The sequence below is a fragment of the Nicotiana tabacum genome, chromosome 23 (genome assembly GCF_000715075.1).
Source record: "Nicotiana tabacum cultivar K326 chromosome 23, ASM71507v2, whole genome shotgun sequence".
Classification (NCBI taxonomy): Eukaryota; Viridiplantae; Streptophyta; class Magnoliopsida; order Solanales; family Solanaceae; genus Nicotiana; species Nicotiana tabacum.
Window position 1 is genome coordinate 10,597,034 of NC_134102.1, and position 72,089 is coordinate 10,669,122.

The following is a 72,089-nucleotide window of genomic DNA, read 5'->3' on the forward strand; positions in this document are numbered from 1 at the left end:
TGGAATAGATGAAAAATAAAAATAATAATAAATGTCAACTTATTATTTCATTCTTATTTCTTCTATTTTGAATTTTAACCAAGTTAATTTTGAATACTATATTATAATTAATTTGACTTTATTTTCTAATTTCTTTCATCATCGGTGGTCATTTTTATTGAAATATATCTATTTAAGCCAAGATTTTTGTCGACCTGAAGATAGTTTTACTTGTGTAATGAATTTGAAAAATAATAAAATTAATTTTTTTTCTAATTAGTTATTCCAAATACTTAATTATTTATTTTCAGCAATAAAAGATATAAATTATATTTTATTGTAAATTCTTAATATTAGCTCATACTAAATTATAAATATTTGATTATAATTATATTTTATCGAATAAAAATTCTTTTGTCAAATTGTAAGCAAATCAAATGAGTGGGAAGTTTTGTATATTTTAAAGTCTTTTAGTATATAAAAGAGTTCCACCTAAATCAAAACATAAAAAAAAGTTACTCCGTCATTTTCCAAGGACGTCGTACGTCCTCTTTCTTTTCTGATTGAATTCTTGATATTTGTCCAAAGGGATAAACTTCTAAATACCAAGTGGTTACGGCCTATTTGGTTAGTATTTTTAATTCTTTCATTTTCTTGCCATTTATATATAATTTAAGTGTAAACATTTATATAAAATAAAATGTTAATATTTTTGAAGTTCTAAATATTAAATTTTTCCACGTAATCCAAATAAGGAAGAATGTAATATATAAAATTTAGTTAATTTTATAGTCTTAAATATTAAAAAAATAATTAAATGAGTATTCCTACATATTAGAAAAATAATAAAATGAGTATTTCTACGTATTAAGAAAATAATTAAATTACTATTTTATCCAATGCAAACTCTATTTTTAAAGGGTAAAAAAGACGAACGACATTTCGCTAAGGGTCTTCGTGGTTTTAATATAATATAGATGTATATAATTTGTAAGTAATCCTTGTTTAAGGCAGGTAATATACAAAATTAGAATAATTTAGGTAAATAAGTTTCAAATGTTGTATAAGAACGAAAAACCTCCAAATTATATTTATGTCCAAACACAACTCTAATTTTCAAATACCATTTTCAATTGAAAAAAAAATCACTTATTTTGAAATTTTACAACTCTTATGTCCAAAAGCCCACTTTACATAGTCGACGAGAAATTATGGATGGACTGATGTTCCATCTCGTTTTGGGGCCTCCTTTCCTATAGTTTATGCATCTGGATTTGCGAGAGAGATTTTTTATTCATCAATAAAAACTCACTAGTTTGATCACATGTAAAAACTTGAATGATCAAATGTAAGAAAATTGTAACGATTTGATAGGTCATTTTGAGTATTACAATCCCGTTTTCCTATTTACTGCTCAAATTGGACTTTACAGTTGTTGTGTGACTTGCCGGGGCAATTGGTTCGGGTCCGGTGAGGTTTTGGAATGAATTGGAACACTTAGTTCCAAGGTTTAAAGCTTAAGTTAAAATAGTGACAGGATGTCGACTTATGTGTAAACGACCTCGGAATTTAATTCTGATGATTCCAATAGCTCCGTATGGTGATTTTGGACTTATGAGCGTGTCCGAAAAATTATTTGGAAGTCCGTAGTGGAATTAGGCTTGAAATGCTGAAAGTTAAATTTTTGGGAAGTTTGTCCGGGGGTTGACTTTTTGATATCGAGGTCGGAATCCGATTCTGAAAATTGAAATAGTTTCGTTATGTCATTTATGACTTGTGTGCAAAATTTGAAGTCATTCTGGATTGATTTGATGTATTTCAGCACAAGATATAGATTTTGAAAGTTCAAAGTTCATTAGGCTTGAATTGGGGCATGATTCGTAGTTTTAGCATTGTTTGATGTGATTCGAGGCTTCGACTAAGTTCATATGATGTTTTAGGACTTATTGGTATATTTGGTTGAGGTCCCGAGGGGTTCAGGCGAGTTTCGGGGTAGTTTCGGACCATTTCTAGGCCATTCTTAGTTGCTGGTTTTTGGCCATAGAGGTATGCATCGCGATCGCGGACAAATGATCCGATCGCGAAGAGCAATTTTGCTGTTTGGGCACTGTGAATCGCGATCGCGGAAGCCTTTTTGCGATCGCATAGAGGAAAATCCTGCTGCACTGATTCGATTTTGAAAGCTTATATCTCGCAATCTATAAGGACTTTGGAGATGATCCAAAAATGAAAGTTGTAGCTCTTGATGTCTAGTTTTCAGAAATGTAAACCAAATGTCATTTGGATTTGTGTATAAAAAGTTATGGTGGATATACTATAGGTTATTTGAAAAGAGTTTGGAATTTCTCTGTTGCACAGGGCTGCATTTAGAAGAGATGAGCAATAAATGAAAGTTATAGCTCTTCGTGTCTAGTTTTCAGAAAGCTAAACCAATTACAATTTAGAGTTTTGTACAAAAGGTTATGACCATTAAACTAGAGGCTGTCTCGAAGAGCTGGGCATTTGTTCTTCGCGATCACGAAGCATTTTCCGCAATCGTGGAAGGCAAATTTTGGGCTGGAAATTTTGTTCTTAACGATCGTGAAGCTTTTTCCGCGATCGCAAATAGTAAATGACTGGACAGAAGATAAAATCGTAAATTTTGGTTTCTTTCTTCATTTTCGGATTTTGAAGCTCGGATTGGGCGACTTTGGAGAGGAAATTTTTCACAAAACTTGAGGTAAGTGTTCTTGACTCCTTTGTGATTATATTCCATGAATTAATATTCGTTTTCGGCGTTAGATTATTGATTTTTTCAAAAGAAATCAGAGGAATTTCTACAATTTCATAAAAATAAATTTTCAAGATTTGAACACCGATTCGGAGTCGGATTTGAGTGAAATTTGTATGGTTGAACTTGTAATTGGATGGGTTGTTGGATTTTGTGAGTTTCGTCGGATTCCGAGACGTGGGCCCCACGAGCAATTTTTGAGTTAAATTTCGGATTTTGATGGAAAATTAGTATTTTCTTATGGAATTAATTCCAATAAATTTTATTGACTGAATCAAATTAATTGTGACTAGATTCGAGCCGTTTGAAAGTTGATACGCGTAGAATAAAATTTCTGGAGCATTGCTTAGCTTGCTCGACATTGGATTTAGCTTGTTCGAGGTAAGTAACTCTTCTAATCTTGGAGTTGAGGGTATGAACCCTAAATATATGTATTTTGTGAATTATTGGGAGGTGACGCACATGCTAGGTGACGGGCGTGTGGGCGTGCACTATAGAAATTGTGACATAATTATTTCTGTGAAATTTTGTAGTTAAATAATCTTGGCATTTTTCATGCAGTTTTATGTGTTAAAAAAATTGAACTGAAAAACATATTAAAAATCATATTGAGGCTATGTGCCAGTATTATTGGGACCCACAGAGGTCATATTGATGTGAAATATTTATTTTTAATTGAAAATTCATACTCAGTCATATTCACTTCTTTGCATATCATATCTCAATCTCTGTTGTTATTTATTGATACATCATATCATCATTTTTGGGCTATTCTCATTACATTGTGAGCCCATGAGAGAGACTGGAGAGATTGATGACTGAGGGAGGCCGAGGGTCTGATTGTGAGGATATTTTTGGGATCGGGCTGCACGCCGCAGCAGGCCATGTTGGTTTTATATATATTATATTATTGCACGTGAGTTGGCCGTGCGGATCTATATATTATATTATTGCACGTGAGTTGGCCGTGCAGATCTATATATTATACTATTGCACGTGAGTTGGCCGTGCAGATCCAGATATTGTTATAGCACGTGAGTTGGCCGTGCAGATCCAAATATTATTATTGCACGTGAGTTGGCCGTGCAACACGTGAGTTGGCCGTGCGGATCCTTATATTATTATTGCACGTGAGTTGGCCGTGCGGATCCAGATATTTATATTATGGCACATGAGTTGTCCGTGCAGCATGTGAGTTGTCCGTGCTTATAGCGCTTGGGCTGTAGGAGCCCCTCATGAGTCTGTACACCCCCAGTGAGCGCAGTCGACTATAAACAGGGATCGGGCTGCACGCCGCAGCAGGTATTGTATAGCGCTGAGTGATTGAGTGTGCTGAGCACAGTGAGAGAGAATGCGAGATAATGAGATTGAGTACTCTGAGAGTGTGAGTACATGAGTGCAATCTCTGAGATACATTGCATTGACATGCACACATGACATATATGCATAGAGATGTGTTTTCCTCATACTGTACGGTATCACATTATTCATGATTTCTCTCACATGTTGACAGATGGGCATGGTGATGCATTTGTTTTACACTGGTTATCTGGGAAAGAAAATGAGACATATTGTTTATTATTGAAAAGATTTTTTTTTGAGAAATTTATTGTTTTCAAACTTATTCATAATTTTTGGTAATCTTCGGTATACGATTCGGGTTTTCACTGATGTACTTTAAAGACAGAACTATTTTCAGAAGTCATGATTTAGCTGAGCCTTTATTCTTGAGTTACTTCTGGTATTACTTGTTTAATATTGTTATGAACTATTGTTGGTTATGGAAGTTGGACTCTGACCTTGGTAGAAGCTCGTCACTACTTTCAACCTACGACTAGGTTTGTTACTTACTTAGTACATGTGGTCGGTTGTACTGATACTATACTTCTGCACATTGCGTACAGATATTGGTTGTCATTGTTGCTGTACTCGATAGTTGCGGGATTTGAAGATGTACCTGCGTTCCTGTTGTAGATGCCTCTTGTTCAGGGTAGCCTTAGATTTATAAAAGCTCTGTTTATGTATTATTCAAACAGACTATGTATTTATTTTATTTCCGCTTTGTATACTCTATTCTTAGAAGCTCATGATTTGTACTACCAGTTCTTGGTGATTGTGTAAGATCAGGATCTTTATTCACTTAAATTGCTTTAATAATTATTAATGAAGTTGATTAGTTGAAAATTGACTTACCTAACGGGATGAGTTAAGTGCGATCACGATTAGTTGGATTTTGGGTTGTGACAAAAATCAATCATTAACAACCTAAATGAAGAAACAGGAAGTATCTTATACTATATAGTTTTCTTTAACGACTCTTCTGATAATTCCTTTTGGGTTTTCGATTCAGCTTGGAGCAGTTTGAAGCCTTTAGTTCATCTGCATTATTTTTGGTAAAGCTGATAACATCGGGCTAAGGGTCGTTTGGTTTGAATACGGCTTATACTGGGATAAGTTATGGTGGGATTAGTTATGTTGAGATTAGTTATTCTGGTATTGTTTTTTATCCACTGTTTGGTATGTTGTATTAAAAATGATAATTGCATAATTTCTAAGAAGAAGGTATAAGTTATCTCGACACTAATTACCCCACCCCCTACAAGGTATAAGTTATCCCGGTACTAATTTTAATTCCGGGATAACTTATATCAGGTTTGCTAACCAAACAAAGTATTAAGGTGATATTAAAATTTTATACCAGCACTATATCTACTTATACCTCGTACCAAACGACCCCTTAGAGTATACAAATACTTCTATCTTCACAAGCTAAGTTTAGAAGGAGCGGCCTTTTTAATAGATGTTGAGATGTTGGAACTCCCTCTAGCAGAGAAAAAGAACAAGTGATAAAAATTTCAAGTTAAAATAGTTTTGGGGGGGGGGGGGGGGAATGATTTCCTTCGATAAGTGAAGAAAATTGTATTTCCCCTTTTAATGAAAATTGTTTTCCTTGAAATACATTTTCTAATAACCAAACACCATAAAATTACTAACAAAAAAAATATTTACTTCCGTTATACAGAACATAACCAAACTCCAAACCAAGCACAAGTTAAAATGGCTAGCCATCATGCCAATTCCTTATTTTGTAGTTGCCAAATAGATAACAAGGTTGACGTACACAAAAATCGTGAAATTATGATTTGTTTATGTAAAATCTGGCAGTATAATGTAGGTAACATATTCTCAACGAAATTAGACCAAAAAAAAAACAAGGAAATTAAACCATGCTATAAGAGGGAAAGAGTTTCTCTATAACGAAAAAAGATAATTATCAATCCATACATTATAAGTTGCTACCTAAAACAACAGGCTCTGCACATGGCAACATTTGTACAGTTTAAGAAGAAGATCTCACTACAGTTTCCTTTCTTTACACCCTTGTACAGTTACTCTATCTCCGCGGCAGGGGCATCAGGTATGTTTACCATCCGAGCCTCAGTTGACCTGCTTATAGATATATCTCAAACTATAATGTACACTGTTACAAACCACATACATTTATTTTTAACATGTTCCATCAGCAAGAGCTAGAGCCAAAGCTCTGGGAAAGAAAACAAAGACGACAGCACACATTCTAGCCTCAGTTAGCTGTACAAGTTCCTTCCTACACCATCTAAGCAGCAGAATATGACGCCAGGAAGCTGATCCTCCTCTCTGCAAAAGATGTGGAGTAACATGTAATTATATAAGTATATCGAGAATGGAAATAAGCTAATAGCCTTTATTGCAACTTGATTGAAGGTTCTAAATACTTCAGAAAAATAAGAAGCTCAAATTAAAGACAAAATTGAGAGGAAGAGCGAAACAGAAACTGGGGGTCGGGGAGTGGGGATGGTTGAAGATTCAGTTGAGGTTGGGATAAAATACTGATAGCCTATCATGAAAATCGAATGATATATCAGTTTCATGAATTATAGACCGGTAAAAAGTGGAACATTGGAAGTATTGTTTTTGACCCATGTAAGTTTGCAGTCATAGAAGGACTCCGAACCCCCTCACTTTACTTCACCAGCAGCCACAGACTGATATACATACATGTCATTTCACCCACCAATAATTCTGAAAGTGATCTCAACTATTAGCTGTCAGAGCTACAACTAATAGTTTGACTCTTTACTGATCCTCAGGTCAGGTGATTGCCAAGTGAGCAATTACATGCGGAAAACATGACTTTCCAATTGTCTGAATGGTAAATACTTCCCCTTGTGCAAGACGTCAGGATAAATTGTATAGTCTTGAAAACGAGAAGGGAAAAGAAAGGGCAAAAGAATACCTCCAGCAGCAACCAGCTTCTCTACACGGGCAACTATATGCTTTCCGTAAGTATATTTCTTCAGGGCATTTAGATGAACCTTGATTCGGTTGAGAATGAGTTCAAGTTGCTGGTCGTCACAAGTCTCCAGCACTTTCTGTACAACGTAGTTGGCAAACTGATCTTTCATCATTGCCTGCACATCAAATTATTCAACGATTCAACTAGTTAAAACAAGTGAAATCTTTGGTTATTGCATGATATGTTCTAGCAGTAGCACAATAACTTCTAAGCAAATAGCAGTAAAAATCATTGTCAAACAGCGCCAAACAAAGACAGAAGACCTGCTATGAGATCCCTATATATTCAAACAGTACAAACAAAGACAGAAGAACTGCAATGGGTTCCCTATATATCTTTCCCAAGCAACAGAAAAAGAACAGAACTCTCGGGGGATAAGAAAGTATATAATTAAAAGACAAGAACCCAATCCATCCATCTGCCACACAGGCAGTGACATTAGAGAAGCGGTCTTCTTCCATCTTGCCACTTATACAGTTCTCTCTTTTCTTGTTCCCTTAGTTTCATAAAAACAGTTTAGATATAAACAAATTACTCTGTGTCCATATTTGTTTTAAGTAAAGTCGAGATTTTTCCATGTGTTTAATCGAATAATTGCAAACATACAAATCCTTTTCTTTCTTGCTTGGTCCAATAGCAAATTACCTATGAATAAATGCATTCCTTTTTATTATCGACTTTGTGTCCCTATGTTGCAGGTGAACTAGTACTTTGTCTCTTCATTTTAGTCAAGTGTTCAACTATTGGTGGCTAGTTTGTAACTGTACTTCATTCAATATTTTCCTGTCCACAACATGCTCATCCACCTGTATACTTACCACTATGCTTCTCTAGAAACAGATATTTAAATACAAAAGAGAAGAAAGTCTTCCATGTAAGTGAATAAAGAGTTGGAAGTGATATCCCATGCAAAGCACGGTTATAAGCTTCTTCAGGAGAAAATCGGTAATTGTCAACTAGGAAATCCTGCTTTAATCTTTTCTTCTACTCCAACATTCTCCCACTTCCAGCTGTAGCTTAGGTTTCCTCGACTTCATTAGAACTCAACTACTAGTAAAAAGCAAGGAAGTACCATTTTTATTTTTATAACTGCTCGATTTCAAGTTGTCCTGAGGCTATCATTTGTCTCCATCATGAACATGCAGCAGCAAGTATATAAAGTTATGGAGTGCTGACAGAAACAGACCAACATCAACTGCACTAAATGCATCCAGAAGACTGACTGAAGTTGCACTTTCTCCAATGTTTAATTGTTAACTTCAATCTAAAGAGCAGCACTGGAAAAGCATATAGTTCTATAGTAAAAGCTAAGTGCTTTCAGAAAAGGAATTATTGTATTGCTAGAGCATCTACAATATAAAACTTATAAAACCAATCAAATAGAGTAATGAAATCTCAGATAATCCTCTGAGAATCAAACAGTCAGCGCAACAGAAATTTCCTGTAAGCTTGAGTATGCCATTACTGAAGAAGCATCTGAGAGAAAAACAAACCTGAAGAGGTTCATTTTCATCAGTTGTGCCAAGCATCTCGTCTACCAAGGTCTGACGTTCTTCGGGAGTTCCGAAGCATAAGCACTTCTCCACAACATTGGAGGCAAATTTTTGCTGGCTCATCTGAACTATCTGTCCCATCAGCTTACTAATTATAGACGAACGCTCCTCTGGCTTCCCATGTTCCAGTACATGCTGTAACAAAACTTGGCAGCATTAGAGAGAGGTAGAACATCTGAGCTAAAACAATAAGAGAAAGAATCCATCCTGGGGAGTTGATGACATCTCCCTCACGTACACTACAACAATGAGACATATATACTCATTTATCTATTGAAAGCAAATAGCAAGTAATAGTTAGAAGATTACTACATATGGGAAAATTGATGGCAGTATTCTAAAGAAGGACGACAAACACACACCCCTGTAGTTTTAGCTCGTATACAAGAACCCATATTCAAAATATACTTGAATATTTAGCACTAAAATTGTGCTACCGTCAACTTGGAAATATGCATTAAGTCGTGAATACACATTCATTTGCTTATCAAGTAGGAGATGAGAAGAAGATGCAGAAACCCTTGAAAGAAAGATGTGTAGCAATTCAAGGAAGAGCTTCCTTATGTCAAGCAGCTTCATAGTAGCAAAATACTGAGCAATCGAGTAAAAGAACCACCAACAGCTGGTCAAACAATATTTTTCAAAAACACAACCTCTTGGAATAAAGGCACGAATGGTTTTAATATTCTGCAGACAAGTTGCACCCTCTAAATTAGCAAACTCTTCACACTAGTCCCAGTAAGGATGTTCATGTGTAAGTTGAGAAATAGAGCAAACCTGAACAACATAATTCCCATATTGATCTTGCGCCAACATGCAAATCGATTGCATAATCTCATTCATCACAATGCTCTGGGTTTCAGGATTATGGCAATGTTCCAAGACTCTCTGTCATGAGAAAGAAAATTTAGAAACAAACATACCGTTGATGCAATAATACCAAAAAGAGATCCACAGATACTGAAATCTTTGACCTGTATGACCCGACATCCATATGGATGAGTGGACAATGTCACAACTTGATCATGAAATGTGGAAACAATGAACTGGATAGCTTCCTCTGGAATGCATTCGATACACTTCTGGATTACATGATTCCCATTCTGATCTCTAACACAGCGCATAACATGGCCATCAAGCTCAGCGACCATTTTAGTCTGTTGATCCAGTTCAACCACCTCTATGGCCTGAAAATTCATAGAAGAAGTCAAAACCTATGACATTCAGCAATTACATCTCATCGGAAGAATGATTAATACCAGCTGCCGCTCAACTGAGGTTACTACATCATCAAGCGGGGCCCTTGGTGAAATTTGGTAACATGATGTAGGAATAGGGATGTACAAACTTCTAATTAGAGGCACACAGGTTTATGGTGAGGAATAGGACAGAGAGACAGACCAGATGAATTCATTTTAATGTTAGAGAGGTAGAACAGTTTTTGACATGCCAAGACAAGAATACATACATACATACATACATATATGTGTGTGTGTGTGTGTGTGTGTGTGTGTGTGCGTGTGTGTGTGCGTGTATATGAAGGGCATTTTCTTATATATAAAAAATTTGGCGGAATTTTTAAGTTTTTTTAATCATGATATATTTGAAGGGGAAGTTATGAATACTGTCACACTCCAATTTTAGAATAGAAGGCAGCACTTGGAGAGTTGTCGAAAGCTCTAGCAGGCGGTATCCATTCTGGCAATATAATTCTCAGTCTCACCAAGACCATTCAAAAGGCATGTAAACAAAGAAAGAAGAGAATACCATAGAAATCAGAAGTAGCAACGTGAAATTTAGGCATTAGAATTATTTCTGTATAATGACAGTGGAATAACACCAGCTCAGAATTTCAAATAACAGCAACTCGATGAACTTCCCAGTTTAAGACAGAGAAAACAAGACGTGGGAGCAACCATAAATAGTGAAACAAGAACGAGATTTGTAAACATTAAAAACCATACACCACAGTGAATCAGATCACTTAACAGATTAAGAAAACTGAAGGATTAAGGGCGAGAAAATGATAACGAGATCACTATAACTACAATGAAAAGATACCTTCCAGATCACTCACAACCATATGATAACGAAATGACTATAACTACAATGAAAGGAACTAAGATACCTTCTGGATCACTCGGCAACCATACATCTGAAGGCTAAGGGTGAGTACATGCCCATTGAGCTGCTCAGCCAGTTCTCTTATCTGGGATGCACTTCCATGTTCGAAAAACTGGGAAATGTGAATAACAGAAGGCAAGAAGAAGGTTATGCGACCTATTCATTTGATTAACAGCAATTTTCTTTCAACATAGCCTAAAATGAAGACATAATATGAAAAACACTTAACATAGAAACACTGAGGAACATACCTTCTGGATCACATAATTACCAAACACATCAGTCATCAAAGAAAGGGCTTGCGGCATAATTTCATGGAAGACCATGTTTTTCTCTTCTGTAGTAGCAGTCTCAAGTTTTTGTTGAATGAACCGGCTCCCATACTGGTCCGCGCTGCTCAAACAAGATTTTTATTAATGGAAGTTTTTAGAGGTTAAGATGAATTGGACGGGCAGTGCTGCTAGTCAAAAACGTATACCTGAACTGAACAACGTGGCCTTCAATCTCTGATAGCTCAAAACACTTACTCTTATTGCTCTTAAACTCATCCAATAACGAGGAAGCAAAGCTTTCACCCAAGTTAGAAACAGACTCGGAATGCCAAGCTCCCATGACACCACCAGCTAAGTTTCTCATCCCTGATGGAAAACGCATGTTCCTTTCCCCATACCTTACAGGACTACCAGGTCCAAAAGGGGAATTTGGAAGAACTGCACCTGCCAAAGGGCTTCCTGGATATGACATATTAAGGCCATTTGCTGTGTTCCCATAGTAACCATGATTTAGGCCACCAGATTTGCCAAGATAAGGAAGACCATATTGGGAATTCTGAGATGCAAGCAACGTCTCCAGATAAGCTTTCTGAAGCTCAATCAAATCCATGTATGAAGTCCCCAAAGATTCCCTGTTAACTGTTGGGTCATTGAGAGCTGCTAGCTGAGCAGCATGATACTCAGTTGATCTCAAGTACTGCAGGTACAATGGATCCATCTGAGACATTTGCAGAGAACCTCCCAAGGTCTGATTACCAAGTCTAAGGTTCTGCAGTTCAGCTGCGGCAGCCAATAAATTAGGACCCAAACTCAAACTTCCTCCTGTTGCTCGAGCATCAATTCCACATGCACCCACTGGGGACGCTATATTTCCCAGTACAGAAGGAAAATTACCTGCCCCAAGCTGGTTTTCCAACATAGATGGTGATGAAGGGTTCATACCATAACCCCCTAAAGCATAGGCAGAAAACGTTGAGTTAGGACTATCAATAGTTGGATATTGAGATGGAGAACCTCTTGCACAGTTGCGAGTTGGCGTAGAGGGCCCATTCAAGTATGCAGCAGAGGATCCTGCAGACTTGTGAAACTGAACAGATTCAGACTTTTTTGCATATGGATGTTGCTTCATAGGATTCTGACCATTCTGCAATCGAAAGAGGTTCTGATGATCATCCATCTCATTATGAATCTGAGACTTTGGATGTTTCCCTTCGTCTCCCCTATTGTTCCCTGATAGACTCATGCCAGACAATGCAGCAGCCAAATCAGTATGCTCACCCATATGAGATGAAACATTCTCTAGTGATGCTATCCTCCCTCCTCCAGCAGAAGGAATACGAGGACTAGGAGCTCTAGCCACAAGCTGAGGGTCAGGGGTGGTACTTCGTGACAGTGATCCACCCACGGCTGAAGCATAAGACTGAGAGCCAGATGCGCTGACATTTTGAAGGGTAGACATACCTTGAACCTTTCCCCGAGAATGTAGTGCGTCCAAAGTTGCCATCTCATGATGGAGATGAACAAATTGGGACTCAGAAGGATCAACAATATCATCATATGCACGGGAAGCAGGACGTGATGGATGCCTCGAAGTAGATGTTGGCTGGCTCATATTGTCCTACATTTTATTAGAAGTGTCAGAACCAGAAAACAATAGCCAGTAAGATGAATCTCCAAATAAGCCAGGACTTCATTAAGCGATTACAAGTTGAATAAAGGAATGATAATAAGGCATGCCTGGAAGTGCTCCGAAAAACAAATCATCATAGTTTGGTAATATGATAGCATGTCAATTAAGAAATTCATTATATTTTACAAACTTCTTCTTTAAATCAGAAATGTGTGTCTTGATCATTAAGATATTTTTTATCAAATAAAAGCAAGTCTGACTCGAAAGCAAGCAACTGTGCTTAAAGAATACAATTGCCAATACCACCATGTTTGCAACTTCGGGATGTTAGAAGTTGCATTTTAAGAATGCTGTATGATTTCTATAGTAGCTCGATGTGCTCCACAACTACTCCAAATAAGGAGATGAAAAAGAAGTTGCAAGTTTCAAACTTCCACATTAATGAGCAAGAGAAAGAATTAATTGTCATCACGAAATGGGCCTTTTGCCTTCTCAGAAAGAGGACAGAAGGGATGGACACTCTCAAAAAACACGTGCGACTTGCAAATTACTGATCTTCGAAAAAATTATGGTGCATTAAATATATGAATATCCCAAGTACATATTCCACTTAAACAAACTGTTAATAACTTTCTCAAGTGCAAGAAGCACTCCGAAGTGGGAACACAAATATCCAGCAACATTTGGATACCGTTTCTATCCACTAGATTGGCCCCCGGATAGATCGAGATAACGAAGACAATAATCTAAGGCTCAAATTAACTAGCCCAAAAGTGTTGTTCTTAACATGCTGAAGACCAATCGGTGAAGCAAGATGCAAGAAGACAAGTAACATTCATTAAATGCCGGTAACTAATCTGTGCCATACATATATGTGTCATGTAATGTTAAACAACAATGTTAGAGATACACAAACTATATAAATACAACAGATTTTGACAGCAAGCATTGGAATCTCTATCAAAAGGAAATAAGTTTCAGTATTAACTTAACAACTAATCCCACACAAACGCTATGATAAATAGTAAACACATATCAACATTCATGAATTAAAACATTTTGAACCAAAACAATAGTACTTTATCATCTAAAGATATTTTCCATTTCTATTTCACCTGAATCATCTCGGCAATGCTCTTTTGTCGGCTTCCTAATCCTAATCCAGGCAATCCAATAAGTCCATCCCCGCCCCACTCCTTCCCCGCCTCACTTCCATTTTCCTCATTTTTCCCACCAAATCCTATCGGCTTTGAAAAAAGCGACTCAACATCACAACCACCACGGTTTCCTTTCCTCCTATCTCCAATCCCTCCTAATGCCGGTGAACTACCACCACTACCACCTCCACCGCCACCCTGTAGACGCTGGGCGAACCTCCAGTCCTCTTTAGACAAAAGAGGCGGCGGAAGCCTAGGGTTTAGATTCACATTCGAGTAATAATAGGAAATGTACGCTGGATCAGACCTTAACTCCTCTTCTGAAAGTCCACTAATATCACTACCATTCCCGCCGCCACTTCCGCCGCCTATCAAAGCGTTAAGCGATCCTTCGACAGTCGGCGGAGCTGAACCGCTACGGAAAATGCTGAGTTCTCTCTCTTGATCACTCACCTCTTGTTGCTGCCGCCTTTGTTCTCTCAGCAAAAACCCTAACTCTTCGCTAAAATCGTTGCTACTAAAATCGTTGTTTCCTCCTAACATTGATCGCATTCCCATTTCCGACATCATTTTCGCATAGCTATCAGTAATCATCGAAAAAATTTACAGAACAAATACACCTCAAAATAAAATCAGCAAAAATTTCAGAGTTTTAACTCAAATTAGCTTATAAACTTCATTAATTACCCAATTTTTCAGCTTAAATTAACTAATTTCATATTCAAACTTTTGTAGCTAAATATTTAAGCTAAAAATTAAGCTAAACTTCAAAAGAAACCATAGTTTCAGTTGAATTTGATTATGAATCAAAGAGATCGAAAGCAAAAACGGTGATCTCCAAGTGTTCGATACATTGTTTAGAGAGAGAGAATCTGTATTCTAGAGAGAGAAAATGTAGTTTAGAGAAGTGCACTGAATAATAGTGAAGTGAAGTGAGGGAAAAAAGTGTGATAAGCACGAGTGCCAGGTGAAATATCAGCCGTTCGATTATGATTTTGACGGTTGAGATTGCCAGTTATTGTTCTAAGTGTTGGCTTGTTACAGGTTAGGGTTTTTATTGTTAGATTGGCTAATTTTGGTATATTTGGATATTTTTTAGATTTGTTATTATTATTTTAATTGAGATTTTTTCAGAGGCATAAAGAAATTATTTTTCTGACATATGAAGATTTTTTATTACATTTCAATTTGGATATGAGACGGCTAGGGTTTGTACAACGTACTCTGATGTGTTATAATCTATCTTATGCTATCATTTTATTCAATTCTCATTTTGGTTTTTGAAAATTTTACTGCTAGAGCTTCCATAATATCTAAATCTAGTTTAATCAGACATCAAATATGAAATAACAGTAAATTAAGTAAAAATAAATATAAATCTAAAACATAAGATAAATATATTTAAAAAATAAGATGAGATTTTGACTACTTGTACAAATTTGATACATTTTTTTATAATGAAACTATTAATCTCAAACCCGTAAGTCATTCCATTTACTCGTAAATAAATAAACAAATAAGAAAAAAAGCTTCCACAACACATAGAATCAATGATAACTAATATACATGACATTAGGAGTTAAAGTAGACATAATACATACAGGATAAGTGATAAATTTTTCTATTAACAATATATTTTTAAAAAAGGGTAGAATAATAACTGGAAATACATTAGGAAGTACGTTATTGTATTGAAATCCAAACATGAATTTAACGTAATACATATAATTGCTTTCATGTCTTTATTGCTGAAATATACTATTGTTTGAAAGGACAACGAAAAGAGGAAAATAATAAGGTTAAACCTAATAATTTTGTGGTCTTGCTTTTTTTAGCGGGAGGAATAAGAATAGTAGAGTCATACTTTTCTAAAGCAGTCATCTTCAATAACAGTATTTTACTATAACGATCAAGTTTTCTTGAAATCGATTTTTTTGTTATGTTATATTATATGTTATATATAATAATATTTCTCTATAGTAGCCAGAAATCTTCCGGATAAACGATGTCATTATAAAAATATTTAACCATTTTTCTCGTTAAGTGTATGTAGCCAAAAATGTCCAGGTAATTTGCAATTTTGACCAAAGAGATAAACTTTATCATAACTGCCTTTGTTATGTATATGAAACAGAATTTGTTCTAAAAAAAGTTTCTTTTTTTCCATGCAAAAGCACAACGTCATTGCCTATATTTAGAGAAACTCTTTCCCATAAAAATTAAATGCCCGTTTTGTGGCAGATTTAGACCATAACATGGTTCACGGGAACCAAGTAGTTTTTCGCATGGTGTATATTATATTATATATTTTAAAATTTTTATTAAGTATTTAAAAATATTTAAATATGAATACAATTATTATTGTATATTAACTTAAAGTTATTACAATTTCATAAATTTTAAATCATGAATTCGTCTTAGGCACCACTTGTTTCAATCGAGATGCATTACACTTGTCTTGGTTTCTTAAAAATAATCTAGAATTTAAGCTTGAGTTTCTCATAAATTTAAGAACTATTGCATATTATACCTTAGATGGAATATATTGAACTTATGTAGTATAATTTATATGTTATCTTTTAATGTTTGTGTTTGCCAAATGAATCAATTGATTAATTTCTTTTCGGAATATATTGAATCAATTGATTAATTTCTTTTCGGGCTATACGTGTCACTAATTTAAATAAAAGCAAAATAATTTTTTTTTTTATTATTTCATTAATCAAACCTATGAAACGTGACTTTTGAAAGTATAGGGAAGACAAGCAAATGTTATTTTCTTTACCCACTACGATTGGCCATATAAAACAGTAATGTTTTCAAACATAAAAAAGAAAAGAAAAACTTCTCAATTTTAGTTAGGTGCCTTAACATGTTAACAAGTAGTAGAACAACTCCTCAAGTTTCATTTTGTTACTGCATTTTTAGGTCATTTACCTGGGAAAGGACCAAGGTAAAAGTAAAATTATGAAATCAAATTTAGTGGTTATAGATTATATTTAGCTCTTTCATCTATGGAAAACCAATGTACGAAATATAAAACGAAGAAACAACAACAACAACATCCCAGTAAAATTCCACTAATGGGGTCTGGGGAGGATAGTGTATACGCAGACCTTACCCCTACCCCGACTGGGTAGAGAGACTGTTTCCGAAAGACCCTCGGCTCAAAAAGAAACAAAAACACAAAAGGACAAAAAGGAGACAATATTAGTATCACAACAACAATCATATGATAAATAGAAACACCATGAAATCCAGAAGAAAGATGCAAAGCAAAGGGAGACAATATTAGTAAATATTAGTATCACCACGACAATCATAAGAACAATAGGAACACCATGAAATCTAAAAGAAAGATGCAAAGAAAAAGTGATAGCTAGTAAATAAGACATGCATTGAAAAGCGAAATAGTAATCCACAACATTGCCACTAGCTATCTCAGACAAAACCCCTACATGACTAGTCCCACAATGGTACGAAGTAAGGCACGACTCAACTACCTCATAACCTACAACTCTAATACTCGACCTCCACATCTTCCTATCTAGTGTCATGTCCTCGAAAATCTTGAGTCTCGCCATATCCTGCCTGATCACCTCTCCCCAATACTTCTTAGGCCGCCCTCTACCTCTTTTGGTGCCCTCCACAACCAGCTGCTCACACCTCCATACTGGAGCATCTAGGCTTCTCCTCTGAATATGTCCGAACCATCTAAGCCTCGCTTCCCGCATCTTGTCATCAATAGGAGCCACATGCACCTTCTCCCGAATATCATCATTCCTAATCTTATCTATCTTAGTGTGTCCGCACATCCACCGCAACATCCTCATTTCTGCTACTTTCATCTTCTGTGAGTTCTTAACGGGCCAACACTCAACCCCATACATCATGGCCGGTCTAACCACCGCTTTATAAAACTTACCTTTGAGTATCGGTGGCACTCTCTTGTCGCACAGGACTCCAGATGCTAACCTCCACTTCATCCATCCTACCCCAATACGGTGTGTGACATCCTCATCGATCTCTCCTCCCTCCTGGATAACCGAACCAAGATACTTGAAGCTGCCTCTTCTCGGGATGACCTGCGAATCAAGCCTCACATCCACGCCCACTTCCCCTGACTCAACGCTGAACTTACACTCCAGGTATTCCGTCTTTGTCCTACTCAGCTTGAAACCCTTAGACTCAAGAGCCTGTCTCCAAACGAAGAAAAAGAAGCATATTTTATATCTTTGTTTCATTTGTTATAATTTACCATAATTCAATTTAATATAATTTCATTAAGTGAGAGTGTAAAAGGTTTTTTACACAGCTTGTAGTAAAAGGAAGTAAAAAATTTAATAACTTGAAAGAGAGGGTAAACGACTAGATAGAATCGATTAAATAATACAGATATTACTCAAATCTTTTTCTCCTGATAATGTCTAAAACCAAGTAAAACCTAAAATATCATTAGTTTAATATGTGCTTTAGGATTCTTCAAAAACGGTTAAGAGACAACAGAGTTGAAGATTTACCTCATCCTTTGAGTTTAAACTGTTTAATTAGTTGGCCCAAATTTGTGAAACAATAATGTTTTGGGCAAGTTACACTTTTGGCCACTCGTCCAAAAATAATTATATTCGCTAGTCAATATATAAAAATTATATGTATAATATATATTTATATATTGTATTATTTTATTAATATAAAAAATATTTATTGATTATTATTTTTAGAGCGGCTATATTCTGTAGTTTTTCCTAATGTTTAATGTTGTTGGGTAGCGTGCTTGAGCAGGCCAATTTAAGAATACAGAAATCTACAGAAAAATCCAATTTCAAATGCAGACTAAATGCATACTTACACGGGCCTTTCAATTAAAATATACCGGGCCAGGTCTAGGCCCAGGTCCAAGCCATCTTTTTTAAACAAAAAATTGCAGAAATATGACACTTTTTGGGGTGGTATTTAATTTTTGACCTTGCTTGCCCCATAGGTAGAACTTCAAGGTCAAAAGTTATAGGTTTTGTCCATGGGGCTAGCGAGCGGCTTGTTAAACTTGAAGTTCTGCCCATGAGACAAGCGGGAACAAAATTCAAGATCATCGACTTTGAGGGCTATGTGTGTACTTCACCCCTTTTAAAATAAAACAACTCTCAAATTACATAACGCACGTCTCTTTCAAATTTGAATCCAAATCATTCTTTTAGCATAAATGAAAACTATCTTTATTTTCGCTAGCAGCCATTTTGTGCTTTACTTTTGCAAACTCTTTGAGATTGCAAGAACTTGTAAAATTTGATGTAAACTTTACGCCCTTTTAACTCTCAAAACCTAAATCTTTCGGTGCACTTTTTGTGTCTCTCGACTCTCTCTCTCTCTCTCTCTCTCTCTCTCTCTCTCTCTCTCTCTCTCTCTCTCTCTCTCTCTCTCTATATATATATATATATATATATATATATATATATATATATATATATATATATATATATATATATATTTATTATATGGTATTTGCTTTGGATTCTAATTAATCATTATTCATGCCGTGTAAGGTCCAAGGACAGCCCGATACACTAAACTCTCGCTATGCGCGGGATTCGAGGAAGGGTCGGACCACAATGGTCTATTGTATGCAGCCTATAAGGTCCATTATAGAAAAATATTCTCTATTAGAATTTTTTTCATTTTCAGGACTCGAGAGCTCTGGTTAAGGAGGGAACGATCCTACCCATCCTATTGAAAATCTTAATGATATGGCATATTTACTGTTTTAGCCTTAGGTAAAATTATAGTCATTTTTTTTCAATATGGTAGGCTGAGGACTTGGTCCGTTTTGATAAAACAAAAAATGTGATGTTCACATTAATTCGTATATCATACTTTGGTTCGAAATCTTTTGTCAATATTTGTTATCCCAATTGACAATAAAAAGGAAGAAAAAAGAGTATTCGTTGGCAGTGAACAACAATCGTCTTTCTCTTCCCCACTCATCTAGAAAGAAAAGTTCAAGTCCTCTGATTATTTAGAGAAACTCTTTCCCAGAAATATTTAATGCCCTTTTTGTGGTAGATTTAGAGAACAACATGGTTCACACGAACCAAGTAGTTTTTCTCATGTTGTGTATTATATAAAAAATTATTAAATATTTATAAATATTTAATTGTGAACGCTTATTATTATATATTAACTTAAAGCGACTAAAAAATTATAAATTTCAAATTATGAATCCGCCTCTGAACTAAGACACAACTTGTTTCAAATTGAGGTGCATTACACTTGTATTGGTTTTTGGTTTCTTAAAAATAATCTAGAATTTAAGCCCGAGTTTCTCGTAAATTTGAAAACTATTGCATATTGTCTCCTTGGATAGAATATGCTGAACTTTGTTAGAATTCAGAGAAGATTGGGAGAATTTTCTGTATATTTATGTGTATTTGATCACTGTACAATGCTATGTATTTATACAAGTTTGTCTAGAAAGAGAAAATACTAAAAGAATGTAAATAGCTATACAGCTGTACGAATTACATTTGTCGTATTTTTTAACAGACTAAATGATTTTGATTCTTTTATACTGTCAAATTCTTTACCCATGTGAGAAGCTTCTAAAGAAGATAATTTGGCATAGCTGTGATGATTATTATTTGAATGGCTAGCATTTAATGCACCATGTACATAGCTTGAACGACTAGGATTTAATTGCTTGTGTGTGCCTTTGTGCTCTGAGAAAAACATGTAAAGTTGACGTGAAGTGATCAAGACAGGGCCTTTGCATATAGTGACTAAGAGTCAAAATAGCAAAGGAAAGGTTCGATCTTGTGTGAGTGAGGTAATTAAGCTTCCCAACAAGGCGACGATAAGCAATAGCATCAGCTAAAGGAAATCCAGAATATGCAGTCAATTTGGAGGAAGCATCTTGAGGTGAAGAGACAACTGACATGTTGGAGCAATCAAACTCACTAAGTAAGTCCATTGTAAACTTCCTTTATGTGATAATGAGTCCCTCTTTTTCTCGTAATATTTTCAATCCCAGAAAGTAATGAAGCGGCCCAAGGTCCTTAAACTTAAATTCAGAAGGGTTAGTGGATATCATTTGAAACTCAATGCCCTAGCAAGTCTAGCATACCATTGTCTAGAGGCATGTTTTAGGCCATAAAGAGACTTCTTTAGTCGACAAACATGATTAGGACTAGGTGGAGACAAACATGCAGGAAATTTCATATAAACTTCCTCTTGTAAATCCCCATGAAGAAAAGTATTACTCACATCAAAATGAGAAATAGGCCATCTTTTCTTCACTACTGCAGATAGTAAACATCTGATCGTAGTCATCTTAACCACCAGGGAGAAAATCTCAATGTAGTCAATGCCCTCTCTTTGGGTATCACCTCTGATAACTAATCTAGTTTTTAGTCTTTCCATGCTACCATTAGCTTAATGTTTGACCTTGTATACCCATTTACAAGGCAATGTTTTCTTCCCATATGGCAAAAGAACTACATCCCAAGTCTGATTTGTTTCTAAAGCCTCTATTTATGAATCTATGGCTTGCTTCCACCCTGAATGTAAACAACCTTGGGAGCAACTGGTAGGTTCAGTTATAGAAGAAATATGTTGAAGAATAACCTTATTGTGAGGAGTGAGAGCAGAGAAAGAAAGAGTAGGTAGGGAAGAAGGGTTAGTGAGGCAAGGAGTAGTGAAATTCGTAACATAGATATTATTGCAAATAAAATATTTGAGGTAACCAGGCTGAACTCCTTTGTTGCTTTTATCTGATCTCCTAAGTGGAACTAGTGATGGTGATGAGGAGGCAAGAGAGATATCATTATGAAATATAGGAGGTGAATGAGATGTCCTAGGTGTAGGAGTTGAGGTATGAGAAAGGATAGGCGAAGAGCTAATAGGTGAAGGCATAGAAGAGGATATAGGTAAAGACATAGAAACTGTAGGATTTTCAAAGGAGTTGTGTTAAATTTAGAAGGGAATAAGGGTGTGGAAATGGTGTTTGAGGCAAAAGGAAAAACATGTTCATGAAAATGAACATCTCTTGACACAAAAACATTCTTAGAGACCAAATCCAACATTTTATATCCCTTTTGTTAAAAAGACACACGCCTTGGCTCTAGGTTCAAATTTACCTATGTTGTGGGATAATGTAGCTGCATAACAGAGACAACCAAAGCATCTTAAAAAATGATAAGAAGATTGTTGACCATAGAGTAATTCATAAGGAGTTTTGTCATGTAGCACTTTGCAAGGGAATCTGTTTATAAAAAAATGTAGTAGTCAATATGCACTCTCCCCAATAGACAACAGGAACCTTAGACTCAAACAATAAAGCCCTTTCTATCTCTAACAGGTGTATGTGTTTCCTTTCAACAATGCCATTTTATTGAGGGGTTGCTACACATGAAGTTTGGTGCGAAATTCCTTGTGATTTAAGGAAAAGAGAAGTTGTTGTCCCCTTTCCTAACTCCAAGGCATTGTCTGATCTAATAACCTTCACTTGAATATTGAACTGCCTTTCCACCATGCTTAAAAATTATTTCAAAATGGAAAATGCATTGCTCTTGGTGCTCACAAAAAAGTCCAAGTACTTCTACTAAACTCATATACAATTATGAGAAAGTACTTGTAGCCACTATAATGTCACGACTCAAAATCCCAACCTGTCGTGATGACGTCTATCTCAAAGCTAGGCAAGCCGACAATTTTCATAAACCACAATTTCTCTTTAAGTTTGAAAATATAAAATTTAAATACAATACAAAATTCCACAAATACTGATACGAACACTTTCCAAAACCTGGTGTTACTGAGTACATGAGTATCTAATATGAATACAAGACTGAAAAATTCGATCTATGATAATCTGAGGCCAAATACAGTAACAAGGAGATAGGGAAAGAGAGACAAGGTTTGCGAAATACGACAGCTACCTCTGAATCTCCAGAAAATCAACTGTGCGAGAGAATCAACACCTACTATATCCGGGAACACCTGGATCTGCACACGAAGTACATGGTGTAGTATGAGTACAACTAACTCATCAAGTAACAATAATAAATAAAGAATTGAAGATAATGACGAGCTACACAGTTATAGTTCATTTTCAGTAAATCCATCAGAGAGTAGACATGCTTTCAATTCCAAAAGTTTAAGTCAAATCAGTTTTATATAGTTCAAATTCATATAATCCGGATATAAAATCTTTTAGAGAATTTCACATCAATAAAAGATTGCAACTAAGTGCAACAACAAATGAAAAACAAGTACAATCTCTCAGGCAACAGATACTCAACTCGTCATAACAGCTCAACCACTCGGCTCTCGACCCCCAGCACTCGCACTCAATGGGTACCCACGCTCACTGGGGGTGTACAGACTCCGGAGGGGCTCCTACATCCCAAGCGCTATAATCTGCACGGCCAACTCATGTGCTGCACGGATAACTCATGTGCCATAGTATTAATATTTGGTTCCGCACGGCCAACTCACGTGCTGCACGGATAACTCACGTGCCATAGTATCAATATCTGGATCCGCACGGCCAACTCACGTGCTGCACGGACAACTCACGTGCTATAATATAATATCTCACAATCAGGCCCTCGGTCTCACTCAGTCACAAATCTCTCAGTATCTCGGGCTCTCAATAATCATGAAATCATCCCAAACAATAATGATATGATTCATCAATAATGAACAATAGAGATTGAGATAAAACAAACAAGTAAACTATGTCTGAGTACAAAACAACAATTAAGCAAATAATTCAACATGTACACGACCTCTATGGGTCCCAACAGTACTAACATGTAGCCTAAACATGGTTTATAACATAATCTACAGTCAAATCTCTATAACACAGAGAGAGCATATAGCTAGCAACAAGTTATACAACTTTACAGTTTCACGGAATGGACCAAGTCCCAATTCCTATGGTGCACGCCCACACGCCTATCACCTAGCATGTGTGTCACCTACAGAATACTCACATAATCCAATAATCCGGGGTTTCATACCCTCAGTACCAGATTTAAAACTGTTACTTACCTCAAACCGTGAAATTCTTTATTCTGCAATGGCTTTTCCTCGTGAATTGGCCTCCAAACGCCTCGAATCTAGCCACAAATAATTCGATTCAGTGAATAAAATTTATTGGAATTAATTCCATAAGAAAATGATAATTTTCCATAAAAATCCGAAATTTAGCTCAAAAATTGACGTCTCGAAACCCGACAAAAGTTACAAAATCCGAAAGTTCATTCAACCACGAGTCTAACCATACCAATTTTATCAAAATTCGACCTCAACTCGACCCTCAAATCTTCAACTTAAACCAAGAGGCTTTTCTAAATTTTCCAACTTGATTCACCCAATAAATGATAAAAACAATAATGAATTCGGGTAATTTAACCAATATTAAGTTAAGAACACTTACCCCCGTTGTTTTCCTTGAAAAACTCCCAAAAATCGCTTCTTCACGAGCTCAAATCCGTAAAAAATGGAAAATGGGACGAAGTCCCATTTTCAGAACTTAAACTCTCTGCCCAGACATTTGCTCTACGCTATTGCGGACAAACACACGCGATCGCGAAGCACAATTTTTCACTGCCCAGAAAAGACCCTACGCGATCGCGGTTGTCTTCAGGCAATCGCGATGTACAAGATCCCAGCTCTACGCGATCGCATCCCTCTTCACGCGATTGCATAGAGCAAACGCGTGGCCCAGCTTCCTCTCATGTTCCCCTATGCGAACGCGACCTCTCATACGCGTTCGCGTAGCACAGACTAGCCCAACCTACGCGATCGCGGTTGACCTCACGTGATCGCATAGCTAAAATCAACACTACCTCATCAAGCCTACGCGATCGCGGATCTTCTCATGCGATCACGTAGAAGGAAACTAGTAACAGAAAATCAGCATTCTTCAGCTGGAATGCCAAGTCCAAAATCGATTCGTTAACCATCCGAAACTCACCCGAGACCCTCGGGACCTCAACCAAACATACCGTAAAGTCCCATAACATCATACGAGCTTATTCAAATCCTCAAATTACCTCAAACAATGCTAAAACCACGAATCATACCCCAAGTCAAGCCTAATGAACTTTGAAATTTCAAGTTTCCACAAACGACGACGGAACCTATTAAATCAAGTCTGATTGTCGTAAAATTTTGCACACAAATCATAAATGACATAACATAGGTATTCTAATTTTCAAAATCGGATTCCGACTCCGATATCAAAAAGTCAACCCCCCGGTCAAACTTTCCAAAAATTTAACTTTCGCCATTTCAAGCCTAATTCCACTACGGACCTCCAAAAACAATTTCAGACTCGCTCCTAAGTCCCAAACTACCATACAGAGCTAATGAAATCATCATAATTCAAATCCGAGGTCGTTTACACATAAGTCCACATTCGGTCACTTTTCTAACTTAAAATTTTCAATTATGAGGCTAAGTGTCTCATTTCACTCCGAATTCTTTCCGGACCTGAACCAACTAACCCGGTAAGTCATAAAATAACTTTAACGTATAAATTGAGCAGTAAATGGGGGAACAAGGTTAAAATATTCAAAACAACTAGTCGGGTCGTTATATTCTCCCCCTCTTAAACAAACGTTCGTCCTCGAACGGGTTTAGAATCATATGTGGAGTCTCAAATAGGTGTGGATAGTTGCTCAGCATCTCCTGCTCAATTTCCCAAGTAGCTTCTCCAAATGGCTGGCCTATCCACTATACCTTCACCGATGCTATGTTCTTTGACCTCAACTTTCGAACCTACCGGTCTAAAATATCTACCAGCTCCACATCATAAGTCAGATTACCGTCCAACTGTACTGTACTAAAATCCAGAATATGAGACGGATCCCCGACATACTTTCGGAGCATGGATACATGGAATACTGGATGAACATCTGATATACTAGGTGGCAAAGCAAGTTCATAAGCCGCCTCTCCAATTTTCTTAAGTATCTCAAAAGGCCTAATATATCGCGGGCTCAACTTGCCCTTTTTCCCGAACCTCAACACACCCTTCATGGGTGAAATCTTGAGCAGAATCTTCTCTCAAACCGTGTGAACAACATCACGAACCTTCCTGTCAGCATAACTCTTTTGTCTAGACTGTGCCGTGCGAAGCCGCTCCTGAATCAATTTAACTTTCTCCAAAGCTTCCTGAACCAAATCAGTACCCATTAGCCTAGCCTCACCCGGCTCAAACCAACCTACCGGGGACCGGGACCGTCTCCCATATAAAGCCTCATACAGAGCCATCTGAATACTCGAATGGTAGCTGTTATTGTAAGCAAACACCGCGAGTGGCAAAAATTGATCCCAAGAACCCTCAAAATCAATGACACAAGCGCATAACATATCCTCCAAAATCTAAATAATACGCTCGGATTGTCCGTCTGTCTGAGGGTGAAATGTTGTACTCAAGTGAACCTGTGTGCCCAATTCTCGTTGCACTGCTCTCCAAAATTGTGATGTAAACTGCGTGCCCCGATCTGAAATAATGGACACTGGGACACCGTGTAGGCGAACAATCTCGCGAATATAAATCCCAGCCAACCACTCCGAAGAATAATTAGTACCAACTGGAATAAAATGTGCAGATTTGGTCAACCGATTTACTATTACCCAAACATCATCAAACTTTCTCAAAGTCTATGGGAGCCCAACTACGAAGTCCATGGTAATACGCTCCCACTTCCACTCCGGAATTTCAAGTCTCTGTAGTAATTCACCCAGTCTCTGGTGCTCGTACTTTACCTGTTCACAATTTAGACACCGAGCTACAAACCCAATTATATCTTTCTTTATTCGCCTCCACTAATAGTGCTGCCTCAAATCCTGATACATCTTCGCGATACCTGGATGAATGAAGTACCGCAAACTGTGAGCTTCCTGGAGAATCAACTCACGCAAACCATCTACATTAGGTACACATAGCCTGCCCTGCATCCGTAATACACCGTCATCTCCAATAGTGACTTCATTGGCATCACCGTGCTGAACCATGTCCTTAAGGACAAGCAGATATGGATCATCATACTGGCGCTCTCTGATGCGATCATATAAAGAAGACCGAGAAACCACACAAGCCAAAACTCGATTCGGCTTGGAAACATCCAATCTAACAAACTGGTTGGCCAAGGCCTGAACAACCAATGCTAAAGGCCTCTCTGCTACCAGTAAGTATGCCCAAACTCTCCGCCTTATGACTAAAGGTATCGGCCACTACATTGGCCTTTCTAGGATGATAGAGAATGGTGGTATCATAATCCTTAAGTAACTCTAACCACATACGCTGCCGCAAATTAAGAACCTTCTATTTAAATAAATGTTGTAGACTCCAATGATTGGTATATACCTCACATTGGACACCGTACAAGTAATGCCGCCAAATTTTCAAGGCATGAACAATAGCTGCTAACTCAAAGTCGTGGATCGGATAATTCTTCTCATGTGCTTTTAATTGTCTGGATGCATAGGAAATCACCTTGTCGTCTTGCATAAGTACTGTGCCGAGACCAATATGCGATGCGTCACAATACATAGTATAAGACTCTGAACCTCTAGGCAAGACCAATACTGGAGCTGCAGTCAAAGCTGTCTTGAGCTTCTGAAAGCTCTTCTCACACTCATCTAACCACCTGAACGGGGCACCTTTCTGGGTCAATTTATTCATAGGTGATGTAATAGACAAGAAACCCTCCACGAAGCGATGTTAATAACCGGCCAAGCCGAGAAAACTCTGAATCTCAGTAACTGAAGATGGTCTGGACCAACTCTGAACTGCCTCTATTTTCTTCGGATTCACCTTAATTCCTTCACTGGACACTATATGTCCCAAGAATGCCACTGAATTAAGACAGAACTCACACTTAGAGAATTTGGCATAAAGTCTCTCCTCTCTCAGCCTCTTTAATACAATACCCAAGTGTTGTCCATGCTCCTCCTGGCTACGTGAGTACACCAGAATATCATCAATAACTACTACGACAAATAAATCAAGATATGGCTAGAATACACTATTCATCAAATGCATAAAATGATGCTAGGGCATTGGTTAGCCCAAATGACATCACAAGAAATTCATAGTGACCATAACGAGTTCTGAATGCCGTCTTTAGAATATTCGAATCCCGAATTTTCAACTGGTGATACCCCGATCTCAAATCAATTTTGGAGAACACCCTCGCTCCCTCAAGCTGGTCAAATAAGTCATCAATACGCGGCAAAGGATATTTATTCTTGATTGTAACCTTGTTCAACTGCCTATAATCAATGCACATCCGCATAGTACCATCTTTCTTCTTCACAAACAAAACCGGTGCACTCCAAGGTGACACACCAGGCCTAATAAACCCCTTTTAAAGGAGTTCCTGAAGTTGCTCTTTCAATTCTTTTAACTCAGCTGGTGACATACGATACAGAGAAATAGAAATGGGCTGAGTGCCCTGCACCAAGTCAGTACCGAAATCAATATCCCTGTCGGGTGGCATACCCTGTAGGTCTGCAAGAAATATATCCGAAAAGTCTCGCACGATCAGTACTAAATCAATAATAGGAGTATCAGCATCAACATCTCTCACAAAGGCCAAATATGACAAACATCCCTTTCCAACCATACATTGGGCCTTCAAATAAGAAATTACCCTGCTAGGAACAAATTCTAGAGAACCTCTCCATTCAACCTTTGGCAACCCCAGCATCGTCAACGTCACGGTTTTTGCGTGACAGTCCATAATAGCATGACATAGAGACAACTAATCCATTCCTAGGATTACATCGAAATCAACCATACTGAGTAATAAGAGATCAACTCTAGTCTCTAGTTCCCCAATAGTTACCACATACGATCGATACACACGGTTTACAGTAATAATATCGCCCACCGGTATAGATACACAAACATGTGAAACTAAGGACTCACAGGGCATGTCCAGATAATGAGCAAAATACATAGAAGCCTCTCTGTAGCATACTGAAACAATACATGTGATCACTGCATCTGAGGCAATAACATCTGGCCTAGCAGGAAAAGTATAGAATCGGGTCTGACCGCCACCTGATCGGCCTCCCCCTCTTGGGCTCCCCTAGCTGCCTGACCCCCACCCCGAGCTGGGTGGGTGGGTGGTGTAACTGCTGGTGCTGGTGCTGGTGCAATCAGTCGAGGACTCTGTTGTGGAGCCCCACTCAACAACCTAAGACTCTCTCTCTTGAAATGACCAAATTCTCCGCACTCGAAACAACCCCTTCTCTGACAGAACTGCTGCTCCTGATAACCCGAGGAATTATATGTAGAAGCTTGAGCGGACAAGGCATGATGAGAACTCTACGCTGGTGGTGCACTGAATGAAGACTGGCCTAAGTGAGCACTTTAAGAACTGTGGCTAGCTGATGCACCACGATAAGCTGGATGACCCGTTTGAGTGTGCATGTAAGAACGACCCCTACCGCGGTAAAATTGACCCCTGAAGGAACACCGTTATAATCACTTGGACCACGAGACTTCTTAGCCTCCCTCTCTTCACGTTCCTGGCTACGAACCATCTCTATCTACCGAGCAATGTCAACTACCTCATCAAAAGTAGCACCAGATACCCTCTCCCTAGTCATAAGTAACCGCAGCTGATATGTGAGGCCATCAATGAACCTCCTAATCCTCTCCCTATAAGTGGGAACCAACCAGACTAACTGACGAGCCAACTCAAAAAATCTCATCTCATACTGCGTCACAGACATGCCATCTTGATGTAACTGCTCAAACTGTCTACGCAGCTTCTCTCGGCGAGACTGCGGCACGAACTTCTCCAAAAAGAGAACGGAGAATTACTGCCATGTAAGTGGTACTGCACCAACTAGACTGCGCCTCTCATAAGCCTCCCACCATCTGAAAGCAGCCCCAGAAAATTGAAAAGTAGTGAACGAGACCACACTGGTCTCTAGAATATCCATTGTCCGAAGCATTCGCTGACACCTATCCAGAAAATCCTGAGCATCCTCTGACTCAGTACCGCTAAATGATAGAGGTCGAAGCCTCTCAAATCTCTCAAGTCTCCTTTACTCATCATCTGCCATAACAGGAACCACCGGGGCCTGAGCAGCCATAACCGGCTGGGCTGGTAGTGCCCCCGGTATCTGAAGTCCCTGTACTACCTGGTTTGGAGTACGGTCAACAGGGGTATGAGTACCTCCCCCGGCCTAAGAAGTGGCAGGTACGGCCTGAGCCGAAACTACCTGAGCAAGACCAGTGCAAGCTGCCAATATTTGGGCCAAAGTCTCCTGAAGGCCTGGAATCTCAATGGGCACAACTGGTGCCTGAGCTGGTCCTGTCGGCTCAGCTATGTCTGGAATCTGCTCCTGACCTGGAGCAACTGGTGGTACTACAGGTGCGGGTCCAATTGTGGTACGAGCTACACCTCGACCTTTACCTCAACCCCGACCTCTACTACGGACCGGCCTCTCGCGGCCCTAACTGGTGGCACTGGTGGATGACTATCCGATCAGGTAGTACGTGTCCTCACCATCTGTGAGAGAATAGAATAACAGAAATTTAGTTTCCGGAATCAACAAATTTGCACGACAGAATACAAGAAAGTGAAATTTCCTAAGGGTTCTGCAACCTCTCGAAGATAAGTACAGACGTCTCTGTACCGATCCGCAAGACTCTACTAAACCTGCCCATGACTCGTGAGACCTATGTAACCTAGGTTCTGATACTAACTTGTCACGACCCAAAATCCCAACCTGTCGTGATGGAGCCTATCTCAATACTAGGCAAGACGATAATTTCCATAAACCACAATTTCTCTTTAAGTTTGAAAATATAATATTTAAATACAATACAAAATCCCACAAATACTGATACGAACACTCCCCAAAACCTGGTGTTACTGAGTACATGAGTATCTAATATGAATACAAGACTGGAAAATCCGGTCTATGATAATCTGAGGCCAAATACAGTAACAAGGAGATAGGGAAAGAGAGACAAGGTCTGCGAAACATGGCAGCTACCTCTGAATCTCGAGAAAATCAACTGTGCGAGAGAATCAACACCCGCTATGTCCGGGAACACCTGGATCTGCACACGAAGTATATGGTGTAGTATGAGTACAACCAACTCAACAAGTAACAATAATAAATAAAGAATTGAAGATAATAACGAGCTACACAGTTATAGTTCATTTTCAGTAAATCCATTAGAGAGTAGACATGCTTTCAATTCCAAAAGTTTAAGTCAAATTAGTTTTATACAGTTCAAGTTCATATAATCCGGATATAAAATCTTTTAGAGAATTTCACATCAATGAAAGATTGCAACTAATTGCAACAACAAAGGAAAAGCAAGTACAATCTCTCAGGCAACAGATACTCAACTCGTCACAACAGCTCAACCACTCGTCTCTCAGCCCCCAGCACTCGCACTCAATGGGTACCCGCGTTCACTAGGGGTATATAGACTCCGGAGGGGCTCTTATAGCCCAAGCACTATAATCTGCACGGCCAACTCATGTGCTGCACGGACAACTCACGTGCCATAATATCAATATCTGGATCAGCACGGCCAACTCACGTGCTATAGTATCAATATCTGGATTCGCATGGCCAACTCACGTGCTGCACGGACAATTCACGTGCTATAATATAATATCTCACAATCAAGACCTTGGCCTCACTCAGTCACAAATCTCTCCAGTCTCCCGGGCTCTCAATAATTATGAAATCAGCCCAAACAACAATGATATGATGTATAAATAATGAACAATAGAGACTGAGATAAAATAAACAAGTAAACTGTGACTGAGTACAAAATAAAAATTAAGCAGATAGTTCAACATGTACACGACCTCTATGGGTCCCAACAGTACCAACATGTAGCCTAAATATGGTTTATAACATAATTTGTAGTCAAATCTCTATAACATCATATGAACGTGTGTTATAGCCTAAACATGGTTTATACGAATAAGTTCGTATGATGTTATACAACTTTATAGTTTCACAGAATGGATCAAGTCCCAATTCCCACGGTGCACGCCCACATGCCCGTCACCTACAGAATACTCACCTAATCCAATAATCCGGGGTTTCATACCCTCAGTACCAGATTTAAAACTGTTACTTACCTCAAACCGTGAAATTCTTTATTCTGCAATGGCTTTTCCTCGTGAATTGGCCTCCAAACGCCTCGAATCTAGCCACAAATAATTCGATTCAGTGAATAAAATTTATTGGAATTAATTCCATAAGAAAATGGTAATTTTCCATAAAAATCCAAAATTTAGCTCAACAATCGCCCGTGGGGCCCACATCTCGGAACCCGACAAAAGTTACAAAATCCAAAAGCCCATTCAACCACGAGTCTAACCATACTAATTTTACCAAAATCCGACCTCAACTCGACCCTCAAATCTTCAACTTAAACCAAGAGGGTTTTCTAAATTTTCCAACTTGATTCACCCAATAAATGATAAAAGCAACCATGAATTCGGGTAATTTAACCAATATTTTTAAGAATACTTACCCCGTTATTTTCCTTGAAAAACTCCCAAAAATCGCTTCTTCACGAGCTCAAATCCGTAAAAAATTTCAGAACTTAAACTCTCTGCCCAGACATTTGCTCTACGCTATTGCGGACAAACACACGCGATCGCGAAGCACAATTTTCCACTGCCCAGAAAAGACCCTACGCGATCGCGGTTGTCTTCAGGCAATCGCGATGTACAAGATCCCAGCTCTACGCGATCGCATCCCTCTTCACGTGATTGCATAGAGCAAACGCGTGGCCCAGCTTCCTCTCATGTTCCCCTATGCGAACGCGACCTCTTACACGCGTTCGCGTAGCACAGACTAGCCCAACCTACGCGATCGCGGTTGACCTCACGCGATCGCATAGCTAAAATCAACACTACCTCATCAAGCCTACGCGATCACGGACCTTCTCATGCGATCACGTAGAAGGAAACTAGTGACAGAAAACCAACATTCTTCAGCTGGAATGCCAAGTCCAAAATTGATCTGTTAACAATCCGAAACTCACCCGAGACCCTCGAGACCTCAACCAAACATACCGTAAAGTCCCATAACATCATACGAACTTATTCGAACCCTCAAATCACCTCAAACAACGCTAAAACCACGAATCATACCCCAATTCAAGTCTAATGAACTTTGAAATTTCAAGTTTTCACAAACGACACTTGAACCTATCAAATCAAGTTTGATTGACCCCAAATTTTGCACATAAGTCATAAATGATATAACAGAGGTATTATAATTTTTAGAATCATATTTTGACCCCGATATCAAAAAATCAACCCCCGATCAAACTTTTCAAAAATGCAACTTTCGCCATTTCAAGCCTAATTCCAATACGGACCTCCAAAATATTTTTCGGACACGCTCGTAAGTCCAAAATTACTATACTGAGCTATTGGAATCATCAAAATTCAAATTCGAGGTCGTGTACACATAAGTCCACATCCGGTCACTTTTTAAACTTAAATTTTTTAATTATGAGGCTAAGTGTCTCATTTCACTCCGAATTCTTTTCGGACCCGAACCAACTAACCCGATAAGTCATAAAATAACTGTAACGTATAAATTGAGCAGTAAATAGAGGAACATAGTTAAAATATTTAAAACGACCGGTCGGGTCGTTACATGTAAGTAGGAACCTTGTAGGGTCCCCAAGTATCAATATGGATTAGATCAAAGATATGTTTAGATTTAATATGACTAGTTGGAAAAGATAATTTAGATTGCCTAGCTAAAGGACATATATCACAAGCACAAATATAATTGGACAAAAATAAAATAGAACTGTTGTATTTCATTGCATTGAAAGGCAAAAGCCCCAACCTAACATGCGAGAGTTTTACATCAGATTATGTTCTTATTGGTAAGGAAGCTAAAACTGAGACAGAACTAGGACAACATTTTTGTGAAAGTAAAGCAACATTCAAAGAAGACTGATTCCTAGAATGAATACTAGGCTCCAATAGATAAAGACCTCCCTTAGCTTCACCAAAAACTTGAGGGCTCTTCATTTGAGGGCCCTGCATAATACACCCACAAGAAGTTAATGCTAAGATACATCTGAAAACCTTGCAAAGTTTATGAACAGAGAGTAGATTATATCTGAAACAAGGAACATGTAGTACATTGTCTAAGATAATCCCTGGGAACAAAGATACTTTCCCTGTGTGAGTGACTCTTACCTTAGAAGAATTAGGTAACTTGACAATTAAAGGGATAGATAATGGTAATAAAGACAAAAAAGAGGCAAGATTAAAACACAAGTGTTCAGAAGCTCTTGAATCTATTATCCAGGAGCTGAAATTGGAATTTTAAACTGAATAAGTGGAATTAGAGTTGGTGAAAAATATACCAGCAATAGAGTTGGCATTGATCTCAGAAGAGTTTGACTGTCCCACTTAAATCTGATTGGGAAGACTAACCAACTATGTGAACTGATTTGAAAATAGTTTTTGAGTAAACTGTGGTCCTTCAGTGGGATTAGGTTGCATCACTTCTGATTCATCATGTGCATTAGCAGCATTACTTCTTATAAGTCCTTGAAACTTCTTGGATTTGGTGAATTTAAAATCAGGCGGGAAACCTATAAGCCTATAGCAATTCTGGATAGTATGGTTAGTCATCTTGTAATAGGAACATATATGATTGTTCTTCTTTCCTTTGTAGTTTGGATTTCCCTTGTTGTTACCAACTTTCTGCTAGGAGTTGGACTGAGTAAATGGTGCCTGCTTTTCTGCCATGAAAAGAGATCCATCTCCAGGAAATGTAGAAGGTGCATGCACATCTCTCTGATTTTCATCTTGTATTAGTAGGAAATAAGCATGGCTGATAGTTGGCAGAGGATTGATCATCAGTATGTTACTCCTTGCTTGTGTATTAGTTTCATTCAATACCATAAGGAATTGAATGAGTCTGTCATCATCTTTGAATTGATTCATTTTTTGTTTTCCGCCACAGTTGTAGTTGTAAGAGCAGTGAACATTAGTGTTCAGTGTGTCAAGCTCATCCCATAAACACTTTAACTTGGTAAAATACCCTACAATATCATCTGTTCCCTGCACTAAATCAGTTCATTTCTTTTGCATGTGATACAACTTAGCACCGTTTGGTTATCTAAATCTGTGTTCCTAACCAGTCTAGAGACCCTTTGCTGTTTTGGAGTACAGAACACTGTCAGCAATGTTCTTGGTGAGTGAGTTCAATAGCCGAAATGTAACCATATCATTACACTATTCTAGGTTTTTAGATCTGGAGAGTTTGGAGCTAGGGAAGGGCAAGATCCATCAATGAAGCCCAATTTATTTTTGGCTGAAAGAGAAATGAGAATGGATCTGCTCCAACCTACATACCCACGTCCATTAAACGGAGGATTCACCGGTACCATCCCTGGTGCATCAGAAGCATGAAGGAAATAAGGATGGGTTGGATCAATTACTGTTCCATTTTCTCCTATTGAAGTTGTTTCTGTAGAATCCTCAGAAACAGATGCAAGTGACATGATGAAATGAAATGATAATGAAGGGCAGTGAGTAAAAGAAAATCAAAAAATTTAGTGCTTTGATACTTTGTTAGAATTCAGAGAAGATTGGGAGAATTTTCTGTATATTTATGTGTATTTGATCACTGTACAATGCTATGTATTTATATAAGTTTGTATAGAAAGAGAAAATACAAAAGGAATATAAATAGCTATACAGTTGTACCAATTATATATGTCCTACATTTTAACAAACTAACTGATTTTGATTCTCTCATACGTGCCAAATTCTTTACCTATGTGAGAAGCTTCTAGAGAAGATAATTTGGCACAACTGTGATGATCATTGTTTGAACGGCTAGGATTTAATACACCATGTACATAGCTTGAACGACTAGGATTTAATTGCTTATGTGTGATTTTGTGCTCTGAGATGAAGCCACGTGTCTGCTCCTTTAATATGTGATCTAAATATAAGTATGAACTCTTTGTTTTGTCCGAAACCTTTGTCTTTCCCTTTTCATCTTTGAGCTCAAACCTTTCTCTTTTCGATTCTTCCTGAGAGATGAGAGAATGAGACGATTGATTTCCAACAATGTAATATAATTTATATTTGATCTTTTCATATTTGTATTTGCCAAATGAATTGGAAAGTGATTAAAATTTTAATGGAGTTGGTTCAATATTGAATCAATTAATTAATTTTCTTTGGGGTATATGTGTCGCTAATTTAAATGACAGCATAATAATTTATTTTCTTTATTTTCGTTAATTGAAACTTTGAAACGTGACCTTGAAAGTATAGGGAAGGCAAGCTAATTTTTTTTTCTTTACCTATTACGATCGGCCCTAGAAAAAAGAAAATAAAAACTTCTCAAGTTTTGTTAGGTGCTTAACATGTTAACAATTACTAGAACAACTCCTCAAGCTTCATTTTGTTACTGCATTCTTAGGTCATTTACCTAGGAAAGGACCAAGGTAAAAGTAAAATTATGAACTACCTATGAAAGTATTTTTTACTCAATTTACATTAATTTCATTAAGTGAGAGTGTAAAAAGTTTTTTACACAGCTTATAGTAAAGGAAGTAAATTTTGATAACTTAAAAGAGAGGGTAAACGACTAGATAGAGTCGATTAAACAATACTGATATTATACAAATCTTTTCTCATGTTGATGTCTAAAACCAAGTAAAACCTAAAATATCATCAGTGAAAATGCTTTAGGATTCTCTAAAAGGATCTCTACACAAATAGCCATCCATATTCATTCATTGAGTCTAAACTATTTATTAGTTGGCCTAAATTTGTGAAAATATAATGTTTTGGGATTTTTACACAAATAGCCGGTCAAATTCACTATTTATATTTTATAGCCGATACACACAGATTATACATAGAGTATACGCGATTATACATATATAAACATAAAGTAAACATATATTATACATCTGCCGACTATTTTCAGTTTAAGTTGTTGAATGAGCGGCTATTTGAGTTAATTATTCTTGGGTGGCGTCCTTGAGCAAGCCCATTTAAGAATACTGAAGTCTACAGAAAATCCAATTAGAAATGCAGACTAAGTGCAGACTTACACGGGCCTTTCAGTTAAAATATACTGAGCCAGGTCCAGTTCCGAGTGATCCTTAACAAAAAATTGCCGAAATATGACACTTTTTGGGTTGTTTTTACGTTTTGACCCCTTCTTGCCCATGGGTAAAACTTCAAGGTCAAAGTTGAAAGTGTTGCCCATTAGGCAAGCGAGCGCCAACACTTGTTAAATCTAAAGTTTCGCCCATGAAGCAAGTGAGAACAGAAATTCAAGACCATCCATTTTAAAGACTATTTGAATACTTCACCCCTTTTAAAATAGAACAACTTCAAATTACATAACCCACGTCTCCTTTTTATTTGAATTCGTGTAATCCTTTTAAAATAGATGAAGACTATCTTTATTTTCATTAACCAGCCATTTTGTGATTATCTTTTGTAAGAAAGAATAGATCAAGTTACTCTACTCTCTGAGATTGTGAGAACTTTTAAAATTTGATGTAAACTTACGACCTTTAACTCTCAAAACCTAAAACGTTATGTGCATTCTACTCCAACTAACACTTATGGGCTTTTTGTTTTTGGTTTCCTATTCCATTGTCTGATATTTGTTTTTTTTCAATTAACGACTCCTACTTTATTCATGTGTGATACTTAAAACTGAATACATTCGAGAAAGGAGGACATGGTACCTGACCCTTTCATAGTATTTGAGAACTTGAACAGTAGGTTCTATGACTAGGTGTTAAGAATTGCATAAAAAATTAAAATTTTTACTTCTACTACTACATGATGCTACTCATCAAGGTGGCTCAAAGTGGATTTTCGAAGCTTTCATTTGCCTGATTCTAAATGAGGCCACTTCCCATTTGTCCAGTTAAAGAAGTCCCCTAATTTGCCTTGGCACACCAGAAAATTCAGAAAATATTATACGTTGCCGATGTATATGATTAATGGATACCAATTTATCTGCGACCTTGTTAGCTTCTCTATAACAATGTTTAACCTTTGCTCTTTTTTCATGTACGATTCTCTTGATTTTGTCCACAATTTAAAGTATTGTCCATGGAGTACCTGATTCCTCATTGGCGGAAGATATCAATACTTTTGAGTCAGCTTCAACTTTAATTTTGTCAAATCCCCTTACTAAACACTGTTGTAATCCAAACAACATGGCTTATCCCACTGCCCAATTGCTCGTCCCTGGCCCGAGGTAGACGGAGTATGCCATGATGAAAACTCCATTGCAATCTCTCATTATTCCTCCATCCCTACAATTCTCCTCTACACAACTTCCATCGCTGTTAATCTTGAAATACGTAGGAGGAGGTTTTGTCCATCTCACCATTTTATACATTCTGTGATTAATCGGTTGATCAACAATACTTTGAAGCTTTTTCCATGTCGTTTCCGTATGAAGCTGGCCAAACTTCTGCTTGACTATACATGAATGGTTGAAGGAAATCATGGAAATACCTTGTCGCGTAACGCCCAATAAAGAGAAAAATATTTTTTAGGATTTTTTTATTTTCAGGGCTTGAGACCTCTGATTAAAGGTGGATGAATCATTTTTATCCTACCATAACTCTTAGGGGTCTTTTCGTTTGAAGACAAGTTATTGAATTAGTCATATTGAGATTAGTTATATTAGAATTAATTATGCTGAGATTAGTTATCCTGGTATTATTTCTTAGTGACTGTTTTTATGTGTATTAATTCTGGAATTGTAAATTTTACTACTTTATCTAGGAACTTATCCTGGGATTACTATTCTACCATCTGGCAGGTATAAGTTATCTTGATACTATTTTTAATCATGGGATAACTATTAATAACCAAATAAAGAATAAAGCGGTACTAAATTTTTAATTATTTTTTACTTATCTATCGTACGAAATGATGGTTCTGGCCTATTTTTCTATTTTAGTCTCGGGTAAAATTATAGTCATTTTTTTCAATATGATGGGCTGAGGACTTGGTCAATTATGATTAAACCGAAAATGTGCAGTTCACATTAATTTGTATATCATACTTTGGTTCGAAATCTTTTGTCAATATTTCTTGTTCCAATTGACAAGAAAAAGGAAGAAGATTATTGGTTGTCAATGAACAACAATCGTCTTTCTCTTCCCCCCTCATCCAGAAAAAAAAAGTTCAAGTCCTCTGGTTATTACTTAATCATCTGGTTTCTTTTATTATAAGTAAGATTAAAAAATGGAATTAAACCATTAGACATGCAAATTGAAAAACTAAATGGAGCTTTCACTTCTTGAGAAAGTAAGCCAATTCCCTTTGCTTAAAGGAATTAGAATATAGTTATGCGGTTATGGTCTATCAACATAGTCCTCAGCATTTCAAAATTGTTACACAAATAGTCGGTCAAATTAAATATTTTTTTTTAGCCGGTATACATAGATTATACATAATTATACATATATATTATATATGAATTATACATATAATATACATCGCTGACTATTTTTAGTTTAAGAGATTCGGCGAACGAATATTTGGGTTAATTCTTCTTAAAATGTACATCCTCATGCACAAACTTTGTTGTATCATCTTCTTTGCCATCCCAATTCCTAACTTACAACTAATAAGTATTAATTTAACGTATATACATTCACATAATAATTTTTTTTAAAGTTAATATCAAGTATTTTAACATTTTGTAGCAGATTTGGCTTATTTTTCAAGTTATTAATTCAAGTTATTATTTTACAGTTACTTGTAGTTATGTTTAAGGTGACCAGATAATATAGAAATTCGTTTACATTATTAACGTATAGAAATTAAACTCATACATATTTATAGACAAAGGTTCTATTTTAAAGTAATGTCTTGCTATAAAATTTTCTCCATAAAGTTATACCTTGGCTTGAAAGAAAGAGAATTTTCCATAGGATGAAGAATCAATTAAGGCCAAAAGATAACAAAAAGGTGATAAAAATCAGTTGAGCAACCACAGCTGTTGATGAGCCGCAAATGGAACCAAAGTTTCTAACCTAACTTCAAAACTTTCTTACAAGTCTGCACAAGAAATAGATAGTAAAAGTTTAAACCATTTGATAAAGACACTCTTTTACCACCAAGAGTTTGCAGTGCGATGTATATATGATCTATTCATTCTTAATCAGAAGTTTCAATTTAAGCATTAAGAACGAAAAAGTTCTAGTGAGGAATGTTTCCTATTTAATGAGTCTTATGTAGCGCGAATCGAAATTAGTCGAACCCAATGCAACACGAGAAGACAACAGGCAGGAAAAAGAAAAAAAAAACACTCTTTTACCCCCAAGAGTTTGCGGGGCGATATATATATGATCCATCCATTCTTAAGATCAAAAGTCTTGATTTAAGCATTAGGAACGAAAAAAGTTCTAGTAAGGAATGCTTCCCCTTTAATGAGCTTTGCGCAGTGCGAATCGAAATTAGTCGAACCTCAATACTAACACGAGAAGACAGTGGGCATGAAACGAAAAAAAAAACACTCTTTTTACTTTTCTTACCAACTTTGTATCTACATCAAGAAAATTTTCAGAATAGCAGGTACGTTATAGGTTGAGATATATTCAGAAAAAGTGTCATTTTAATATTACTAACTTGTAATAATTATCTATAATGTAAAAGTGGAGAATTTGCCAAATTCAAAGCTTTCATAAATGGACAAAGCCGGTCAACTATAATTAAGTGGTTGATAATTTTTACACGATTGCATTAATTAACTAATGGCATAATTAGGACTCAATTTGATGAAGTCAGTGGAGACATTGTGATATAATCAAACCACCGTGTTTAATTTATTTATGAATACAAACTCTTTAGGAGAAATTGGATCAAGCTGCAGCCAAATCTTTTTTTTAAATACTTCTAGAAACTTTTTCAACTTAAATTTCAGGTTTTTGTTTTCAATGTATAATCTGAACCGTAACAGTGCGTAAATTATTTTTCTGCATCTCAAATTAAAGTTGAAAACCCCCTCAAGTAGACCATGTGACCATTTCAAACTCTTGAATTAATTAATTCCCATGACTAAGTCGCCATCGGCTAGCTGCCAAGTTATGGTCGAGCTGAAATATTTTATCCCTTTACGTTATTAGATCTAAAAGTTTTAACGATGTTGACAGTAGAATATAATTAATGATTGGAGTTTGTTCTTTAAGACAAGAGGAGGTTGCTCTAGCGGCGAGCACTCTCTACTTTTAACTAAGAGGTTGTGAGTTTGAGTCACCCCAAGAGCAAGGTGGGGAGTTCTTGGAAGGAGGGAACCATGTTTCTATCGGAAACAGTCTCTCTACCATAGAGTAGGGGTAAGGTCTGCTTACAAACTATCCTTCCAGACCCCACTAGTGAAATTATACTGGGTTGTTGATAGATTTGATTGTTGAATCATGTACTGGATCATTAAAATTGCAATAACAATTTGTTATTTTTGGGCAAAAGTGTCACGACCCAAAATTCCACCACAAGCGTCGTGATGACACTTAGTCTCTAAGACTAGGTAAGCTGATTTCAATTATATTTTGAAGCTCTTTTTTTTTTGAATTAAATAAGTAATCAAAACTAACATCGAAACAAATATGAATACACAACCTCCCAAGACTGGTAGTACTAAGTCACGAACTCTAACTGAATACATGGAATGATCATGAGGACCGAATTTACAATACTGTTTGATGAAAAATTAACATTACAATGAAATGAAAAGATTCCAAGGGACTGCGACGACCAAGCAGCTCTACCTTGAATCCTTGTGATCTCACTCTAACTCTGTCTGAGTCAGATATCTCCAATACCTGGCTCTGCACAAAAATATGCAGAAGTGTAGTATGAGTACACCACGGTCGGTACCCAGTAAGTATCAAGACTAACCTCAGTGGAGTAGAGACGAGGTACAGTCAAGACACTCACTAGTCTAATAGCATGTGCAATATAATATACAAAATAATAGGAAACAGATAATAATAAGGGCAACATAAAACAACCAATGATATGCACAGTAAGACAATGAGAACACCATTAATAAATACAATTACACCCAATTAAATCAAGTCCTTCAAATAAATGTCTTTCATATATAATTCTTCCAAATAACTCTCTTTCAATTATAATTTTTCTCAAATAATTATCTTTCAAATATAACTCATTAAATAAATCTCTTCAAATATAATTTTCTCAAATAAATATCTTTCAAATATAATTTTTTCATAATCATAAAAATACGGGTCTCAGCCCATTTTTATATTTTTCGTAAACACGGGTCTCAGCCCATTTTTCATATTTTCACGGCACCTCGTACCCATAATTAAATCATCATATTTCCCCAACACCTCGTGCCCTCATTTCATATCACCACTACACGGACAATTCACGTGCCCAATATCATTATCATTCAATCACAGCACCTCGTGCCCACATTTCATATCACAACTGCACGGATAATTCACGTGCTAATATTCTCATTATTTACTCACGGCACCTCGTGCCCACATTTTATTTTATAATCCACCTGGAAATAGCCACATGCTCTCAATTTCAATATAATTCAGATTGTTATCAATTTACCAACAACAAGACAAATTGCACAAGGTATAAAAATAAATACAAGAAAATCACATAATCACATGAAAATCACCAACACCACAACTCCACATCATCACATATCGTCCCTGACAATAGCCACCCTTATCGCTCCTATTGCCACTCTTATCGCTCCTATAGCCACCCTTATCGCTCCGTCCAGACAATATCAATAGCCACCCTTATCGCTCTTATTGCCACACTTATCACTCATATAGCCACCCTTATCGCTCCGCCCACATAATATTCTAACAAACACAACAACAATGAAATGCCACCCTTATACCCACATAATATCAACGGTGAAATGCCACCCTTATATTCTCAAAATAATAATTAACACAACACAATAATTTACACGAAAAATTATTACGACAACATAACAAAATCAATTCATATCACAATTTACCCAATGGCCACAACCAAAATTTCAAAGATACAACCAAGTCAAATAATTATATAACAAATAGCCGAAAGCCCCACACAATGTGTATAATACCCCAAAATAATCAATCTTAATAGAAATTACTCAACATAAAGAAAAAATTTCATTAAATCCAAATTTAGATAATTACATTAGCACTTCTTCTTAACCTTGTTTAATTAATTATTTGCATAGGAAAGATTCATATTGAAATTAAATTCCAAGAAATGTCAAACCAATAATACTCACGAAATTACATAAATTTTCAAGTAACAATCACATCAAATTGTCATATAAAAATAAATTCAACAACAAGGATTTAGGCATGACAAATAGATGATTTAATAAATACTAACAATTATCCAAATTACTACACAATTTGACCAAGACTTCAACTCAATAAATTTTGCACATATAAGCTCGAGTACGTAGTCGTCACCTCGCGTACACGGCTTTTCACATTTCACAAATTACATATAAAACTCGATGCCTAAAGGGTAATTCCCCCACTCGAGGTTAAGCAAGAGACTTACCTTTTTTAAGTTATGCCGATATTCCAAAATCTCCTTCTTGCTTGAATTGACCTCCGGACCGCTTAAATCTATCCAAATTAATTGTATAACTTCATTAAAATTCATCGAAAATAATTTCGGATAATAATACGTCGACTTAAAAATTTATTCCAAAAGGCAACAAAAGTCAACACGGGACTCGCCCCTCGGAACCCGACATAATTTTCATGAAATCCGAACACCCATTCCGATACGAGTTCAACCATACCAATTTTATCGAGTTCCAATAATAACTCGACCTCCAAATCTTAAATTTTCGTTTTTGAAATATTTTACAAAAATCTTGATTTTTCTCTATTTAAATCCGAATTAAATGATGGATTCAAAGACATAATCATTGAAATTAATCAAAACTAGATAAGAATCACTTACCCCAAACACCCACGCAAGAATATCTCCAAAAATCGCCTTCTACCGAGCTCCCAATTTGATTTTTGTGTTATGAACTCAAACCCCCGTTTTTGGGAGTTTTAATTCTGCCCAGGTACGCCTTCTTCGCGTTCGCGACCTCTGTCTCCCGTTCGCAAAGGCCAAAAACCCAGCTGCCTCAAAAATAATAATAAAAAATTATGAAGCACATTAAACCCACTGTAATGAATAATAAAAAAATTACTTTTGGACTTATAGCCCTCAATGGTGTACCAAAAATAAAATGACACACACGGGTTCACATCTTTAAATCTCCTAACATGGATAAACATATAAGTGGGTCACAAAATTACGAAGCTCACCTATAAGCGGAGCATAATAAGAGGACTCACCTCAATATTCAGAACCGAATCAAACTAAAGAAAAATATCCTTTTATAACAGAATCAGGATTGTACCTGTAACGACACCATCTGGTGTATCGGCCTCAGCCAAATCTTATCAATTATATCAACGGGTTGGGCCTCCACCTCTTAGGCACCCACTACCCGCATGTCCTTGTAACGACTCAGCCGGTCGTTTCGGGAGTTATAGCCCCATTTTTCCTATTTCTGCTTCCTTTTGTGATTTTAAGCTATATTATAATATATCGGGTTAGTTGGTTTGGGTCCGGGGTGGATTTGGAGTGAATTGAGACACTTAGTCTCTAAAGTAGAAGTTTAAGTTGAAAAAGTCAACTAGACGTTGATTTATGTGTAAACGACCTTGGATTTGAATTTTGATGGTTCCGTTAGCTCCGTTAGGTAATTTTGGACTTAGGATCGCGTCCGAAATGTGATTTGGAGGTATGTGGTAGAATTAGGCTTAAATTGGCGAAAGTTGGAAATTTAGCGATTTTGGTCGGCAGTGAAAAATTTGATATCGGGGTCAAAATGGAATTCCGAAAGTTGGAATCGGTTCGTGGTGTTATTTTTGACTTGTGTGTAAAATATGAGGTTATTCGGACATGGTTTAGCGGGTTTCGGCATCGTTGGTGGAATTCGGAAGTTTAGAAGTCCTTAGGCTTGAATCCGAGTGTAATTTGGTATTTTGATGTCGTTTTGAGTGTTTCGAAGGTTCGCCTAAGTTCATATGTTGTTATATGACTTGTTAGTGTGATGGGTTGAGATACCGAAGGCCTTATGTGAGTTTCAGGTAGCTAACAGATTGATTTTTGGTGTCGAGAATTGCTGATTTTGCTGTTGTTGAGGCTGGTGGTATTTTCCGCATATGCGGATGGGAGCCGCAGGTGCGAGGTCGCAGGCGCTCACGGGAGTTTGCAGGTGTGGACAGAGTTGAAGTAGGATGGGTCTGCAAGTGCGTAGGAGAGGTCGCATCTGCGGGTCCGCAGATGCGGATAGGTGCCCGTAGAAGCGGAAGTGAGGAGGTCAGACAACGTCCGCAGGTGCGAGGTCTTTTCCGCACCTGCGTGGTCGCAGATGCGGATATGGAGCGCAGGTGCGAAGTTGGGGGAATTAATGATTTTCTGCAGGTGCGGAGTTTCTCGCGCAGATGCGGCATCGCAAGTGCGCATATTTGGCCGTAGATGCGAAAGCCCTAGGCAGAAAGTATAAAAAGAACACTTCGCGAATTTTGGTTCATTTTCACCATTTTCAAGTCGGTTTTGGGAGCTTTTGGAGTGATTTTTAAGAGAGATTCAGGGGGTATTCATTGAGGTAAGTTGCTTGAGCTCTAATACTCCTATCTATGGTGATTTTTCGTTGTTTAATCATTTAATTAGTGGAAATTAGGGGTGAAAATAAGGGGTTAGGGCTTGGGACATGGACTCGTGAGTGAATGGGCTTTCTAGTTTTATAATTTTTGTCGGATTTCGAGATGTGGGCCCGAGGGGACGGGTTTGAGCCAATTTCGGGGTTTTGGTCTAAATTGGTAGTTTTTCTTGTGGAATTCATTCCTTTAGCATAAATTGATGGTATTGTACTGATTGTGAATAGATTCAGAGCATTTGGAGGCCGAATCGAGGGGCAAGAGCATCGCGGAGTAGGGATTTGATCGGTTTGAGGTAAGTAACGATTGTAAATCTGGTCCTGAGGGTATGAAACCCCGAAATTTTGTATCATTTTACTATTTGGATGTGGCGCACATGCTAGGTGATGGAAGTGTGGGCGTACACCGTTGGAGATTGTGACTTGGTCCGTCCTGTATCAACTATAAAGTTGAATATTTTGTTAAAACTATATGATTCTTATGTGTTTTAGAAAGAATTTCTGTAAATCAGGTTGGATGCCTTGTTTAAGCCTTATGCCAGTGTTGTTTGGACCCTTAGAGGCTTTTTCTTGCTATCCTCTTATTGTTTTTGATTGAAAATCTATACTCAGTTATGTTTATACATATTTACAGCATAACTCAGTCTCTATTACTCTATTTTGATGCATCATATAAATGTTGTTTGGGCTGAATACTTTGTTTTCTAAGAGCCCGAGAGGCTGGAGAGGTTTATGACTGAGTGAGGCCGATGACCTAATTTGTGAGGATACTTATGGTATCGGGATGCTCAACGCATCATGTTTGATATAGGCCGAGGGCCTCATTGATTTATGCCATGTTTGGGTTGATATAGCGCTTGGGCTGAAGGAGCCCTTCCGGAGTTTGTACACACCCCCAGTGAGCGCAGATACCTATTGAGTGCGAGTGCCGAGTGCTGAGTGATTGGGAGGCATGAGCGATTGGGAAGAATGAGTGATTGTGAGATTGGAGTGATTGGGAGGACTGTGTGATGTTTTACCCGAGGGGCAGTATATGATTTCATCCGGTGTGCTCAGAGCTGCTTTGAGTCCTTGTTTGAGAACTGTTGACATATATTTTTATTGGTTTTACCTAAATTGGATTTAAACAAGCTGGGTTGACTTAAACACTGGTTTTTAAAGCATGGTGTACTTTACGGAATTTTTTTGATATGAACTATACTTGCATCTAGCTCGACACTACTTCTCGGCCTTTATTAATGCTGGTACTTACTGAGTTGGTGTACTCACATTACTCCCTGCACCTTGTGTGCACATCCGGGAATTTCTGACCACGATAGTGGTTGTTGATATATTCAGTACCGGATCATCGGAGATAGCAAGGCATCTGCCTGGCGATCGCAGCCCTATTTTTCTCCTTCCTTATCTTCCCCTTAGTTGTATTGGTTTTTCTCGGACTATGCTAGTCTTGATGTTATCAGACAGTTTGCAGTAGTTGCTCATGTCTTAGAGACACCCCAATGCCGGGCTATCCTTTCCGCATTTTATTGTTATTTTGGTTTCAACTCTTTAATGAAGATTCTAGTAAAGTAAAGCTTTGACTTATCTTTTAAATGAAATATCGATGTGTATTGGAAATGTGTCAGATTGGTTAGTACCACGATAGGCACCATCACGACGAGTTAGGTTTTGGGTCGTGACAAGTTAGTATTAGAGCCTAGGTTACATAGGTCTCACAAAGCATGAGTGGGTTTAGTAGTCTTGCGGATCGGTACGGAGACGTCTGTACTTATCTTTGAGAGGCTGCGAAACCTTTAGAAAATATCACATTCTTGAATTCTTGTCGTGCGAATCTGTTGATTCTAGTAACTAAACATCTGTTGTTTCATTCTCTCACAGATGGTGAGGACTCGTACTACCGGTCAGGATGGACAACCACCAGTACCACCATCCAGGGCCGCGAGAGGCCGAACTCGCGGTAGGGGCAGAGGTGCAGCCCACACAATAGCTGGGGCAGTACCTACAGACCCACCAGTTGCCCCAGATCAGGATCAGATTCCAGTTGTTGATGCACCAGCTCAGGAACCACCTGTGCCTATTGTAATTCCAGGCCTTCAAGAGGCCCTAGCTCAGATTCTGGCATCGTGTACCGGACTTGCTCAGGCGGTCTCTATCTCGACGGCCGCAACTACTTCTCAGGCTAGGGGAGGCACTCAGACTCCCGCCGCTCGCACACCAGAGCAGGTTGTTCAGGAACTTTAGACACCAGGGGAACCACCAGCCCAACCAGTTGCAACTGCTCAGGACTATGTAGTTCTTGTTATGCATGAGGATGAGCAGCTTAGATTGGAGAGGTTTGGGAGACTCCAGCCTCCATCTTTCAGTGGTGCAGAGGGTGAGGATGCACATGGTTTCTTAGATAAGTGTTAGAGGATGCTCCGGACAACAGGTATTCTGGAGACCAGTGGGGTCTCATTCACTACTTTCCAGTTCTCTGGGGCTGCATTCAATTGGTGGGAGGCTTACGAGAGGCGTAGGCCGGTTGGCGCAACACCCCTTACTTCGCAGCAGTTCTCCGTTCTTTTTATGGAGAAGTTTGTACCTTAGCCCTGTAGAGAGGAGCTGTGCAGACAATTTGAGCAGCTTCATCAGGGTGATATGTCTATGACACAGTATGAGATGCGGTTCTCCGAGTTGGCCCGTCATGCGATCTGGTTGGTTCCCACAGACCGAGAGAGGATCAGGAGGTTTATAGATGGCCTCGCTTTTCAGCTTCGGTTGCTTATAACCAGAAAGAGAGTGTCTGGTGCTACTTTTGATGAGGTTGTCGACACTGCTCGACATATTGAGATGGTTTGCAGTCAGGAGAGGGTTGAGAGGGAGGCCAAGAGTCCTCGTGGTTAGGGTGGATTCAGTGGTGCTCTTCATGGGGGTCAGTTCCAGCACGGCAGAGGCCGTCCATTCAAGCATGCTCAGTCAGCTCGCCCAGTTCACCGTGGTGCATCATCGGGCCATGGTTCTCACAGTTCTCATCAGGGCCACTCATCACTTAGTGCCCTCCCAACCTAGAGTTCATCCCGTGCTCCATCAGTTTAGGGCTCCTCCATACCAGGTTCTTCTACCAGTTATCCTGGTGCTAGGGGTTCCCTTCAGTCCCCGTCTGCAGCACCAGTGGTTGTTTTGAGTGTGGGGAGTTTAGGCATATGTGGAGGCAATGTCCTCATCGTCATAAGGGTCCGCCTCAGCAGAGGAGTCAGCCATCGACTTCACCACTCGCCCAGCCAGCTAGGGGTGGAGGTTAGTCAGCTAGGGGTCTCCCTAGATGGGGAGGTCGATCAGGTAGTGGTCAGACCCGTTTCTATGTACTCCCGTCCAGACCAGATGCTATTGCTTCAGATGTCATGATTACAAGTATTGTCTCAGTTTGTCATAGAGATGCCTTCGTATTATTTGACCCTGGTTCCACATATTCATATGTTTCCTCATATTTTGCTCATTTTCTGGATATGTCCCATGAGTCTTTAGTTTCATCTGTTCATGTATCTACTCCTGTGGGCGATACTATTGTTGTGGGCCACGTATATCGGTCATATGTGGTGACTATTGGGGGTCAGGAGACCCGAGTGGACCTTTTTCTGCTCAGTATGGTTGACTTTGATGTGATATTGTGTATGGATTGGTTATCTCCATGTCATGTTCTAGATTGTCACGTTAAGACCGTGACGTTGGCGATGCTGGGATTTTCGAGGGTTGAATGGAGTGATTCTATAGATTATGTACCTAGTAAGGTAATTTCATATTTAAAGGCTCAGCGTATGGTTGAGAAGGGTTGCCTATCTTATTTGGTGTTTGTGAGGGATATTAGTCCAGAGACTTCTGCCATTGATTTTGTTTTGGATGTGTTTCCTGCAGACCTGCCGGGCATGCCGCCTGACAGGTATATTGACTTTGGTATTGATTTGGTGCCTGACACTCAGCCCATTTATATTCCACCATATCGTATAGCACCGGCGGAGTTGAAGGAATTGAAAGAGCAGCTTCAGGAACTCCTTGATAAGGGGTTTATTCGGCCTAGTATGTCACCTTGGGGTGAACCGGTTCTATTTGTGTAGAAGAAGAATGGTTCCATGAGAATGTGCATTAATTACAGGCAGTTGAACAAGGTCATAGTCAAGGACAAGTATCCCTTGCCTCGTATTGATGATTTATTTGACCAACTTCAAGGAGCGAGTGTGTTCTCCAAGATTGATTTGAGGTCCGGGTATCACCAGCTAAAGATTCAGGATTCAGATATTCTTAAGACAACTTTCAGGACCCGACATGGCCATTATGAGTTCTTAGTGATGTCTTTTGGGCTGACCAATGTCCCAACAGCGTTCATGCATTTGATGAACAGTGTATTCCAACCCTATTTGGACTCATTCGTTATTGTATTCATTGATGACATCCTGGTGACTCTCGTAGCTAGGAGGAGCATGCTCAACATATGAAGATTGTATTACAGAGATTGAGGGAGGAGAAACTTTATGCAAAGTTCTCCAAGTGTGAGTTTTGGCTCGATTCAGTAGCATTCTTGGGGCACGTGGTGTCCAGTGAGGGTATTCAGGTGGATCCGAAGAAGATAGAGGCGATGCAGAGTTGGCCTAGACCGTCCTCAGCCATGGAGATTAGGAGCTTCCTTAGTTTGGCGGGTTATTACCGTCGCTTTGTGGAGGGATTTTCATCTATTGCATCACCCTTGACCAAATTGACCCAAAAGGGTGCTCCATTCAGGTGGTCGGATGAGTGTGAGGAGAGCTTTCAGAAGCTCAAGACTGCCTTGACCATAACTCCAGTGTTAGTTCTGCCATCAACTTCAGGTTTTTATACCGTGTATTGTGATGCCTCGAGGATAGACATAGGATGTGTTTTGATGCAGGAGGGTAGGGTGATTGCCTATGCCTTTCGCCAGTTGAAGACCCATGAGAAGAACTATCCTGTCCATAATCTTGAGTTAGCAGCTATTGTTCACGCCTTGAAGATTTGGCATCATTATTTGTATGGGGTTCATTGTGAGATCTATACTGATCACCGGAGTTTGCAGCATCTGTTTAAGCAGAAGGATCTTAATTTGCGTCAGTGGAGATGGTTAGAGCTTCTCAAGGATTATGATATCACTATTCTATACCATCTGGGGAAGGCCAATATGGTGGCCGATGCCTTGAGTCGCCGGGCGGAGAGTTTGGAGGATTTTAGCGTATCTACCAATAACAGAGAGACCCCTGGCATTGGATGTTCAGGCCCTAGCGGGTCAGCTTGTCAGATTGGATATTTCGGAGTCGAGTCGGATATTGGCTTGTGTGGTCTCCAGGTCTTCTCTTTATAACCGTGTCAGGGTGCGTTAGTATGATGACCCCCACCTGCTCGTTCTTAGGACATGGTTCAGCGAGTGATGCCAGTGATGTGACCATTGGTGATGGCGGCGTGTTGAGGATGCAGGGCCGGATATATGTGCCTAATCTAGATGGGCTCAGGGAGTTGATTCTTGAGGAGGCCCACAACTCGCGGTATTCCATCCATCTGGGTGCTGCGAAGACCAGGATTTGAGGCAACACTATTGGTGGAGGCAGATGAAGAAGGATATAGTTGGGTTTGTGGCTCGGTGTCTCAACTGTCAGCATGTTAAGTATAAACATCAGAGACCGGGTGGCTTGCTTCAGAGGTTAGAGATCCCAGAGTGGAAGTGGAAGCGAATAACCATGGGCTTCGTAGTTAGGCTCCCACGGACTTCGAGGAAGTTCGATGCTATTTGGGTGATTGTGGATCGGCTGACCAAGTCCGCGCATTTCATTCCAGTTGGTACTACTTACTCTTCAGAGCGGTTGGCGGAGATTTACATACAGGAGATTGTTCTCCTGTATGGTGTGCTAGTTTCCATCATTTCAGATAGGGGCACTCAGTTTACATCGCAGTTTTGGAGGGCTGTGCAGCAAAAGTTGGGTACTCAGGTTGAGTTGAGCATAGCTTTTCACCCTCAGACGGACGGGCAGTCTGAGCGCACTATCCAGATATTGGAGGACATGTTGCGGGCTTGTGTCATTGATTTTGGGTGTTCATGGGATCAGTTTCTACCACTCGCAGAGTTTGCATATAACAACAATTATCAGTCGAGCATTCAGATGGCTCCGTACGAGGCTTTATATGGGAGGAGGTGTAGATCTCCAGTAGGATGGTTTGAGCCGGGTGAGGCTAGGCTCTTGGGTACAGACTTGGTCCAGGATGCATTAGATAAGGTAAAATTGATTCAGGAGCGGCTTCGCACGACACAGTCTAGTCAGAAGAGCTACGCGGATAGGAAGGTCTGTGATGTGTCTTTTATGGTTTGGAGAAGGTTTTGCTGAAGGTATCACCCATGAAGGGTGTTATGGGGTTTGAGAAGAGGGGCAAGTTGAGCCCCCAATTTATTGGGCCTTTTGAGGTGCTTCAGAGGATAGGGGAGGTGGCTTATAAGTTTGCCTTGCCACCCAACTTGTCGAGTGTGCATCCAGTGTTTTATGTTTCCATGCTTCGGAGGTATGTTGGCAATCCGTCCCATGTTTTGGACTTCAACACGGTTTAGTTGGAGGGTGATATGACTTATGATGTGGAACCGATGGCCATTTTGGATCGGCAGATTTAGAAGTTGAGGTCAAAAGATATAGCGTCAGTGAAAGTGCAATGAAGAGGTCAGCCTGTGGAGGAGGCCACCCGAGAGACCGAGCGGGAGATACGGGGCAGATATCCACACCTATTTGAGACTCCAGGTATGTTTCTAAACCCATTCGAGGACGAACAGTTGTTTAAGAGGGGGAGGATGTAACGACCCGACCGGTTGTTTCGATAGTTATAGCCTCATTTTCCCCATTTCTGCTTCCTTTTGTGCTTTTCAGCTATATTATGATATATCGGATTAGTTGGTTCGGGTCCGGGGTGGTTTCGGAGTGGATTGAGACATGTAGTCTCTAAAGTAGAAGCTTAAGTTGGTAAAGTCAGCCGGACATTGACTTATGTGTAAATGACCACGGATTTGAATTTTGATGGTTCTGTTAGCTATGTTAGGTGATTTTGGACTTAGGAGCATGTCCGGAATGTGATTTGGAGGTCCGTGGTAGAATTAGACTTGAATTGGCAAAAGTTGGAACTTTGGCAATTTTGGTCGGCTGTGGAAAATATGATATGAGGGTCGGAATGGAATTTCGGAAGTTGAAATAGGCTTGTGGTGTTATTTTTGACTTGTGTGTAGAATTTAAGGTCATTCGTACATGGTTTAGCGGGTTTCGGCATCGTTGGTGGAATTCAGAAGTTTAGAAGTCCTTAGGCTTGAATCCGAGTGTAATTTGATGTTTTTATGTCATTTTGAGTGTTCCGAAGGTTCGACTAAGTTTGTATGTTGTTATATGACTTGTTAGAGGGATTGGTTGAGATTCCAAGGGCCTCGGGTGAGTTTCGGGTGGCTAACGGATTGATTTTTGGTGTCGAGAGTTGCTGATTCTGCTGGTGTTGAGGCTGCCGGTGTTTTCCGCACCAGCGGATGGGGAGCTGTAGGTGCGAGGTCGCAGGTGCGCGCGGGAGTTCGCAGGTGCGGACAGAGTTGAAGTAGGCTGGGTCCGCAGGTGCGTAGGGGAGGTCGTATCTGCAGGTCCGCAGATGCTGATAGGTGCCCGCAGAAGCGAAAGTTAGGAGGTCAGACAATGTTCGCAGGTGCGGGGGTTTTTCCGCACCTGCGTGGTCGCATATGCGGATATGGAGCGCAGGTGCGAAGTTGGCGGAATTAATGATTTTCCGCAGTTATGGAGTTTCTCACGCAGATGCGGCACCGCAGGTGCACATATTTGGCCGCATATGCAAAAGCCCTGGGCAGAAAGTATAAAAAGAACATTTCGTGAATTTTCAAGTCATTTTTGGAGCTTTTGGAGTGATGTTTAAGAGAGAGTCAGGGGGTTTTCAAGTCATTTTTGGAGCTTTTGGAGTGATGTTTAAGAGAGAGTCAGGGGGTTTTCATTGAGGTAAGTTGTTGAGCTCTAATACTCCTATCTATGGTGATTTTCCATTATTTAATCATTTAATTAGTGGAAATTAGGGGTGAAAATGAGGGGTTAGGACTTGGGATTTTGGAGAGTTTGATGGGAGCATTTGAGAGATCAAACAATGTCGAATTTTGATAAACTTTGTATGTATGGGCTTGTGAGTGGATGGGCTTTCAAGTTTTGTAATTTTTGTCGGATTTCGAGACGTGGCCCAGGGGGCAGGTTTGAGCCAATTTCGGATTTTGGTCTAAATTAGAAGTTTTTCTTGTGGAATTCATTTCTTTAGCATAAATTGATGGTATTGTATTGATTGTGAATAGATTCGGAGCATTTAGAGGCCGAATCGAGGGGCAAGAGCATCGCAGAGTAGGGATTTGATCGGTTTGAGGTAAGCAACGATTATAAATCTTGTCCTGAGGGTATGAAACCCCGAAATTTTGTATTATTTTACTATTTGGAAGTGGCACACATGCTAGGTGACGGGCGTGTGGGCATGCACCATTGGGGATTGTGACTTGGTCCGTCCTGTATCAACTGTAAAGTTGAATATTTTGTTAAAACTATATGATTCTTATGTGTTTTAGAAAGAATTTCTGTAAATCAGGCTGGATGCCATGTTTAAGCCTTATGACAGTGTTGGTTGGACCCTTAGAGGTCTTTTCTTGCTATACTCAGTCATGTTTATACATATGTACAACTTAACTCAATCTCTAATACTCTATTTTGATGCATCATATAAATGTTATTTGGGCTGAATACTTTGTTTTCTGATAGCTGAGAGGCTGGAGAGGTTTATGATTGAGTGACGCCGAGGGTCTGATTTGTGAGGATATTTATGGGATCGGGGTGCACGTCGCAACATGTTTTATATAGGCCGATGGCCTTATTGATTTATGCCATGATTGGCTTGATATAGCCCTTGGGCTGAAGGAACACCTCCGCAGTCTGTACACACCCCCAGTGAGTGCAGGTACCTACTGAGTGTGAGTGCCGAATGCCGAGTGCCGAGTGCTGAGTGATTGGGAGACATGAGTGATTGTGAGGTTGGAGTGATTGGGAGGACTGAGTGATGTTTTTCCCGAAGGGCAGTAAGTGATTTCATCCGGTGTGCTCATAGCTACTTTGAGTCCTTGTTTGAGAAATGCTGACAGATATTTTTATTGGTTTTACGTGAACTAGATTTAGACAAGCTGATTTGACTTAAACACTAGTTTTTAAAGCATGTTGTACTTTACGGAATTTTTGTGATATGAACTATACTTGTATCTAGCTCGTCACTACTTCTCAGCCTTTATTTACTGATGTTACTTACTGAGTTGGTGTACTCACGTTACTCCTTGCACCTTATGTGCAGATCCAGTCATTTCTGGCCACGATAGCGGTTGTTGATATATTCAGTAGCGAATCATCAGAGATAGCAAGGTAGCTGCCTGGCGATCGCAACCCTGTTTTTCTCTTTCCTTATCTTCGCTTTAGTAGTATTGGTTTTTTTCGGACTATGCTAGTCTTGATGTTATCAAACAGTTTGCAGTAGTTGCTCATGGCTTAGTGACACCCCGATGTCGGGCTATCTTTTCTGCATTTTATTTTTATTTTGGTTTGAACTCTTTAATGAAGATTCTAGTAAAGTAAAGCTTTGACTTATCTTTTAAATGAAATATCGATGTGTATTGGAAATGTGTCGGCTTTCCTAGTACCACGATAGGCTCCATCACTACAGGTTAGATTTTAGGTCATGACAGTCCTCCACCTCTAACTGACTGTGCACGTGGAGTATTAACTAGAATAAAGCTTGTACCTGGAGTGCTCTGATGAAATCCACCCCTCCCAAGTCTGGAACGATATCTCATGATGTGCCTAGTGTCACCACACTTATAACAACCCCTCTGAGGTCGCGGTTGCTCGAACTGGGTCTGTGCCGGATAGCTTAAATAATCATTATAGAAATCTCGTGCCGGTGGTGCATTATAAGAAGTTATTGGAGCACTCCGAGTAATCTGATGTGCGGACTGAGCTGGCCGACTGCTCGAGCCTCCGCTATAATAGGTCCTAAATGAAGAGTAAAATCCACTTAACCCTCCAGATCTTCAAGACCTTTTTGCCTCCTTAGACTCCTTTTCCTCGCCTAAAACACCCTCAATCTTTCTCGCAATCTCCTCTACTTGTTGAAATGGAGTATTAGTTTGCAATTCTCGAGCCATGCATATTTTAATATCATAATCGAGCTCCTCCATGAATCTGCAGACCCGCTCTTTAATTGTAGGAACCAAGATAGGTGCATGACGAGTTAATTCACTGAACCTGATGTCATATTCTGACATTGTCATAGTGCCTTGACGAAACTGTTCAAACTCTGTGCGCCACGCATCTCGGAGAGTCTGGGGAACAAACTCTTTCAAGAACATTTCCGAAAATTGAGCCCAAGTTGGTGGTGTTGCATCGGCTGGTCTACCTTCTTCATAGATTTGCCACCACCGATACGCTGCACCTGGCAGTTGAAATATAGTAAAGGCAACTCCGCTCACTTCCATAATACCCATGGTGCGGAGAATACAATGACAACTTTCTAGAAATCCTTGGGCATCCTCTGTAGTTGTGCCACTGAAAGTAGGTGGACTATACATCTTAAACATTTCAAGTCTCTTTTGTTCTTCTTCTGATGCCTCAGGCCTGACCTCAGGCCGAACCGGAATAATAGGTTGTACCGGTACTACACCGAAAACTTGACCAATGTGAACCTGCTGCTCTGGATTTGTGGTAGGAGTCAGAGCTACTCCCCCAATCTGTGGAATATTTGGTGCAACATAGATCAATCCCGCCTGGGTTAATGTACCAAACATACTCAGGAACTGTGCCAAAGTCTCTTGAAGTCCGGGAGTAACAACAGGTGCTTCTAGTACCTGTCCCTCAACTGGGGCTACTGGCGGCTCCTCAACTGTTGCCCTGATAGGTACTCCAGTCGCGGCACTTGCCCTTCCTCGACCTCTGCCTCGGCCCCGGCCTCTTGCAGCCCTAGCAGTATGTGCGGATGCCTGCTCAGCTAACTTGGTAGCACGTGTTCTCACCATATGTGAGAGAATAGAGATACAAAGGTTCAAATTCTATAATCAACAAATCCACATGATAAGAATGAAGGAAGTGGAAATTTCCTAACAGTTCTGCAGCCTCTCGAAGATAAGTACAGACGTCTCCGTACCGATCCGCAAGACTCTACTAGACTCGTTCGTGACTCGTAGAACCTATGAACCTAGAGCTCTGATACCAACTTATCACGACCCAAAATCCCACCACAGGCGTCGTGATGGAACCTAGTCTCTAAGACTAGGTAAGCCGATTTCAATTATATTTTGAAGCCTTTTTTTTAATTAAATAAGTAATCAAAACTAACAGCGTAACAAATATGAATATACAACCTCCCAAGACTGGTAGTACTGAGTCACAAACTCTAACTGAATACATGGAATGATCACGAGGACCGAATTTGCAATACTGTTTGATTAATAATTAACAGTATAATGAAATGAAAAGACTCCAAAGGACTACGACGACCAAGCACCTTTACCTTGAATCCTTACGACCCCGCTTTAACTTTGCTCAAGTCCAATATCTCCAATACCTGGCTCTGCACAAAAATGTGCAGAAGTGTAGTATGAGTATACCATGGTCGGTACCCAGTAAGTATCAAGACTAATCTCAGTGGAGTAGAGACGAGGTATAGTCAAGACACTCACTAGTCTAATAGCATGTGCAATATAATATACAAAATAATAGGAAACAGATAACAATAAGGGCAACATAAAACAACGAGTGATATGCACAGTAAGACAACAAGAACACCATTAATAAATACAATTACACCCAATTAAATCAAGTCCTTCAAATAAATGTCTTTCATATATAATTCTTCCAAATAACTCTCTTTCAAATATAATTTTTCTCAAATGATTATCTTTCAAATATAACTCATTAAATAAATCTCTTCAAATATAATTTTCTCAAATAAATATCTTTCATATAATACTTTCTAAATAAATATCCTCCCAAATAATTATTTTGAATATAATTCTTTCAATTAAAAAGTCACCATGTGATACCTCATTTCAAAATCATAAAAATACGGGTCTCAGCTCATTTTCATATTTTTCGTAAACACGAGTCTTAGCCCATTTTTCATATTTTACGGCACCTCGTGCCCATAATTAAATCATCATATTTTTTCAGCACCTCGTGCCCTCATTTCATATCACCACTTCACGGACAATTCACGTGCCCAATATCATTATCATTCAATCACAACACCTCGTGCCCACATTTCATATCACAACTGCACGAACAATTAACGTGCCAATATTCTCATTATTTACTCACCGCACCTCGTGCCCACATTTTATTTTATAATCCACCTGGCAATAGCCACATGCTCTCAATTTTAATATAATTCAGATTGTTATCAATTTACCAACAACAAGACAAATTGCACAAGGTATAAAAAAATACAAGAAAATCACAACATCACATGAAAATCATCAACACCACAACTCCACATCATCACATATCGTCCCTGACAATAGCCACCCTTATCGCTCCTATTGCCACTCTTATCGCTCCTATAGACACTCTTATCGCTCCACCCAGACAATATCAATAGCCACCCTTATCGCTCCTATTGCCACACTTATCACTCATATAGCCACCCTTATTGCTACGCCCACATAATATTCCAACAAACACAATAACAATGAAATACCACCCTTATACCCACATAATATCAACGGTGAAATGCCACCCTTATATTCTCAAAATAATAATTAACACAACACAATAATTTACACGGAAAATTATCACGGCAACATAAAAAAATCAATTCATATCACAATTTGCCCAATGGCCACAACCAAAATTTTAAAGATATAACCAAGTCAATTAATTTTTTAACAAATAGCCGAAGGCCCCACACAATGTATATAACACCCAAAAATAATCAATCTTAATAGAAATTACTCAACATAAATAAAAGCCTTTATTAAATCCAAATTTAGGTAATTACATTAACACTTTTTCTTAACCTTGCTTAATTAATTATTTTCATAGGAAAAATTTATATTAAAATTAAATTCCAAGAAATATCAAACCAACAATACTCACGAAATTACATAAATTTTCAAGTAACAATCACATCAAATTGTCATATAAAAATAAATTCAACAACAAGGATTTAGGCATGACAAATAGATGATTTAATAAATACTAACAATTATCAAATTACTACATAATTTGCCCCAGACTTCAACTCAATAAATTTTGCACATATAAGCCCGAGTACGTACTCGTCACCTCGCGTACACGGCTTTTCACATTTCACAAATGGCATATAAGACTCGATGCCTAAGGGGTAATTCCTCCACTCGAGGTTAAGCAAGACACTTACCTTTTTGAAGTTATGTCGATATTCCAAAATCGTCTTCTTGCTTGAATTGACCTCCGGACCGCTCAAATCTATCCAAATTAATTGTATAACTTCATTAAAATTCATCGAAAATAATTCCGGATAATAATATATCGACTTAAAAATTTATTCTAAAAAGTCAACAAAAGTCAATGCAGGACCCCCCCGGAACCCGATATAATTTTCATGAAATTCGAACATCCATTCCGATACGAGTTCAACCATACCAATTTTATCGAATTCCAATAACAACTCGACCTCCAAATCTTAAATTTTCGTTTTTGATTCCTCCATTTAAATTCGAAATAAATGATGGATTCAAAGGCATACTCATGGAAATTAATCAAAACTGGATAAGAATCACTTACCCTAAACACCCACGCAAGAATCTCTCCAAAAATCGCCTTCTACTGAGCTCCCAATTTAATTTTTGTGTTATGAACTCAAACCCCAATTTTTGGGACTTTTAATTCTAACCCGGTACGCCTTCTTCGCGTTCGTGACCTCTGTCTCGTGTTCGTGAAGGCCAAAAACCCAGTTGCCTCAAAACCTTCTTCACGTTTGCATGACAAGCGTCGCGTTCGCGAAGGTCTGCCCATGCATAGCATCGTGTTCGCGTTCATGCCCTCGCGTTCGCGATGCCCTCAAGCCCTATTGCTTCGCGTTCGCGACTGACACTTTGCATAACATAACACAAACTTGCTCGAGACATCAAATCACATCAAACAATATCTAAATCATGAATCGTACCCCAATTCAAACTTAATGAACTTTGAAACTTTAACTTCTACAATCGATGCCGAAACCTATCAAATCACGTCCGATTGTCTTCTAATTTTGCACACAAGTCATAATTGACATTACGGACCTACTCCAACTTCCGGAATCGGATTCCGACCCCGATATCAAAAAGTCCACTTCCGATCCAAATCTCCAAAAATTCGACTTTTGCCATTTCAAGCCTAAATAAGCTACAGACCTCAGATTCACAGTCCGGACACGCTCCTAAGTCTAAAATTACCCAACGGAGCTAACTGAACTGACGAAACTCCATTCCGAAGTCGCCTTCATACAGTTCTGACTATGGTCAAAATCCTAAGACTTAAGCTTCCGTTTTAGGGACCAAGTGTCTCAAATCAGTCTGAATCATTCGGTAACTGAATTCAACCACGCACGCAAGTCAATACACGTAATACAAAGCTGCTCAGGGCCTTATGCCACCGAACGAGACTTAAATTCTTGAAACGACAAGTCGGGTCATTACAAAGCGTTTGTTGACCTGAAGTTGAAGCAAAAATAACTGAAATTAATTCAACCATTATATATATGGCTGATCTTCATGCAAAATATTTGAAGTTTAATCGTGCTTTTAAATTGTCTAAGTTACTGTTTGACAATCCAAACTTCAAGTGTGATTTAAACGAGGTCCTAAAATTGACTATTGTGCACTACCTCTCATTATAAACAAGATGACGAGAGTGTACATAGATCGGGTTGATTCAAATTTCTCAATTACCAAATCAAACTAACAATGTCAGATTTTTAAATCTATAAACCAAACCAAATCAATAAATTCGGATTTTCAATCTCGATTTTTCTAGGTATTTTCGGGTTTTATTTTCTTGGGTTTTCGTTTTTTTTCCCCGATAAAGTCTTAATAGCATAAAATATGTAACTTGTGCTTCAAATATTTCTTTAGTCCTAGTAGGATATAACTATATAATGTATTTTTCAAAAAAAAAAAATACAATAATATGAGATGAGTCATAGCATTATACTAAAATATTCAATAACAAAGATAATAAAATCGCATAACGAAAATGTTACTAATTAATAAGCCATAACAAAAATTAACATAAGTTGAAAATACTACACATGTCATGCTAACATAAGTACATCGAAGAAGTACTATTAATTACACAACTAAGCACTAAAGAAAAAGATAAACCAGGTTATGCATTTTCATTATAAATCAATGCAAAACTAAAAAATCGATATCCAACACTATTGTCAGTCGTAGTGTTGAATTGAATTTCCTTTATTAGCATTAGTATTGATTTGAACTTTATTTGACTTACTACCTCTATGGGCTATAAAATTTTGTCACGACCCAAAATCCCACCACATGCGTCGTGGTGGCACTTAGTCTTTAAGACTAGGTAAGCCGGTTACAATAACAACTCAAGCCTTTTTTTTAACAGTAGTTTAATACAAGTGTCGAAACCATAAGCGGAAACAATTATAACAACCTCCCAAGACTGGTAATACATAGTCACGAACTCAACTGAATACATGAAATGACCTCAAGGATCGAAATACAATACTGTTCGAATAATAACTGACAGTACAATAAAATGAAAAGACTCCAACGGACTACGACGACCAAGCAACTCTACCTCGAATCCTTGCGATCAATAAATTAACTCTGCCCGAGTCCGATATCTTCAATATCTGGCTCTGCATGAAAATATGCAGAAGTGTAGTATGAGTACACCACAGTCGGTACCCAGTAAGTATCAAGACTAACCTCGGTGGAGTAGTGACGAGGTATAGTCAAGACACTCACTAGTCAAATAACCTGTACGTAATATATAGATATAATAACAGGAGGGGAACATGCAAAAAAGTAAACAATTATCTCATGATAATAACTAAATCCTCGAGATCCAGTAAATACAAAAATACCAAATACTCAGAGTCTCATATGAAAGCACCGAAACCAATATAATTCAATAAGAGATAATAAAACACATAAACTGTTGTGGCGCACAACCCGATCCCACCGTACAACACTCTCTACCCTTATTCCACCATGTAAATATCAATAAGAATAAGTAAATATATGTTGTGGCGTGCAACCTAATCCCACCATATTATCATTGTCATAAAACACGGGTTTCAACCAACTATCATATTCTCACGGCACCTCGTGCCCATATCTTAATCATAACATTTGCACGGACAGTTCACGTGCCAATAGTATAATCATTATATACCCATGACACCTCGTGCCCACATCTCATATCACATATGCACGGACAGTTCACGTGCCAATAACATAATCCGCCCGGCATAGTCACAAGCTTACAATTTCATCATGGATCAGATAATTATCAAGTTACGTACTCGTGAGCTAGTATAAGTAGTATACTACAGTGTATGCATGTGCAAGTATATTATTGCAGCCCAAATCAACAAGAAATATCAAGGATATCAATTAGCTCACTGAAACCGCAAGATAAGTTACACAAAGTGTAAAATAAACACAAAAGAATCAAAACATCACACTAAAATTACCAACACGATAACCCCACATCATCACATATCATCCCTAACATTGCCACCCTTATTTCTCCTATAGCCACCCGTATCACTCCTCCCAGACAATATCAATAGCCACCCTTATCACTCCTATAGTCACCCTTATCTCTCCTATAGCCATCCTTATCTCTCTGTATAATAGCCTCCCTTATCGCTCTGTATAATAGCCACCCTTATCGCTCTGTATAATAGCCACCCTTATCGCTCCGTATAATAGCGACCCTTATCGTTCCGCCAAGACAATATCACAACACATATAACAATAGTGAAATGACACACTTATACTCCGCATAACAATAATTCAAATCACACAACAATTCACACATACTATTACTACAACAACATCACATAATCAACTCGTATTACAAATGCCCGTAGGCCACAACCTTTCCAACGGTTCAACGGTATCAAATAATTTCACCACAGATAGCCCACGGCTCAACACGGCGTATATAAAAATCTCAATAACAACAATATCTCTTTTAAACACAACTTCAAGTAAAATAAATTAATGCCTCTTGATTACTTAAATTCCAAGACAAGAGTGAGTTGCTCTAGTGGTGAGCACCCTCAACTTCCAACCAAGAGGATGTGAGTTCGAGTCACCCCAAGAGCATGGTGGGGAATTCTTGGAGGGAGGGAGACGAGGGTCTATCGGAAATAACCTCTCTACCCCAGGGTAGGGATAAGGTTTGCGTACAAACTACCCTCCCTAGACCCCACTAGTGGGATTATACTGGATTGTTGTTGTTGTTATTGTTGTTGTTATTGTTGTTGTTGATTACTTAAATTCCAATTATTTAATTAAGGAAAAACTCAATAATGAAAATATCTTCAATAAAGTGGTAACTCAACAATCAGAGGTTTCACGTATATGTTAAAGTAGTAACGAGTCCTAATAAGCATATAACAACAAACTTGGCAAGTAAAGAATGAGGCAAGTAACAACGATTTACAGATAAAACATGTAATGATGAACATGGCAAATAAAGGATGTAATACGTGCCCACAATCTTCAATTAATACATAAAAGATGCCTAAGAGTTTAAACCAATAGAATTTGCATATATAAGCCCGAGTACGTACTCGTCACCTCGCGTACATGACTTTCACATTACACAAATTTCACATAAGACTCAATGCCTAAGGGGTAATTCCCCCACACAAGGTTAGGCAATATACATACCTTTACGAAGTTAGACCTATATTCCAAAATAGCCTTCTCACATGAAATGACCTCCGGACGGCTCAAGCCTTGCCAAAATAATTCCATAACATCGTTAAAATTTATCGGAAACAATTCCAGATAATAAAACGTCGATTTGTAATTTTACATTGAAAAGTCAACTTGAAAGTCAACCTAGGGCCCATATCTCGGAACCCAATAGAATTTTTATGAAATTCGAAAACTCATTCCGATACGAGTTCGACCATACCAAAATTATCAAATTCCAATAACGAATCATTTTCCAAATCCTCATTTTTTGTTTTTGAAAAGTTTTACAATTCTTTCTCAATTTCTTCCATTTGATTCACTAATAATTGATGAAAATAACCATATAATAATGAAATACAACCCATTTAGGATATAGAACACTTACCCCAATCAAGCTCGTGAAGAATCCCTCCAAAAGCATCCTAAACCGAGCTCCAAAAATATAAAACGAAATGAAGAAATGACCAATTTTGATCCCTTATGTTTCTGCCCAGTTTCGCATTTGCGGAAGAAATTATCGCAACTGCAAGGCCACTTTTGCAACACAATCATCGCTTCTGCGAAGTACACTGGCCAGCAACCCTGTCGCACCTGCGGAATTTAGCTCCCCTTCTGCGCAAACGCAGGTGCGAGACAACCCTCGCTTCTGCGAAAACTGTCGCTTATGCGACGAGCCTCTCGCTTCTGCGAAGCCGCTAAAGCGTTCATTTCTCCGCTTCTGCGAAGCCTCCCAGGTCTCTTTTGTGAGCACTTGCATGCTTTTGCGAGCATGCACCTGCGGTCGTGCGAAGACACCATCAACCAAAAATTTCCAATAACTTCCTCAAGGCTCAAAAATTCGAACCCCGTCCGAAACTCACCCGAGCCAATCGGGACCTCATCCGAATATACCAACAAGTCTTATAACATAACGTGGACCTACTTGAGGTCTCAAATCACATCAAACAATGTCGAAATTACGAATTGCACCTCGAATCGAACTTGTGAATTTTCAAACTTTCCAACTTACAAAACTTGTGCCAAAACGTATTAAATCAACCCGGAATAACTTCCTATTTTGCACACAAGTCATAAATGACATAATGGACCTTTTTCAATTTTTGTAATCGAAATCCGAACCCGTTATCAATAAAGTCAACTCTAAGTCAAACTTATAAATATTTCAAAACTTCAACCTTTTAATTTTCGCCAAAATACATCGAAATGTCCTACGTACTTCCAAATCCAAATCTGGACATACGCCTAAGTTTGAAATTATCATACGAAGCTATTGAAATTATCAAAACTCCATTCTCGAGTCGTTTGCACAAAAGTCAAACCGAAGTTAACTCTTTTCCCTTAAGCTTCTAAAATAAGAATTGTTATATTTAAATCCCGAATCATCCGAAAAACAACTCGACCACACACGCAAGTCATGATACATATTACGAAGCTGCTCGGGTCCTTAAGTCGCTGAACGGGACACTAATTCTCAAAACGACAAGTCGGGTCGTTATAAATTTATTGGACCATTGAATGTTAAGTCCAAACTTTAAATAATACGTTTAAAAATAAAATTGTAAACAATGTTAAGAAATATTTATAAATTATATTACAATAAATATTTTTAAAAATTATACAAATATAATATCGGGTTGGTTTGGTTTCACTTTGACTTTTTTTAGTTAAAACAACATGTGATGAACCCAAAATATCATCTTTAAATTTAATAATTATTTCTATGTTCTGAGACCTCAAACAACACTATTCATAATTTCTCGACATGCATGCATAATCCGTATAATTTTTTGAAAAGTTTTTATATGAAAAATTGATTAAAATGTGAAATAGAACCTTAAAATTCAACTAAGTTGACTTTGGTCAATATTTTGAGCAAACAGACTCAGATTAGTATTTTGACAGCTCCGGTAGGTCCGTATCATGATTTGGGACTTGGGCGTATGCTCATAATTTAATTTGGAGGTCCCTAGCTCACGTTATGGCCATTTAATGGAAACTAGTAATTTAAAGGCTAAAGATTTTCAAAGTTTGACTACGGTTTTGCCTTTTTGATATCGGACTCGGATTGAGATTTTAGAAATTTGAATAGCTCTGTTATATCATTTATGACTTGTGTGCCAAATTTGAAGTCATTTCGGATTCGTTTATTATGTCTTGGCACGAGTTTTGCAAATTGAAAAGTTTGAAACTCAAAAATTCGAATCAGGGTGAAAATTATAATTTAAGCATTGCTTGACGTGATATGAGACCTCTAGTAACTTTGTATTATATTATGGGACTTGTTGGTGTATTTGAACGGGGTCCCGAGTACCCCGAGTGTGATTCGAATTGAAATCAGAACAAAAATTGGACTTAAGCAAAATCTGGAATTTTGATGCTTCAAGTGCCTTCGCTTATGCGAAACCTTGGCCGCTGAAGTGGCTATGCAGAAGTGAGAAATCCATCGCAGAAGCGGCCTGGGCAAGCTGGGAAAATAGCCGCAAGTGCGGAACCTTGAACGTATCCGCGCGTCCGCAGAAGTGGACCCATCGATCGCAGAAGTGGAAGGCAACGCAGATGCGCATTTGGTTATGCAGAAGCGAGACCACAGGCGCGTCAAGTCCACCATAGAAGCGAAAATCCCTGGGCAGTGTATAAATCGAAGAGTCCGAGATTTTTCTCATTTTTATACATTTCAAGCACGGATTTAGGTGATTTCAAATGGGGTTTTCACGATTTCGACTTGGGTAAGTATTCTATATCTAAAACCGATTACATTTCATAAATTAATGTCAATATTCATCATTTATTTCGAATTTAGATGGAAGAAATTGAAATTTTTGTAAAACTTTCCAAAAATGAAAATTTAAGATTTGAAGGTCCATTTGACATCAGAATTTGATAATTTTTATATGGTTGGACTCGTCTCGGAATGAGTGTTCGAATTTTGTAAGTTTTTCGAGATTCGATACGTGGGCCCCACTATTGACTTTTTAGATAAATTTCGGATTTTAATCCGGAAAATTAGTAAATTCATATGGATTAATTTCTACGATTTGTATTGAGTATATTGAATTGTTTATGACTAAATTTGAGGATTTTGGACACGAATTCGCAAGGCAAAGGTTTATTGGATTCTTGAATTTGGTTGCAAAGCGAGGTAAGTGTCGTGGTTAACCTTGACTTGAGGGAGTAAGACTTATTTGTCTATTTGCTACGTGATTTAATGTGCGGGTACAACATATATGTGAGGTGACAAGTTCTTATGCATTGTGGTTGAGTCAAAGCATGCGGGTGGAATTTGTTTATTGTGAATAATTGCATATTTAATTAATATATTCCTGTTTAAATTATTATTATTTATTTGATCATTTTTCATGGGATTATTGTTAGTTGAATTATTGCTGAATATTCTGGAAGGTGAAGTCGACATTCTGGTATTGAATTGAATGATAAGTATATATCCCCACATTTAAATACTCTTCCAAATTTATATTATTATTTTCATGGTAAGGAAGAGTATAAAAGCAAGAAAGGTGATGCCGTGCCAAAATAGAGTTAAAGCACGAAGGGTGATTCCGTGCCAATTATTATTATTTAATTATCAGTTTATGAGAGGAATGAGAGTAAAAGCGCGAAGGGTGGTACCGTGCCATTTTCATATTATCAGTTGCTCATTTTAGTGTTGAGGAATTAATTGGTTGCTAAGTGATAATTCTCCTGCTTAAACTATTATATCAACCCCCTTAGCATGTTCCCTCCTAAATTTATAAAGTGTTATTTATTGTTTTATTGTTGCTTCGTATTTGTATATACTTATACATGTTGTTTACGTACGTGTCCCGTCATAGCCTCGTCATTACTTCGTCGAGGTTAGGCTCGACACTTATGGAGTACATGGGGTCGATTTTACTCATACTACACTCTACACTTCTTGTACAGATTTTGGAGTTGGTCCCAATGGCGTACCATAGACTTGCTCGGATTCAACTACCCAGAGGATATTTGAGGTATAACTGCACAACGTCCGCAGTTCTGAAGTCTCCTTCTATCTTATCTTAACTATGTATTATCTTTCAAACAACTTGAATTTTATTCAGACCTTTATCTGTATTATCTTAGTAGCTCGTGTACTTGTGACACCATATTCGGGGATGTATTTTGATAATTCGATATTTATTGTTTTTCGCACTTTATTTCAGTAAATGACTTCTATTTAATTTAAATTGCTTAAAAATAGTTAAGATTATTTTAACGTTGGCTTTCCTAACAAGTGAAATGTTAGGTGCTATCACGGTACTGAAGGTGGGAATTTCGGATCGTGGCAGTTGGTATCAGAGCACTAGATTACTTAGGTCTCACGAGTCACGAGAAAGCTTAGTAGAGTCTGAAGGATCGGTACAGAGACGTTTGTACTTATTTTTCAGAGGCTATGAAGTTTAGGAACAATATCACTTCTTTCTTAATCTGTCGTGCTATCTTATTCTATCATCGATGATTGAACCATTCTATTCTTATTCTCTCGCAGATGGTGAGAACACGTAATACATCTACCGATAGACAGGGACCAGATCCCCCGGTGGCAACTATGACGAGGGGTAGAGGTCGAGGTCGAGGTCGTGCTAGAGGCAGAGGTAGAGGTAGAGCTCAGTCTAAAGCTCGAGCAGCATCACCTATTGTAGAACCTCATGTGGATCTTCAGGAGAAGGTTCAAGTTCAGACTGTACCAGTTCAGGCCCTAGAAGGATTCATAGCTACTTCAGTGCTTCAGGACATTGTGGTCCGTTTGGTGAGTCTTATAGAGGGCGTGGCCCAGAATGATACGTTTTCAGTGGCACCAACCGTCTCACAGGCTGGGGGAGGAGCACAAACTCCCACTACTCCCGCTCTGGAGAAGATGGCTCCCTAGTATCAGGCTTCAGCAGCCCCGCCAATTGGGGTAGTTCAGCCAGTTGTTGCGGCATAGGTCGATGATAGACCCGCCATGTCTCCTGAGGCCTTATTGAGGACCTATAGGATTATCTTGATCGTTTCCATGAAGTGCTGCGGAACATGGGTATAGTTGAGACCAATGGGGTCGATTTTGCTATATTTCAGATGACGGGTTCCGCCAAGAGGTGGTGGAGATATTTTATGCTGACCAGACCAGCTGGGTCGCCTACACTAACTTGGGAGCAGTTCTCACGGCTATTTCTAGAGAAGTTACTCCCTATTACATTGAGAGAGGATTTTTGCAGGCAGTTTGAGTGTCTTGAGCAGGACAATATGACTGTTACTTAGTACGAGACTCGTTTTGTGGATCTAGCCCGTCATGCTCTCCTTTTACTTCCTACTGAGGGAGGGAGAGTGATGAGGTTTATTGAGGGACTTACGCACCCTATTAGGCTTCAGATGGCCAAGGAGATCGAAAGTGAGATTTATTTTCAGGCGGCTGCTAATGTTGCTAGAAGGATCGAGATGGTTCTTGCACAGGAGACAGGAAGGGGTCTGATAAGAGGCCTCGTCAGTTCAGTGGGTTTAGTGGTGCCTCGTCTGGAGGCAGGGGTAATTTTGGTAGGGGTCATCCTCCCAGGTCGTTTCATTCAGTGCTCCAGGCATCCTATAGTGCACCACCAACTCCTATAGTGCACCTCCGATCCAAAGTCTTCAGGGTGGTTACTCAGGACGACAGGGATAATTTCAGGGTCAGCAGTCACAATAGCCGAGGTCCTGTTATACTTGTGGTGATCCGAGGCACATTGCTAGATTCTGCCCCAGGTCTCAGGGCATCATGCAGCAGCAGGGTTCTCGTGCTATGATTCTAGCACCGGTTGCTTCATCGCCTGCTTAGCCAGCTAGAGGTAGGGGTCAGGAAGCTAGAGGTGGAGGTCAGGCTTTTAGAGGTGGAGGCCAGCCAGTTAGAGGCCGTCCCAGGGACGCAGTTCAGAGTGGTGGGGCTTAGCCCCGATTTTATGCTTTTCCAGCTAGGCTTGAGGCCGAATCATCCGATGCCATGATTATAAGTATTAAACCAGTTTGCCATAGAGATGCTTCAGTTCTATTTGATCCAGGATCCACTTATTCCTATGTGTCCTCTTATTTTGCTTCATATCTGGTGATGCCTCGTGATTCTCTGAGTGCTCCTATGTGTGTGTCCACTCCAGTGGGAGATTCTATCATGGTAGATCATGTCTATCGTTCATGTGTGGTTACTATTGGGAGTCTTGAGACTAGTGTGGATCTTTTACTTCTTGATATGGTATATTTTGATGTCATCTTGCGTATGGATTGGTTGTTACCTTATCGTGCTATATTGGATTGTCATGAGAAGACGGTGACCTTAGCCATGCCTGGGTTACCTCGGTTAGAGTGGAAAGGAACTCTTGGTCATTCTACCAGCAGAGTTATTTCTTATATGAAGGCTCGACGTATAGTCGAGAAAGGGTGTCTAGCCTATTTGGCTTATATTCGCGATTCCAGTGCGGATGTTCCTTCTATGAACTCAGTACCAGTTGTTCGTGAATTTCCAGAAGTATTTCCTGTAGATTTGCCGGGGATGCCACCCAACAGAGATATAGACTTCTGTATTGATTTGGCTCTAGGCACTCAGCCCCTTTCTATTCCACCATACCGTATGGCCCCGCCGAAATTGAAAGAATTGAAGGAGCAATTACAAGACTTGCTTGATCAGGGATTTATTAGACCCAGTGTCTTGTCCTGAGGTGCACCAGTACTATTTATAAATAAGAAAGATGGCTCAATGTGGATGTGTATAGATTATCGGCAGTTGAATAAGGCTACTATCAAGAACAAGTATCCACTGCCAAGAATTGATGACTTATTCGATCAAGTTCAAGGTGTCCAGGAGTTTTCAAAGATCGACTTGAGGTCTAATTACCATCAGTTGAAGATTAGGGCATCTGATGTCCTTAAGATAGCTTTTCGGACTCGGTATGGGCATTACGAATTCCTAGTGATGTCATTTGGGCTGACAAAGGCCCCAACAACATTTATGGATTTGATGAATCGGGTGTTCAAGACCTATTTGGATTTTTTGTGGTTGTATTCATTAATGATATATTGATTTACTCCAGCAGTCGAGAGGAGCATGAGCAACATCTTCGGAGTGTGCTTCAGACTTTGAAGAATAATCAGTTATACGCCAAATTTTCAAAATGTGAATTTTGGTTAGACTCAGTTGCCTTTTTGGGGTATGTTGTATCAACAGAAGGCATAAAAGTGGATCTTAAGAAGATTGAGGTTGTTCAGAATTGTCCTAGACCTACTTCAGTTATAGAGATCCGGAGTTTCCTAGGTTTGGCAGGTTATAATCGTCGGTTTGTGGAGGGGTTTTCATCTATAGCAAGCCCATTGACCAGACTGACACAGAAAGGTGTTCCATTCGGATGGTCAGACGAGTGTGAGTTGAGCTTTCAGAAGCTCAAGACTGCTTTGACTACGGCGTCAGTGTTGGTATTACCCATAGGTTCAAGATCTTATATAGTGTATTATGATGCATCTCACGTTGGACTTGGTGCAAGATTGATGCAAGATGGCAGGGTGATTGCATTTGCATTACGGCAGTTGAAAGTTCACGAGAAGAATTATCTTGTTCATGACTTATAATTGGCAGCCATTGTTCATGCGCTGAAGATTTGGAGGCATTACCTGTATAGTGTCTCGTGTGAGGTATTTAATGATCATCATAGCTTATAATATCTGTTCAAACAAAAGGATCTCAGTTTGAGGCAGAGAAGATAGTTGGAGATGTTGAAAGACTATGATATCACTATTTTGTATCACCCCAGAAAGGCCAATGTGGTGGCCGATGCTTTGAGTAGAAAGGTTGTGAGTATGAGCAGTCGTGTGTATATTCCGATGGGTGATAGACCGTTAGCGGCAAATGTTCAGACTTTGGCTAATCAGTTCGTGAGGTTAGATATTTCAGAGCCCAGTCGAGTTCTAGCTTGCATAGTCGCTCTGCCTTCTTTATATGAGCGCATCAGAGAGAGGCAGTATGATGATCCTCATTTACTTGTCCTTAAGGACACAGTGTAGCACGGTGATGCCAAACATGTTGCTGTGGGGGAAGATGGAGTTCTGCGAATGCAGGGTCATATATGTGTGCCTAATGTGGATGGGCTTCGTGAATTAATTCTGGAAGAGGCCCATAATTCCAAGTATTCTATTCATCCAGGTGCCGCCAAAATGTATCAAGATTTGCGGCAATATTATTGGTGGAGAAGAATGAATAAGAATATAATTGCATATGTAGCTCGGTATCTGAATTGTCATCAAGTTAAGTACGAGCATCCGAGACATGATGGTTTGCTTCAGAAGTTAGAAATTCCTGAGTGGAAGTGGGAGTGTATCACTATGGATTTTGTTGTTGGGATCCCATGGACTCAGAGAGAATTCTAGTGGCAGTTACTTGAAATTTACATTCATGAGATTGTCCGCCTTCACGGTGTGCCCGTGTCGATCATTTCTAATAGAGGTACGCAGTTCACTTCGCACT

At 38.7% G+C, this 72,089-nt stretch overlaps 1 protein-coding gene across 2 annotated transcripts; it reads right to left on the reverse strand.

The window, feature by feature from the left end:
- Positions 1 to 5,982: 5,982 nt before the first annotated feature.
- Positions 5,983 to 14,755, reverse strand: LOC107771741 (pumilio homolog 1). 2 transcript variants are annotated; one of them, XM_016591184.2, is made up of 10 exons: positions 13,780 to 14,745; positions 12,496 to 12,652; positions 11,241 to 12,264; positions 11,014 to 11,155; positions 10,767 to 10,874; positions 9,613 to 9,825; positions 9,416 to 9,526; positions 8,579 to 8,773; positions 7,026 to 7,200; positions 5,983 to 6,406 (listed from the first exon to the last, which is right to left on the reverse strand). In XM_016591184.2, exons 1-10 carry the CDS (start codon positions 14,413 to 14,415, stop codon positions 6,366 to 6,368), a joined length of 2,802 nt encoding a protein of 933 aa, XP_016446670.1. In that variant the 5' UTR covers positions 14,416 to 14,745; the 3' UTR covers positions 5,983 to 6,365. The 2 variants fall into 2 exon arrangements, with proteins under 2 accessions (XP_016446670.1, XP_016446669.1); XM_016591183.2 differs by having other exon boundaries at positions 11,241 to 12,652; positions 13,780 to 14,755.
- Positions 14,756 to 72,089: the final 57,334 nt, after the last annotated feature.

What these genes read in the sequence shown, in the direction of transcription:
- LOC107771741 (XM_016591183.2), bottom strand. Translation starts at nt 14,415, where the DNA reads ATGATTACTGATAGCTATGCGAAAATGATGTCGGAAATGGGAATGCGA. An exon ending in GTTGCCGAGTGATCCAGAAG is followed by an intron (nt 9,826 to 10,766) that starts GTATCTTAGTTC and finishes ATGAATTTTCAG; the next exon opens with GCCATAGAGGTGGTTGAACT. An exon ending in ATGGGAATTATGTTGTTCAG is followed by an intron (nt 8,774 to 9,415) that starts GTTTGCTCTATT and finishes GTTTTGTTACAG; the next exon opens with CATGTACTGGAACATGGGAA.